The sequence below is a fragment of the Python bivittatus genome, unplaced genomic scaffold (genome assembly GCF_059951505.1).
Source record: "Python bivittatus isolate LINGU-HERP-01145 unplaced genomic scaffold, Pbiv_v1 ctg000330_np1212, whole genome shotgun sequence".
Classification (NCBI taxonomy): domain Eukaryota; kingdom Metazoa; phylum Chordata; class Lepidosauria; order Squamata; family Pythonidae; genus Python; species Python bivittatus.
In genome coordinates, this window is record NW_028277058.1 from 35,234,020 (window position 1) to 35,291,588 (window position 57,569).

The window sequence follows — 57,569 nt, forward strand, 5'->3', positions numbered from 1 at the left end:
GAAATTCTATAGTTTGGTTACTGTAAGAGATGATGTCTTATTAAATACATCGTCTTATGTGCTTTTTCCACACCATTTAATATGCTTTCAAGTATTGGTACGCAAATGCAGTTGCAACTAAAATTGGCAGATAGCTAGCACAGGTGTCCAAAAATGAGGTTATGGCTGAAACAAGATGGTAGTTTTTCTTCCTGTTCCTCATTCTAATGCTGTTCTAGTCCCAGGTTTCCAGAGGACTCTTAGCTTCTGAACACCAAATAGTGTATCAGAAGAAGCTACTTGCCATAAACCCCCACATTTTGTAGTGCATCATTAAATCTAACTCTAGTATTCATTTTTTGAATATTTTGTGCATATATTATAGTGGACTCAAAGGAGTCTATTGACTAAGGTGCCAATTAAAAACTATCTGTTGCATTGCAAGTAAATAGGTGATACATACAACCTTCAATTTAAATAAGCTTCTGTACCTTTTCTAGGCACTTAGAGTATTATTGGGTAGAGTGAAACAATGTGGACTGAAGTACTATTGAAGGATACAGCAAATTATTTTGCAGTCTAACTCCCAAAAAGGAAGAGAAGTTTGGATTAAGGAGAGTTTTAAAATGGTCTGCATGCTACACAGAAACCATTAAAAGCACCATTAGATACCTGCATTTTTAAAAATGACCGCTTGATTGAACATTCCTGGGGCCAATAGGTATTTGTTAATTCCCCAACAATATTGTTTTCTGTTCATATGAAATGATGTTAAGACTGTTTCAATTTTTTTTATTGTTTGGTATTAGAATATCAAAGATGGATGACAATTTGCAACATTTAATTCTCAGTTTATCTCTTTCAAAATGTACTGAACTGCAGTTCTCTAGTAGCTTAAAACGAAACTTAAATGTACTATGACTGTTTGCTAGTATCTGAAATCCAGAAGGCAGGTCTATCATTACCAGTAATTTCACTACATCAACATACCATGAATTGGGTGGTTGTAGTAAATGTGCTTATTTATATCATTTGTATGTGTACAGAACAGACTGCTCCAATGTTAAATACCATGTGTGTCTGAAGACACCATATACCTAGACAGACAGACAGACAGATCAGCCCAGAGTCATTGAGTGTCAAGTGGCATACAAGTTTTATATGTTGTTGTTGCTAATGTTGTTGTTGTTGTTGTTGTTATTATATAAAACTTAAAAAGGATCCTTCTATGATATTTTGAAGAAAATAGTATGAGAAATTGGGTAAAAACGTAACAAAATGAAATTAAGCAAGACAAATGCAAATTCAGTAAATTAAATAAATGCAGACAAAATAGAGTAGCACAAATACAGGCTAAGACACATATTTCTTTGAAGCAATAGTTGTGAAAAGTATCTTGACATTGTACTTGAACACAGATTGAGTGATTAAGTGACTAGAGCTACAGTTTTCAGATCATGGGAAGTAGAATTCCAATTCTTTTCTGTGCAAATCAGCTCTTACCTGGAAAACTTGTATTCACTTCTCGGAGCTGCAAATTTTAAGAAGTACAAAGACAAACTGGAATTTGTTCAGATGAGATGAAACAATACAATTAGTGTTGTGGAAAATGTCATTAAAATTTTGAAGGATGCTTAGCTGGTATAAGAGAGCAATGGGAAAACAACATTCCACATACAAAAGAGGACAAAAATTATTCTGTGGATCATGGATTTGAGCTAGATCACTTAAAAGGCTCTCTTCAGTACAGTAATTTTATATTATTTTATATTAAGTGTAAACATATCCACTTGCATGTACATAAAGTGCAAGCATCCTAAAACATTACTGTGCATGCTATGCCTTGTTAAATGTTTATTAGAGGATATGGCAATATTCTATGTTATAATTAACACATTTTATTCTTTTACAGATACCCTGGCTTTCGAAATTTCAGATAAATAATACTTGGCACATGAGAAAGTGTGACTTGAATCTTTTTACCAGGTTAATTTTGGAGATAGCCCAATAGAAGAAAGAAATTGTAGTGCCAGTGTATACACTCAAGACACTTGTACTTTCTGGTTTCTAAATCACTCCATGTCCCATATAAAAAAATCTGTAAAATTTATTTGAAACAAGCTGTACATTTGATTGAAAAATAAACAGTGGAATTATTTAATATCTTTGAAGTGATACAAGCCCATATAAGGACTTGATTTTGTCCACCATAACAATCACTCTGGAATTTCATACCATTTAATACATGGCAATTGCTTTAGCTAATTTTTGAACTGTTTTAAAACACAACTATTGTTGTGCCACAATATTAAATATACTATACTTACTCTTTCTCTTCATTTTCTCTTTTTCCAGGATTGTTTGGAGCCAAAATCCGTCTATGGTTGTATCCTTTGTCTATTTTTAATATACTCCCCTAATTTGCTTGCTGTAAAGGGAGTATGCATCTAGAGATCAAAGTTGCTCTGAACTTCATCATCTCATATCTGTACAACAAGCTTCCACGGAGACGAGCTGACCTGTTTGGTGAAGAGCTAGAGAGGCTGCTAAAAAAGAAATATGAAGGCCATTGGTATCCAGAGAAGCCTCTGAAAGGTTCTGGCTACCGTTGTGTTCACATTGGAGAAACTGTGGACCCCGTAGTGGAAATGGCAGCCAAGAGGAGTGGACTGGCTGTAGAGGATGTGCGAGCCAATGTCCCTGAAGAACTGAGTGTTTGGATTGATCCATTTGAGGTCTCTTACCAAATTGGTGAGAAAGGGTCAATCAAGGTCCTCTACCTGGATGACAGTGAGGGCTGCAGTGCAGCTGAGTTGGACAAGGAGATCAAGAGCAGTTTCAATCCTGATGCACAAGTGTTTGTACCTATTGGAAGCCAGGACAATTCCTTATCTAATTCTCCATCTCCGTCTTTTGGTCAGTCACCTAGCCCTACATTCATCCCACGATCTGCTCAGCCAATTACTTTTACCACTGCCACATTCGCTGCCACAAAGTTTGGCTCAACTAAGATGAAGAAAGGTGGAGGAGCTGGAGCAAGCACCAATGGTACGGGAGTTCCACAGCAGCAGCAACAACGTTTGGTCCGTTCACCCACCAATAACCTGCTGAAGCACAAAGGCCTCTCCCTGTCTATGCATTCTCTGAACTTCATCGGGGGCAGCCCAGCCCCTCAGTCTCAACTCTCCCCCAACGCCAAGGAGTTTGTTTACAATGGTGGATCACCAGGAGCCAGCAGCCTCTTCTTTGATGGGGTAGCCACTGAAAACCAGGCTGGTGGCATCCCTCCTACATCACAGTTCAGTGCCAGTGGTGGCAGCAGCTTTGACATGGCTCAGGTTTTTGGTGGAAGCACCAACAGCCTTTTTCTGGAGAAGACACCCTTTGTGGAAGGACTAAGCTACAATCTGAATGCCATGCAGTATCCCAGCCAGTCGTTCCAGCCAGTGGTTTTGGCCAACTGACCACCATATGAGTATTCTGGGGAAAATTACTTCCAAAAAAAAAAAAAAACCCTGAGAGAAAATAATTAAGAAATATTTGAAATCTTATAAATATAACTTCTTGGAAAGAGATGAACCCTAACTTCTTGTGTCATGCCAGGGAGCGCTGCTGAAGCACTGATTCTTTTTAAAACTTGTATCCTGTGCTCTTTCCTACCCATTGTTGTATGTTTAATGAAAGAGGCTATCCTTCTTAGCCCAGCAGTGGTTGGAACCAGAGTCACTTTATTTAATCTCCCATGCTGCTCATTGGAACTGGTCCTCAAATATGCTTGCTGTAAGGATGGCCTTGTTCGGGTGCTGTCATGTTCTTCATACACGGATGTCTTGAATTTTCTCAGTTTTTCAGGTGGCCTAGGGTAGGGATGGGAAATGATTAAATACCTCTGGTTGTGTAATATCTCAAGCACTTCCTAGGGGAGAGTTGTGATTTGTTTTCCTGTATATGAGCGGCATAGATGGTGGGATAAATTAGTTACATTTCTTAGAACTCTCAGATTTTGTATTCCTATAGCAGAACAGGAAACAAAGTCTGTCTTTGTGCTAACTGGTGATGACAGGGTCTTGCAGTGAAAATACTATTTCCCTGGAAATTCCTCTAGTTTCAGAAGAGTGCTAGAGGATAATGTAACATCTGGGACAGTATTTTGCCTCATGCTTCCTACAAGTCTCTTTTCTTCTCCCCCAGTCCTCTTAAAAGCCTGGACTGTGGTGGATTCTTGGGGAAGCTCAGTCCCAGTTGCTAATAATATGACATATAAATAGAATTCTATATGAAAACTCTTCTGACCTGTGAAACAGAATGATCCACGTATATTGCACTCATTCAAGAGTAAGGGTGAATGTTGGCTTTCTGGTGTTTTGTGCCTGAGCAGCATCTGTTGATGTTCCTCTGGATTAATCAGCTTGAGGTTTTTGCCAGGTTCTGAGCTCTTCTGATTGATAGCTGACCATTTGGTTACTAGTTCTCATGGAAAAGATGGTTCTCCTGCTTTCAAATATTATATAGCACTACTTTTGAGAGGGATGAAGGAGTTATTGTGTAGGCTACTCTCTGAGTGGATGGTAAGAGGGTTTGCACTTTGAATTTCACGTCTCCTAGGTCTTTTGACCAAAAATGTTACGATTTTTCATTTGAAAGGAATCAGGTATTGTATAGAAGAGCATCTCACATACCTGTTCCAACTTGAAGTTGTTCCATCTCAAGGCTCTGCATGGGGGATGAAGTGGGCTTGCCACAGAATATCCAAGTGATTTGAATGTGAAGAAAGTGTTCACTGATACAAATGTAGAGTCTCTCCTTCCTTATTATTGCTGGTGTGCTAGGAATCCCAGTTGTATTCTGTGTTTCTCCCTTTTTTCAGCAGGAGAGGATAGCCAGGAAGAAATAGACAATAGTGGCCTTCTAATGTTGATAGTTTTTGAAAACCAATTGACAAAATTTGCCTTAGATAGGAAATCTTCCCCATCTATGCCTTATGGAATGATTATGAGGTCCCACAGTTTACCTAGCTTATGGTAATAAGTGAGCAATCTTTTAAGGAGTTAACTGAGTGAGCAGTGAAGATAGGAAGAGGGAAAACTGATTGTGTATTCTGTTCAGGCAGACTTCACATTCTCCACTCTCTGCTCTCTTCTACAGCTCAGTTTGGGTTGTATTCAATCTTTGCAATTTCTCTGGCAAACTCTTGTCAAATAGATAAGCTAAAAGATGTTCTTCTAGAGCTTGACCTTTTAAGTCTCCCCTCCCTACTCCCTCAACCTAAATTAAGGATTCCTTGCTAGACTGTATATGAGCCTTAACTTCCAGATGCATCTATCCTCCAGAGAAGGGTAACTATTTTTAATGTTTTAGATATCATGGGTGTAGTTATGGGAAATGTTCCCTGCATAGGCACATTGTGGGATTGATGTGTAAGATATCTTAATATGCCCCTAAATTGAATCTTTCTTTGCTCCCTCCCCTTTCATAGGATGAGGAAAGAGGACACTAAAAGTATATCCAGCACTCTGCCTGTTTTCTGACGCACTCAGTGAATGAAGAGGGAAAGTGCACAGTAATATGAAAGGGTGAAAGTGCATGGGGCTGAAACTTAAAAACCTGAACAAGACAATTACAAACTGTTCAGCTTTACCGCATGCTTTCCCCAGAAAGTACCACTGCCACCCACTTACCCCTGTGGAGCGTATTGTAGACTGCCTAGCTATTACACTGGACTTGAACCACATCTTCCTCCCTGGGGGAGACTATCCATCTAGCATAATCTCCTTTGTTAATTTATTCCTGTAGCAGAGAAAGATGCCATGAACCCCACCTTTAGGGATTATATACCCTTCTAAGGTTTAGGATAATAGGAGGGAGAAAGCCTCACTAGCACCTGCAATTTGCAATGTTTGACACTGCTTTATTCTACTTGTTGCTTTTTGAAAAGAAGTCTACATGCACAAGGAGGAAAGGGGGAGGGACCAACCTCTATTTCCTAAAGGAACACGTAATGAACACATACTGTGCTTCAGAAGCATTTCCAGTGCTGACAACAATGAAACTCACGGCCTCTTTTTTGGTGGTCTTGTCTCAAGAGTTAGATGTTTGGCTTCAATTTTATTTTTAAGACCTGCACTAATTTACCTGGTTTCTTAGGAAGAAAAAAGAATTTTTTTTAACTTTTATTTTTATGGGTTTGTGTTAATTTTTTTGTTGTCTGTTTATATTGAATAATTTGCTACATTTGTAAAATGTAAGAGGTATATATAATATATGTATATTTCTAACGTAAAAAATGAAACTTTTCTTTTCAAAATTTTTTCTTAGAGGAGAGAAAAATATTTTTTCAGGAAAATTTTAAAAAAGCAGCAGTGAAAGCTCCTTTCTCCCCTCAATTCCCTCCTTCCTGACCCTTTTTGAAGAGTGAATCAACAACACGTGATCTAAAGTAGATGGATGAACACAAAGAGGACAGAATTATGTATGTTTTTTAATGCAGAGGTCCATGCTGTTCTTGTTCGTCTCTTTGGTTTTCTTGTTTTTGTTTTGTTTTTTACAGGCAGAGGGCCATTGAGTAGGGATTCAGAGGGGGTGGGGTTCTTTTTTCTTTTTTTCTCTAGCAAAGGAGGAATACAATCAGCGTTTTGTATTCAGAATGTTGTGCAATATTTTGGAACAGGACATTGGCATGTCTAAAGATTTAGTTAAAAACAACAAAGGTTGATCAAATCTGTACAGTTTCTATTGTTCCAGATTTTTTTAAGTTTGTATTAAAAGCATGATACATAATAGCTTCTTGTCCCTGTTGTTTGTACAAGCACATAAAGAATGTTTAAGGATGAAGAACAAGACTTTCTTTTGGGATTTGAAAGTAGACATGGTTCCAATTCTGTGATATACAGAATTGTGGGAAGTTTTCAGAAGAAAAACTTCGCTCTTTCTCTGAGATGCTCCCCATGGTAAGTAAATAAGGGTCTAGTTTTCCATATCCCCAAGTTGGGCTTGTTCCTGTTAATTAGGCTAAAATCATGAATAGATCTGATGTGAATCTAGATTATGACAATTCAAAGTTTTGCAACAGCTTAGTTTAAAAAAGTTCAAACAATGTACAAAACCTAGAAGATGCTTGTCTCAAATACACCTTTTTAAACAGAGCAACTCTGTTTATATGCAACTACATTCCACCAAGTTCAGAATAGGAATTCACATTTTGTGTGTTTTCATGTGAGACCATGATCTTCTGTAGAGAGTTGATTACATTCTTTTTTCCCCCAAATAATTAAGAATTATACATGAAAAGAATAAAAGCCAATGCAGGCTACAAACAATACAAACAGAAAAGAAGAAAAAAGTGTGAAAAGAAAGAAGTAACTTCCCCCTTCATCCCAGCAAGTAAAGACAATCCTAATAGCTTATCACTCTTTCTAAATACAACATAATCTCTCTCTACCCCGTATTTCAATTATTAAAAAAAAATCCAAATGCTTTGTCAGTCGTTATCAGCAAAAGTCCAGTAATGGCACCCAGATGTAACTACATTTTATTTATCGTATTTATATTCAACTTACATTTAAATCCCCCTTCAAAAAAAATCATCCCTTGCAACTTCTTCTGTAATTGTTCTGTAATTTCATTACAACATGCTCTGTCAATCTTGTCAAGAAATTCATCAATTTTGTCAGGAAGCTTGGCAGATAAATATTCCCAAGTTTGTATTATAGATTTCTGGTCCATTTTCTTCTAGGTCCCTAATATCCAACCTTCAAAGTCCCCTTATGAAGAAAAAAAAATACCATTTTTCCCATGGGAAAATTTATTCTAGTTAATTCAGAGCTCTTTGTGGGCATTTAAAATTACAATCTCAACTCATCTGAGCCCTTAATCTGTTGTTAAACTTTCTAAATCCATATTCTGAGCACTCTTGCTGTTTAATCCAAAAAGTAATATTTTTTCAAAAGGTTATAAAAATTGTATTTAAAAGTTATTTCTCTAAGGAGAAGGCAGTTCACCTAGCAAATACAAAATAGCTTGCTGTTCCAAAGGGTCTTAATCCTTTTAAAGCAGCAAAAAAAAAAAAAAAACCGAAGTGATTAAAAAGTGAGGCTCAGTCAAACTTAATGTCCTTTAAAAAGCCTGTGTTAAGGACTGTGAGTAAAGATGGTTCCTCCCTTGACTCCCAGCTGCAGGACTCATAGGCAAACCGCAAAACGATTCTTGCGGTTTACTCACAAGTGGCTGTGCAGAGTCACATGGGCTATCTCAAAGATCTCAATCTGGCGGCCAGGATCCTGTATCCCATGCTGGTCTTCATCGTAATGCCATCCTGCTGCAAAAAGGGACATTTAGCTCACTATGGCGCTCAACTTCTTTTTTCTTTCCCTTTTTCTATTTTTCTTTTTTTCACACTTCTTTTGTATTTTTCTGTTTGTATTTTTTGTAGCCTTGTATTGGCTTTTATTCTTTTCATTTATAGTTCTTAATAAAATTATTTGGATTATGTTCTTGAGAGCTTCTGTTCTTTGGACTAGATTTCTTCTATTTTTAGATTTTTCCACATAAATTTGTGATATTTTTACTTGCCATTTTAAAACTATCCTGCTATGAGAATAGATTAAAAACATATCAAGAATTCTGTGTCTATGCCAGGATATGTAACGTTTTTCCCCCCATGGAGGACCACTAGGAGATGAACAGTGGGCATGTACAGAGCCCAAAACGGGGCGGGAGGCGGGTATCTTCCCTGATTTTGACAAGTATTTTTTTCTCTTGACAATCTTCTGCCATGCAGTATGCTACTGAATAGGATAGGTCTTACTCATGGTTGGAATTCATTTCTTGGCAGAAAACGTTTATGAAATTGTGCACTAGCCACAGGTTGCTATATTATTTAGAGTCTAGATACCTTTTTTGATCCTAGGTATAGGGTTTTGTAGTCTGCAATGTTCAGAAATTGCTTAGAATTTGCCATCTTCCTTTCTTAGAATTTGGGGGCATGATAGCTCCTAATAGCAGACTCTTGATGCTCAAGCAATTGGCCCAGTGCATAAATGGAACTGAAATGTGAAGCATGTAGGCACAAGCACTGTATAAGATCAAGGAAATGCTTTTTTTTGTTCCATTCAATGCAATTTCATAAATTGGTAAAACTATACAATGCAATGTCAACACAGCAGTAGTATCAACAGGTTCTAATGTGCTTTGGGAATTCCTCAGTACTTTCCAGTGGATGTCCTTAGTAAGGACCTTAAAAGACTGCTACTTGAATAGATGTAATCAAGTCAATGTCATTGTCTCTCAGGGCAGCAATAACTTTAGATACAAGTCCACCATAAAAGGAAGGTGATTGATGTGGCAGCGTTTAGCCTGTAAAAGTATCAGGTAAATTGTTGGAACAGGTGGACATGGTAAAGACTCTCAATTTCAATTAATTTTTAATTAACCTGACAGGTATAGCAGAGGTTGCATTTCCCATGTAGGGAAACAAATATCAAGGCCGCTGTATTATTCATAATTGGACAAGTATGCTTCTGCGTTCTACCTTTCTGTGTAGGGTATTTCTCCTTCACTACTGGGGCACTGGCCATAGGAGGGATCTGTAGTGAAGCAATCTCCTTATCCTCATCTCTGATTCATGTGCTATCCTCTTCTAGGGTCAGTTGATTTTGACTGCTCAAGCAGCACATTTTTCCTCTGCCTGATAAGCAGTATGCTTTTCTTCTTAATTCTAGCTTTTGTAGCCCAATCAGCACATTCAGTACTCAACACCTCACTGGCTTCTAAGCCTTTGTGGAATTATTGGTGGACTTAATTCATGCTTTCTATGGGCAGCAGAGGTTGAGTTGATATTCTGACCTCTGTGTCCTCTGGAGTATCTGCATTCTGTAAGCTTCCTCCTCTATGGTGCATGCACATTTTCTTCTGCATTAGCTCTGTCCCATCCACTGTAAGTTAAAGAATGAAAAAAAATGTTTTCCCCTCTTCTGTCCTATTTGAGAATAAGACAAGAAAAAACTCTTCACTGCTCCAACTTTACAGAAATGGATATTAGAAAGCTTCCCCAGGAAGAGAAAAAAGATCTTCATATTCAGGCTTGCTTTTTATGTTGAAATCACTGTTATCCACAGCAATCTATCCCACTTTTGCCACCATGCAATAGAGTATGCTCTTGCATGTGTGTGCACACATATTATACACATAGTTATATGTAAATAAGTAGTCCCAAGGACACAGAGCAGTTCATATCACCATAAATAAACCAAAGAACCCTAATTCCATCTAGCTCCATGTTTTCTCTAGACTAATTCCATCTGATGATCCGCCAATCCCAGGTGTGGGGGTGGCTGATTTTAGTCCTAACCTGGCAGAAGCCAGCCAGGAATGATTTCCCCCTCTCATGATAGAAGGTAATAAAGGCAAAATGGAGCTGGCTGCCTCCCTTTTTAAAGTACCCCCGAGTGACAGAACAACTACCTATTTCTGATTGGCTGTTCAGAATTTGAATTTCTGGATTCTGTCTACTCTCTAGATTAACTCTTTCATACCTGACTCTGGGAATGTTTTCACCCATATGCTACACTCCCTGCTTAAACAAAACCCAGGGAGAAAAAGATTTGCTCACTGCATTAAATTAGGGGTGTTCTGTTTTGAATCTTGGCAAAAACATCATAGACCACTGTAACAACATCTTACTATGCTTTAAAGATGAGGGAAGAGAGAGCAATTCCCCCTGAGTGTCAGGTTTTGGTTTCTTTCAGTCCTAGCCTTCAAACAATCCTGGATAACACATCTGTCATTGGATGGGCTCTATATCACAAAGTCATGCTCTTGCAGTATCAGACTCCAGCAGATCAACAACGTTTTCATGTTGCATAGTCTGCATGAAGCAAGAATCCCTAGCCCTGCAAATAATGATGTCCTTCTCCAGAACGTAAACATAACACTTGTTTTCAGGAATTCTGTACTAACCTTTTGCTTAAATACACAACTGGGTGGTAGGCTCAGTCACCCCTATCTGAAATAGCATCTCTCCAATGTCTCTCTCTGACATCTGTTATTAAGATGAATAGTTTAACAGAGTCTGGTGCTTACAGCACAGCACAGCTACTGATGGTTGCCTTTAAGTATTCAAAGGCTGCTTGATGTTCCTCCTCCCACTTCATCCGGTTGGGGCTTTTACTTTTAATGAAAGAGAGTGAAGAGGCTGTTCTGCAGTACCAGGACACATATTTATGATGATATCCCATCATTCTCAGAGAAGATTGCACCCACCTCTACCTCGGGAATTGGCCATTTCACTTGTCTCACCTTGTGACTTATGACTGATTAAGGCCAGTTTGATAGTTCTTGGCCTTAATAGTCCAGCTATCTCTCATGCATTGCAACACTTCCTTGAGATATTTAATATGCTCCTTCCATGTAACTGGAGAAGATGGCTACATCATCAATGTATGCAACTGTGAAGGCCCCTGAGAATTTGATTGACCACCCTTTGGAAGATGGCAGGGACGTTTCTTAACCCAAAGAGTAAAACATTAAATTTTTATATGCCTTGGTGAGTGATGCTGGCAGAAGATCCCTGGGTGTTGTTATTCAGGAGCACCTGCCAATATGCCAGTCAGGTCCAACATGATGATGGTTCCAAATTTCCCAAAAGTGTATCTACCCCAGGCATCAGATAGCTCTCTGGAACCATCTTGTTTAGTTCTGTATAATCTCTCCACCAAGCTTGACCATGGGGATCATGGATGAGATCCAGGGTTTCTGAAACAGTCTGATTATTCCCATCCTTAAAATCTCTCCAATTTCCTTTTCCATGAACTTGCACTAACAGTTAAGCACCTTTTAAAGCCCCAATAGTGTGGCTGGGTACTAAAGAGCAAATTGGGAGCATACCTGCTCAGCCTTGTCTCTCTGCTTCACTGTTAGGGTAAATACCCATGGAATTTCTTTCACCCCTCATTTGACATCTGTCTCCCACTCCTAGTAACTCAACAGAGATATGAAATATAGTGTGGCTTCAGGGTGTTCACATGATAGATGTTGTACCTGGGATTTCCACTAAGTAGTTAATAGATCCCACTTGCTCTTAGACATGGCACAGCCCTTGCTGTTTGTCCTGTTCATCTTGGGAGCCCTGCTGAGAATCAATACTTGAGAGTTTTCTGCCATAAACTACCGATCTGTAATAGTTATAGAGAGTGCTAAGCAATAAACCATGATTTATAAAAGCTCAAGGAGTCTGGTAGTATCTTTTCAGACCAACACATTTTATTAAAAGGCATAAGCTTTTTGAGCTACAGCTACAGCTCATGCCTTTTAATAAAATTTGTTGGGCTGCCAGAGACTGATAGGGCTCTCCTCCCACAACCTTTTTCACAAAACTGACTGAACCATAAACCTGCTATACTGGCTAGCCTTGCATAACATATTAAACTACAGATGTTTTAGCCTAACATGCTGTGTGAGCCCAACCAGTAAGATGTGTGAGACTGATGAACCTAGTATTAAAGAACAAATGATCTTTCTGTGCATTCTGAATTAGGCATTTATTTTGAGGAAACTGAGTTGAGTTCCCAATCCTTCCGCATACAAATTCACATCTGATTACTCAAGTTTTTATTTCAGAAGGCTACTTTAGGTAGAAGAATATTAAGCTGTTGAGAACTAGGAACCCTTGCCAATCTACTGCAAATCACTTGAGAGTCATACCTGAAGATCACAGTCTGTTGTTTGGTAAAACTACATATGTTACATATCTGAAATTAGAAATAGTAGCTTCCAAGAGGTGTATCACTTAGTCTTTGTTGGTTGGACTTTGCAGCTAGATTGGATACAGAATAGAGTGATGGGGGTTATTAGCCAATATGGCTGCAGGTTGAAACATTTATTTGCTCTTTTTTGCTACCCTGCATAACATTGAGGTGGCTGGCCTGCATCAGTCACTTAGATTAGTTGTTCTGCCCCTAACAGTAATGTCAGACTATGAGCTACAGTACCAGAAGCTACGTCACAGGTTTATAAAACATTTAATTGCACTTGCATAACAATTTGTAATGTGTGTTCCGTGACCTTATTGTTTCCTTTTATCCTTCCCTTGCCCTATTTCTGAACCACCCTTCCGATATCACTATGCCTATTTTTCTGATATATTTAGGTAATTATTATTTCATTCATCACAGTTACTTAAAATGCAGGTCCAGGCAAATGGTGTTATGGGGTTCACTCATGAAAACAAGTGAGAAAGCCATGAGCCAAAAGCAAGGCTGAAATCATTGTGTGGTGCTTCTGTGTGCTGTATCTTTCCAGCTGCATTCCGACATACATAATAAATGGAACACCCTGACCCTCCATCAGCAGACTTGCGGGGTTACAATTCTCTCTCCGCTCCATTAAAAGGCATGCTTCTTTTACCTCAAGAATTTGATGCTTTAAAAAAATGTCTTTTGTCTTTTCCACACTTCTATAATAATATAGTAATACAATAACTGTATAATATTACAACTCTTACCAAATAAAACCAGAACTACTTACAAGGCAGGTACAATTAATCATAGGTCTAGGATTAATGAGTGTATTAGTGCTAAAAGTGCTGATCTTTATCCGCAGGGCTCACTGACTTTAAAAAGATCAGCATAGTTGGAAAACAGGCCATTGTGTTCTTTGGCTAAAACAGTTTGCTCTACTTCAGACTTATGGATGAAGAGAAACTAAATGCATGTGGAAACTTTGCATGTAATTACAACACTATTGATGTAACACAATTAAAACAGGTTTGTTTTTATCCTTTTCTTTTTGAATATAGGAGTGTGGCATCACCACTTCTGGGCTGGCTCAGTGGGTAGTTTTGTCTTTTGCAAGTGTGTATAGGGTTGTTTTTGGGATAGAAAGCATTTCAGGGCAATATAAGCAGATAGTTTGTGTTAAACTGAATCGCGATTATAGTTTTAAAGCAGAAGGCCTTAAATCACTGAAGATGAAAATATTGGCCAATTTACATTATGTTAAATGTACCTATTATGAATAAGAGCAGTCCTTAATCATCCTGCAAACAGAACCATTGACCTCCACTTGCCTGTTCAGCAGCATATTCAAATGGGGGCAAATTGATGCAGCTCAGTATAGTTTATAACAGCATGTAATCTGCATCATGGATTTCTCAAGGTTACTGTCCATGCTTTCCTGTATATCCTCAAGGTGCTCCCAGCTGTGGCCTACATTTTTTCATATAATCCATCGTGCAAAATGTGCTTTTCCAAGCAATATAAATTCTATAAACTTTGAATATAATATAGTCATGTCCCAACATAGGTATATGCACGCTTACACATTTAGACCACAGACCCTTGGTTGTGCACATATTGGAATGAAAGGAAGGAAAAGAATACCTCTTCAGGATTACATTCATGCATGATCTCCCCCAATACTGTGCAGGATGATTTCATTTCACTATGCAGAGGTAGCCTAACTCCAGTAGATAATATTTTTACTAAGTATGTTTTCAGCTGACGTAGTTGTCTTATTCAAATATCTAAGATAATCTTACCAAACGCAAATAGTGAATTCTGCTTAGATCATTGTCTTTTAGGGCAGATGGCTTTACTGCTGGATTTTGTTTGATATTTAGCCAATTGTAGAAGAGTAACTGTATCCTTAAGCCTAATGACCCCAGATATATTTATATTATCAGGAACATATGTCATGGAGGGAGGAAGTTGTGGAAATAGTGCAGATAAAAAATTAAGGAGGAACTACATACAAAACAAGTATTGGGGTAGACAGGCTTTGGTTAAAATGCTTGGAAAAGCATAAGTCATTTATCCCCCAGGTGATGCTTATTTTGTACTTCCTATCTGTAATTCAGAGGGCAACAGTGGATTCATGTCTCCTTCTCCATAAGGTACTCCCCTCATTCATCAGTCATCTGCAGAGGGGTTTTTTTTCCTTTTTCAAGGGAATAGGTGGTGACTGGAGAGGGAGCCTTTTCAGGTCTTGATTGGGTGTACGTATTTGTTAGAACCTAGCCATTGTGGTTTATTCTCTTGATTTATAGCTTACCTATCAAATATGGCTTAGTCAACAAACCATAGTAAAAATGAAATATGATGTGAAATGCCAGTCAAGCTTTGGAATATCCTGTGGTCTCCCATCGAAGTATTAATCAGGTTCAATTCTGCCGTACCTTTTTAAAATCAACCAATTTCAGCTAGGTGCTTCTCTGCCTGATACAAAATTTAATATTCATTAAGCACCAGGCAAGTATCAGGCTTTCCAGATTTATTTATTATTACTATAAATTTTTTTATTACTGTCATTGGGTTTTAGTGTTGTGCTGAGGCATATATTATTTTGCTTTACTTTATTCAATTTGTTTGCTTTGAGGTACCCTAAAGGTTTGGTCTACCTTAAATAAAGAAACATTACAGGGAAGACGGTCATGAATTATTTCCCATGGCCACAGAAACTAGCAGCAGAAATAACAAGTATAAGTTGTAGCTTCCTAAATTTCATTTAAATATAAGGAAAAACTTCCTGATGGTGAGATCTGTATAACAGTTTAACAGTCAACCTACAGAGGTTGTGGCCTCTCCATCTCTGGAAGTTTTTAAGAAGAGGCTGGAACCTGTCCACCTGTCATGGATGATTTAAAAGCTTTCCTGCACATTCCAGAGGGCTGGACTAGATGTTCCTTATAGTTCCAACTTGATAATTCTATGACTTTATTACCACCAACACCACCACAAAATTGTAACTATGAAAGAGCATTTGCTGATGCTCCAACTAACCATTTCAAAGGATAGAACTGGTAGCTAAGAAAAACGATGGCAAATGTGGTATTAGAGGCATTTTATTTTTGCTTTTCCATAAATTCTGTAATTTTGAATGTAGGATCATGGATGCATAAGAACTGTTTCTAGTGCCATCCTTTTTTGTTTTAGCAAACTGACCAGAGTTTCTGGTAACAGAGAGAACACACCACATCAAAACCCAGACAATGTTTTTCTGGATATGAGCATGTAATGACCTGAGTGTAAGCCAGAAGAGCTCCCTGTCAGAATTTGTTTTCAGCACCGTATCACAGCCTTGGAACATAAGCAGAATGTCATTCCCCTCTTGCTGACTTCCATGCATTTGGAGTTGAGGGGTAAGACTTTGGGATTGTAGGATATAATTTTATAAATTAATAATTTAGTATGAAGCTACATAGTGTGCTTTCTTATACCCAGGAGAACCTGTACTGCATTTGGGCAATAAAGAAACTATATTGGTATCAGGGATAGCTTACAGAGGAAGGTGTGTTTGTCATTCAGAGAAGATATGTAGGAAAAAAGCAAAGGGAATGGGGTAAGGTGAGGGATAGCCCAAGGGCAATTGGTACAAGTGAGCTGGGTCCCCTGGTGGGACAGTTACCTGCCCCATTAAGAACAGAGAGTAAATCCTGCAAGCACAAGTGAGCAAACAGCCACTCTGTGCACCTTCCATTCTATTTGGAACAGCCCTATAAATAGAGTCCTCTATTTTGGCCTTCTTGACGTCAGACTCCAACTCCTTAACCCTCTGCTAGTCTCCATGAGCTGCAGCAGGCAAAGAGTCCTGGGCTGCATATGGGAACAGCAGAGGCAAGTTAACTCTTAATCCTTTCTCTCAACAACTGATTTTTTTATTGGTCTTTCTTTGAAACACACTGCTGTATGTTATTTTTCAGGTGCAACTGCTGAAGATTCTAAATGGCATGACTCCATAGAGAAGCTACTGAGATTTATAAACAACCCAGTAACTTTAACAGGAAGGAAGAGAGTCTGAAGGTTAACAAAGTCTGTTTTCTAGCTTTATCTTACACCAAAATAAAACAGCCTTTAACTTAACAAAACACCTTGTAGAATCTTCAGCAGTTGCCAGCCACAGTTGCTGGCGAAATGTCAGGATACCAAATAAGGAGAACATGGCCTATTAGCCTGGAAGCTCATCACTACTGTACTGGATTGATGCTGGTTGTGGAAGCCTTCATCAATATAATCTGAAATATATTCCTGTTAAATAAACACATATGGGGAACACAAGGTACCGTGCACTGAGATCCAAAAATGTGCATTCTGAATGCAAACTAGCATTAGATTAAAATTATTCACAGTCTGATTAAGAACTGCAGATTCAGAAGCTTCCTGGCCTAGGATATCAGATTGGAGAAGTGAAATAAGCAGCTTGGGAAGTCTTTAATTAGTTAGTCTTGTATTTATATAATACTAAAATCATAGAGAGCTGCAGTCTTATCTGCAGCAACTCTCTAAGACTCTTCAGTCTTATATACTGTATATCAGCCATCCTGAATGACCAGAAATTATATAATGAAGTTGTTTATACTAGGCCCAAAATTCATTGATGGATTGAGGGCATCCAAAGATCTTCAGTATTTATAATATTAGCAGTATTTTCTGGAGGACTCTACCACAATAGCTGAGGTTAATTTTTGTTTTCATATTGTAGTCTGATACAATTCCATGGGCAGAAAGGGGAAGGAATTTTTCTCTTAGTTAAATTGGCTGGCCATACTAGAATTTTCTATTTTTTTCATGCAGTAGGTGACATAGATTCTAAATTCAAGATATCAATATCTTTCTTATTTTACAACCTATCCATCAGACATTTTATGAGTGTTACATTTTCACATACATTGTAATCTAGGTAGCTGAGCCAATCTGAACTAGAAGGTTGGTGTTAACCCCTCCACCCCTTTTAGATTTGCAGAACAAGCAAAACCAAATCAGTAGATACAGTTTCATGCAAAAGTTTAGGTCATGGTGGTCAAATTGCATGCTTCAATGACTCTCTAAATAAAAGGAAGCTAACACAATCTCTACATGGTACAAAATAAAAGACATTTTTCTGCATATCTGAAAGCATAATTACTATTTATGTGCCACCTGCCAGGGTTTTGCAAGCTGCAGCAGTTTAAGAGAAGCTGATATAGGACCACCTTTGCTGTTTTCTTTTCTCCTGACTTTGATGAATGAGAGTTGATATCTTTCAAATGAAACTGAGATTTCATAATGATGCAAAAGTAAGCAAGCTTGTCCTTTCCATTAAAAATATGGTTTTTGGTTTTTGGTTTTGCTTATTTCAAATGGTTTTATTTATAAAGTTTGCATACACCCTAATCCCAATTCAAACATGAATCTTATTTATGTTGTGGTTGCACAGTTTTGGAGGACTTACAGAAACACAACATTCAAGAGTTCCTGATTTAGAAGAATAAATTTAGGTAGCTGTAATGGTGAAGTGCTTGATTGCATGCAACGAAACAAAGGAAACTCCAATAATAAAGAAAATAAGTAGATTAATGGTTGGACAAAGCACAGCATGTGACCTCTATTTTATCAATCTGGAAAGAGTTACAACTTTAAGACTGTGGCCAGCAAAGAAGATGTTGGGCTTCTTAGACAAGTCATTTTCAAGAAATGTGTCTTTTATCTCTCCTTCTCCATGAAACTGCTTCTGCCAAGTGACTTGACCAACTATTAAATGTACAGGTGCATGTGGGCATCCTGAATTATAAGATTTTGGGCAAAATAAGGAGGTAGTTAAAATATGTGAAGCTGAGCAGTAACAGATCACCAGATGAAGTATGGATGGTATCTGTTCCTTAGTACCATGTTAGAAAACTTTGGTTTCAAAAAAGTTCATAAACAAGCGACTAGGGATTGTATGTAACCCAGACTTGCAAGAATCCACCCCCTGCTGCTTCTCTGGTCTACCTTGTATTTCCTCTTTATCTGTTACTGTTCAGAGGTAGCTCAACTTTCTTGGAAACCTGCATAAACTTCTCTTCCTGGATCATCCAAGGACCACAGAGCAAAAGGTTGGTGAAATTGCTTCCTAAATGATGGGCTTATACAAACCATCCTTTTACTGGCCATGGGACAATGTCCTCCATGGAGCCTAAGGCAGCAGTCTAGCTTAGTTGTAGAGCAGGTTGTTTGGCAAACCTAGCTTGGCCCTCTCAACCTGTCCTCTCTCTCTTGTTCCATTCCTTCTGCAGCATCAGCTGCTTTCCTGTGCTAGCGGTAAAGTGGGCTCTTTCGGCATGTCTTTTAAAAATAGCCGATGGTAATTCCTCAAGTATGTTGGTAAAGCGGAACTAAAATAGAGGTTCCCTCCATCTTATTCAGCTATTTCCAAATTCTGAACAAATTGTTGTTGTTGCTATTGTTGTTTTTCCTATTCTTTAATTCTAATTTTAACTTTGCTTAACTATCTTAGCGTAGCGTGGATTGTACATAACCTTGAATCATATCAAAAAACAAAATGGGTGAGACAAACAAAAATCCACATAAAGGCAATAATTATGTTTGCTGACTTAGATTCACAAAATAGTCTGTAGACTCTGGAGCGCCGAAAAGAAAAAGACTGGTGAGGAAGAATAATTATGTTATCTTGGAATTACATCTGTGCACCCAGTTAAATTACTAGATATTAATGATTGCTTTTAAATAAAATATTCATAGCAAAAAATCAGGAAAAGTTTTACCTTCATATTGGGAATGTTCATATGTTGTGTTTCTGCCCATAATATAATTAACAATTCTCTTAAAAACCTATTGTATTTGCTGAGATCTTCTGAGATTGCCTGAAACCTTTGATGTGATAACACATTGCAATTGCTAATTGATAAAGTAGTTGCAGTCTGTCTCACATAACCTAAATCTGCATAACCAACCTGTCTTCCCCTTCACTTCCCCCCAGTTTTATCCCAATTTAAACATCACTCTAGCCACTCTATGCATCTGATGAGGAGAACTGCAACTTCCAAAAGCTTATGCCCTTTAATAAAATGTGTTTGTTAGTTGAAAAAGGTGCTACCACACTCTTAATTTTTTGCCACCATAGACTAACATGACTCTTCTGCTACAATGCCCATAATATACTTTTTAACAGAGCCTTTTAGTAGATGTACCCACATGTTTCTCATACTCTGGTCATCATTCGAGATTACAAAAGATCACTTCTGACTCTACTGTGTCCCAGTCAAAGAAAATTTTTTGGACATGACTCAAAATAAAAAAAAATTGGAAAGAAGCAAAGAAAAAGCAGGTAATAAAAGGATAAACCTGTATAAGCTGAAGAGGTCTTCTGTAGCTATTTCCCTTGCCAATAATGTCTCTTCTTGGAAATTACTTAATTCTTACTAGAAATGCTTAATGAACAATTAACAACCAAGATACTGGGAATGTTATTTATAAATCAAACAAGGCAAGGATATTCCTGGGGGACCAAAAATTCCACCTCATCCCTCCTCTTGGGTCTCATCAAAGCCCTCTCAGAGGCAATTGTTTCAGCAAACTGAGCTCTGCATACAGCCAAACCAAGTTGCTTGTAATACACATAAGCCCATCTCTTGAAAATTAACGAGAACCGGCTAGGGGAAAAAAGGCCTGTACAACATCTTGGGGTAATTTGATTCCCTAAATTATAAAGACAGCCTTTACAAAAAAACTCACCAGCCTCATTCTTGTCGCTTTAGAGGACTGGTTTCTCCAACTTAGTGTCCCCAGATGTGTTGAGACTAACTTCTCAAAATTCCTAGCTTGCATGACCAATGTTGCATTTTCAACCTATAGCAGCATGGCTAAGTCCATAGCATCAAAGGCCAGAGGTTTCAAACCTCCTCTCACAGAAATTCTCTGGGTTTACATACCCTAGATCTATCTGTTAGATTATCAAAGTGACATGGTAGTTCTTGCTATCTTCCAGGGGGATGCCTTTAACTGCAATTCTTCTCTCTGTTATTGATTTTCTGAATTTTAATTTTATGTTAATTTTAAGCCATTCAGAATGTTCAAAAAGAGGCATATAAGCTGAAATAATTATAAATAAATAACCTCAGCATTTGGAGAGAGAGGCCTTGCACAGTCAGTACACCTTCCTGCAAGTAAAAGGGGGGAAATTATTAAAGGGAAATAAATTCTATAGCTACTTCTTGTCCTTTAGCACTGAAGCAAATTGCTGGAGAAATTAGTTCTTTTTCCCCCTCCCCCTTTGTGGGAAGAAAGACCAATCTCATACAATCAAACTTTATTTTAAAAAGGAAAGAAGAATATTTTTAAAAATCCTTTTTAATTTTAAATAGTTCGATGGAAAGCAATCAAGGGTTGAGGAAATAAAAATATAGGGCTGCTCAAATTACAGACAGCATTCAGAAGAACCTCTAATATAAAAATATACAAGAAAAGATAAGGCTCTGAACAGATCTCAATATGATGTAGCAACTGTGATTGAAAGAGTTGCCAAACCGCATTAAACCCACAAGGACTGAGTGTGCATCAAGACAATAATTACCAGAGACATAAATTAGACTTAAACACATAGAAAACAAAATGAAACTTAGTGCAAGTCCTTAGCTAAGTTTTTCCTAATCTTCCAGAGAATAGACAACCCTTAGAACAGATGTAACTTCTGTGCTGATTTGTTACTGGAAAATCCTTCTTCCTGCAAATTATAACTTGTATCAAGTTTAGAGGGGAATCTTAGCTCTTTCTTCCCAATCTTAAATTCCTGGATCTCATCTCTTGATCTGGAAGCTACTCCTGGATCACCAGCTGATCTAAGCTGGATCATGGCAACAGCAGTATTTCCACTATACATCTACTTGATAAACAGTAAAGAAGTAAACTCACTTGAGTTTAGACTAAAGCTGGGTCAAAATGAAAAGGTTGAAATTAGTACAGTATTTAATGCTAATGTCTCCAAATTAAAAGCCACCATTAATGTCTGTATAATTGGTTAGAATAAAAAGGCCCAATTTAACACCATAAACTGATTTTGAATCTGCCCAATATCCCAACACTGCAGTAGGATGATTAGTGGGGGTTAGCAAAAACAATTGGGAAAATATGGGTATTACAGGAATCAGACTTGACTTAAGGATCACCAAAAGAACTGCTCTCTACTTCATCATGGAGATACTATAAACCAGAAAACAAATCCAGACATCTAATATATAGCCAAATGTGAGGAAATCCTTCTGGCTTTTTCTTACAAAGCCATCCCTTTTCCAAAGGTAGGTTTCTTTTGAGAAAATACCAGCCTACTTATGATATAGCTACTTGCTAACTTAAACGCAAACTGATCTTTGGTTCTTTGTCAGTAGTTTAATTTCTCCGCTACATCTTTCTAACCAGGCAGCTTTGTTTTGACTTTCTTCATGTTCTCTCACACTACATCTCCAACAGTTTTTTTTTAACTGCCGATCCATCCCAGCGCCATTCACAGCTGGCACTTTTAGATGCAGGAAAGCAGCACAGTGATGCTTAACAGCCATGCACGGGTCCCTGTCAGCCCCTCAAAAACAGAAATCCCTTGTCACTGCTTCTCTGTTCCAAAGCCAAACAAAGCTCAAGTGGGAACCAGGAGGGAACAGGGACATTTGCACACAGTGAGCGAAAGAGCCCTAGCAATCACGCAAATATACTTTTATATATATTTTTTAATATTTGTGAGGGCTACTAAAAACCCAATCCTCTAGATTCAGGTAGTTTATATAAATACTAATAATTAAATCAATAAATAAGCAACTTTGTTAATAAGCTTTAAAGATAACATAGAAACGGTAGATTCCTAATTATTCTAGTAATAAATATAGAAGCTGAGTATACTTCCTCTGACTGAAAATATTCTAAACCTTTAGGCTGTACACGTCACCATTTCCACTATTACCCTTTCCTCATTGTTGATCCTGCTTGCTTTCTGAATCTCCAACCCTGATCCCTGTGGTACTGCCAGTCCCTCTCTTTTGCTGTAACATTAGAAAGGTCACACACTTTCTAATGTCACTCCTTTCATACCCAGAACAGGAAGGAGAAAGAGATGGAGAAGACCCAATTCTTTTAATGCTCTATCATTAGGAGAATATGACACCTTAAAATTGTCCAGTCAGAGAATAGAAAGTCTGAAGTAAGAGAATGTTTGCTTAAGGACTCAGCTGTCACTATATTATTTAAGCTTATTTTTAAAAAAATACATATTCAATTTTTGAGGCTGTCCTTTGCTGCTCTGTGTAGATGTAGACTTAGAATGTCTTCCAATGCAGATCATCAACAAAGCTATATAACAAAAGAAACAGTTTAATCCTATTTTCCTTCAGTTTATCAGCCCCACACATGGAGATCTTCTGTAAATGGTCATTAATCAGATCAATTTCCACTTGTAATTGGATATCAAACTATGTTTAATATCATTATAAGTAGATGTCCATGCCTAAATATAGGGATATATCCTACAGTTTCCCAAAGTCCTTCTAAAAAGTACAATTTTTAATGTAAAGATGAAAATTAATAGTTTTCATGAATAATAGATTATTCATTTTAACTATATTTAATTTGATGTTATTTATGTTAATTATATTGAAATCAAATTTAGTTTTTATTCTCACTGTACCCCCATTTTAAAGTGTACCCCCAGCACATCACTAAAATATAACCCTCCACAAACTGAATTTGCAAAAATTAACTTCTTTAACCTGAAATCTACCATCTAAAGCCTCTATTAGAGAAGAAACCTTTACAATGACGTGAAATATGTAAATGAACAACTACAAGAACAGGACCAGACTCTAATTTTTAAAAAGTATACCAAGTTATCAACTTACTGCAAGTGGGGTGGGTATAAGTATATTTTCCCATAAAGACCGAATACAATTTACACTAACATAGTTTTGAAATGTGGTATACAAATTTTAAAAAGAAGAAAAATGGCCAGTATGTCCCCTGAACATATCAGCCCACTCTTTTTTCATCCTGATTAAAAAATTTACAATATTGGAAAAATATCCTAGCTGTTGTTCTTTAAACAATAAGCAACCATCTCTGTTGCTCAGCATCAACAGGTGCACTGTTGGAAAACCTGAAGGACCAGGTTGAGAACAGACCTGCCTAGACAAAATCTGTGTGGTTGCTGAGTTGAAGCTGACTTGAAGACATGTCGTCATCATCATCTCTCTTGCTACCCTAAAATATGCTATGTTAGGAAATAATAATCACAGCAAAAGTTTATACTGCTTCCTAGTGGAAATTGATACAAAATGCTGCATGATTAAGAGATCTGGGAGGTAACATTGCTAAAGAAAATAACATTATTCTGGATAAATCTGTATAAATCAGGTTTGAAAAATGGTCTCTGAATTTAAACAATTAGGACAATAAATTGCATAACATAATATATCCATATGTTTTTTCAGTGTCAGTAAGAACGTTTTATAGAAACGTTCTATAAACTATGATAACCCTAACCCTAACCCATATTCTCTTTTCTGCCATTTATTGCAGCACATTAATAATAAATTATCTATCTAAATAGAAACAGCATTGGCATAAAAATAAAAGCAAGAGAGGTTTGTCATTGATCAAGACAATCAATGTAAAAAAAAATAAAGCTTGAATAGCCAATAAATTAGAATACCTAGGAAAATAGAAAGTGAGCATGCCAGGGTAAACATTCCAGAGTTGGAATCTATATCACAAAAAGAGCTCTATAGTATACGTAAAGATTTATTATATAGATAGGTTTTTAAATTTTTTTAAGCACTTTCTTGAGTTTTTAGCTTTTATCCTGTTTTATTTTGTACTCTGTTTTCAATAATAAGCTGTTTGGAAATACCTTAAAAGAAACAGATAAATGATTGTCTTACTGGCAAACAGCATTTTGAATAGCACCTAGAAACAGGCTGCATAAGTCTGCTAGGGCTAGTGCCAGTTAAGAACTTCCCAGCTAATTCTAAATTAATTGACACTGATAAGAGGTCTCAAAGGTAACATATATAAAACATTGCAATAATCTTATCCTAATGCCACTGTGGACCGTAATGGCCAAGCCACATCTGTTCCACTGTGGCACGCAGTCTTTACAGAGACAAAATGCAGTACATGCTATGAATACCACAAAGATGTCCTGTAACAAAACTAGAGGAATTGGTGCTCCTGAATGTAAGGGCCTAATCCTTTGATTTCTAATTCTGTTTATATTTAATGTAAGCATTCCATGAATGTCGCTATGGATTCCAGCTGGATGAGAGAGGGACAGAAAAGCAAAAGTCAGTATTACTAACCTTTCTTCAATATGGAACCCCCACCTCCATCTTCTTCCCCTTGCTTGGTACTTGTGCTATGCAGGAGCCTTGCGGCTTCTTTGGCCATCAGGAGAAGAATTTTGTTAGTTGTAATCCAGTATATTTTAAGGCTCCTTCGATACATAGTACTAATTATGCACTGAACAAGGTTTCGTTCAGTTTAAAAAAGTTAGAAAAAATGCACCTTCCCAAATGTGCACTTTATAGAGACAACGCTATAATTCAAGAGGTGATGGGAAGTAATCTTTTGTCCAAGGAAAAAGTTTGCAACTCCTATCTTGTGCTGTGAGGATGGAAAAGACAACCCTAGGAGGCTCCTACTGAATTTCCTAAAAGACAGTGGGAAGAGGTGATCAGAGATGAAAGTGGCTGATTATAATAAGCAGGGGCAGACAACTTGGTGCTCTCCAGATGTTATAGACTACAACTCCCAGAATGTATTAATGCCGCACATTATTTGATATTTCTAGAGCTTATAATCCAAAATTTCTGGGGGGCATCAGGTTGCCCACTGGAGCATTTTTGCGGTGGAAAGGAATAGCCTTGAATGATTTCCATCTTTAAAAAAAATTATTTGCATTAAAGCAGATAAGGAATCCTTTGTTATGCACCATCTAAAGCAGTGTTTCTCAACCTCAGGAACTTTAAGATCTGTGGACTTCAACTCCCAGAATTCCCCAGCCAGCTATGGCTGGGGAATTCTGGGAGTTGAAGTCCACAGATCTTAAAGTTCCTGAGGTTGAGAAACACTGATCTAAAGGAAGACAAGGACAGGCATACCTTCAGTTATAAGCCCATTTTGTTCTCTCATAATATCCAAGGTAAAGATAAACGAAGGCACTTTGCAAGCTAGAGGTTATAAAACTTGTGCAGACAGAAATCTGTTTCTTCACCAACATACCTCAAACTAAGCATCACATTTTTTTCTGAGGATTCTATCCTGTTGCCCAAAGAGATGTGACAGAATTGGGGTCACCTTGATAGCCCTTCACTCTCAATGCTTTTGTCTTGTAAGTCAAAGCATTTTTCAAGTATTCACTTTCCTGAAAGCTGCTGATTTATCCAAATAAACTTACCAAGAAGATCAGAATGTGTAGGTTGCTTGAATCATGGCCCAATTATCTATCATGCTCATTCAATTGGCACATAAGAAAACAATCACATTGTAAGAGGAGAAAGCACTCTGCACCTTTAAATGCCACCCAGATTGCAGAATTTAGGCTGGATTCATGGCACCAGACAAAACAACTTGCTTTTCTCACCCTCTCCTTAATTTCTATACCCATAACTTTAGTTTCTTGAATTCCACTGGGAACCTCATTTTTTTTAAAAGCAAAAAGGGGCACAGCCAGAGGACTGCATTAGCATGCAATGTATCAGTCCTTTAGCTGACAGAAAAATATGCCAGTATAAAATTTGCTGCTCCAACTGTCAAGCCCTGTTCTGCCTCAGTAATGAGGCCAGTGAATGGTGCTGCCCTTAGAGTTTTAATGTGGGACAAATTAAGGAAAGTGACTGTGAATTCCCTGTGTTCATTTCTCCTCCCTCTGAGTATCACCTGTAGGAAAGAAGAACAATGATCAGTCTTTCTCCCTAACATAGGATGGGTCTGAGGGAAGAGGTGAGTTTTGACAGATGGCTAGTCTCACGGTTTTAGCCATCTGTCAAAACTTGGTATTGAGATTGCCGTTCTGTGAGTGGGTGCTACTGCTGCTTGGTGGACAGGAGAGGTTCTTCTAGTTTATTGGGCAGCTTGCCCTCACTCAGAAGACCAGCGGCAAGGCTAGGCAGCTCTACAGGCTGCGTGGGGACTGCCTGGTAAAGCAGGAGAGGCTCCCTCACCTCAAATCAGGCACTGGGCTTGCAGCTTAGGGTTAAGGGATCTGCATGGTAAAATAACAGAGGCCATCTTGCTTTAGAGGGCAGTCCCTCCCCTCCCACAGAGCAGCTGCAGATTGAAGGCCTGGCAGTAAGTGCAATCTTTCCTGCCACCTCTCCCAGCCTTGGCATCAAGCTACTAGGGCTGAGAGCTGTGGGAGAAAAAGCAGTGAGTCAGTTGGTCAGCACCCATCAGCCGGACTCCAAAACATGTGACAGGCATTGGGGAGGGAAGTGCAGTAAAGCCTGAAGATCTCCCTTTACCATATCTATTGGCAACTTTGGGAGCTACTTTAGCTCTGAAAAACAATTGACATGTTGCTTTTTAGCTTGGCTGAGAGGCCTTGGCAGATCATGACAAACAGTTCTTTCCCTGCCAGCTCTTAAATGCAAGCATGAGGTGGGGGAGTGGGAGGACACAGTCTCCAATTCTGGGGAATGGAGCCATGTGATGGGAGACCTGGCAGATTAAAAAAAAAAAACTCTCCCACAATCTCCTGCAGACAGAAACCTGATAGGTAAATATAAGTAAATAAATGTTAATATTTTCTATCAGGTCTGGAGGGGGGGAGAGTAGATTTTGCCCTAAAGTGGCAATGAGAAAGCTGGCTGTGGCAGGCTTCTGAGCCAAGGGATTGATCAATCCTGGTGCGTACAAGGGAAGAGTAAAAAGAACTAGACTTTCCCGCTGCCAAAAGCAGAATGGCTCTGGACAACAATGGCCACGGACTGGAGGGAGACAGCAGCTTAAAGTGACCAACAGGAGCTGGACAGATCTCACCCCATTGCCTGCATCACCAAGGACATCATCAATGAGGCATCCTAAATTAGCTTAAGTCCATGGCAAACATTGTATCAGGGGGAGAGGGAGAACGGTAACTTATAGCTGGAATTGCAAAAGAGGACCTGAAGCTGCTTCTGCTGTGGGCTATGGATGAGAAGAAGCAACGTCATGGAGACATGTCACATGAAAATGGTTACTGGAGCATCTTTGTGCAGTGATTAAGGGGGACACAAGGATGAATACTTGTTATGCTGCAACAGAGCCATCTAGTGTCAAACTGTTAGAAAAACAGATCAGGATACATAAGATTAAAAAAGGGCACATGTTATTCATTTTCACTCTATTTGCATAGAAGAACTGAAGGTGAGAATTAAATGGTTTTCACAAAGAGGAGAAATGTGTGGGTGTGGTGAGGGGAGGAGAATGGAGTCTTTCTCTGCCTTATCTATCTGTACAGTTGGTCATAAGAAAAACTCTGCACCTGGAGAATGATTCTACTGCAGGCATTCAAGGGTGAAGATGGCCAAAGGCTAATCATCCTTGAAAAAGAAGGGAAACAGATTCCAAGGGAGACAAGGAGTGAGCCTGCATGTCTCCTTGGACTGGTTATTCTACTTATTTTTGTTGTTTTGATTTAAATCCCAGCCTTCTACCTAAAGGGCACTCAGAATGGTTAGTAATCTAAAACAAAATTCAAACAATAAACCATTGAATAAAAATAATTCAGATTCTAACTATTGCAACTCAACAAGCCTGATTAAAGGAAGGTTTTAATTGTTTACCTGGGCATGGAAAAAGTAGGGACATAATATTCTTAGTTGGGAGCAGTGTATGAGAAACTTGTCCTAGGCCTCTCATGCCAATCTTATTGCCTTATCAAATCCACACTGAGATAGGTACAGTAGTCTCTCAAATAATCAGGCCCCAAAGGATAATTTTGCAGTATCATCTGCTGTATTAAAATTTTCATTATTATTAATACAGAATAACATATCATAAAGCTATCAAAGTCAATGCTCTTTCCTCAAAATTGCAAGGCATAAATGTTCATTGTCTTTGAACCTTGATTGTGCTAAGAACATTGGAACTAAATACTTTAAAACTAAATAGCTGAAATTGACAACTCACAGCACATAAGTAGTAACCTCATGTTCAACTCTTGAGAGCAAATATATCCCAGGTAAATCTCATCCTGGATCACTTGCTACCATGCCTGGACTACTGCCAGTACCTTTACTCTGAAATCTTGCAGCTCCCAACTGCCCACTCAGTTACACAAGCTTAGCGCCTTCTGTGTCAGTCTCCTTCCACAAAAAGAGTAATGCACCACTCTTGAACAAATCAATCTCTAAAGCTCTCGTTTTGAGGTGACAAATAAGTGTTCTTACTTGTGTGAAGCAACAGAAATGAAAGAGCATTACATTTCCAAGTTATGGTGTTACAAACAGGAGATAATGAGTATGTTTGGAATACTGCAAGAATGTTGGGGATGCAAAGTGATTGCCAGAGTATCTTGCCCAAGAACCTAAGCATAAGCAAAACTGGAATCTAAACTTCCCAACTAAGATCACTCTTTTGCAGTCTAACTTTCTGTTCCAACATTCATTCTAGAGGAGGCAAACTAAGGAGGCAAACTAAACACCCACACAAAAACCAGGCAGCACTACACATCACGCACATCAGGTAAAACAGACTTTTCCAAAAACAAACTTGTATTCAGTTACATTCCTATAAAATGGCACCAGACTGATGCATAATGAAGTTCCTTCTGTAACAAATCTACAGTGGGTAGGTCCATGCCATAATGTATAAAAAAAGGAAACAAAGGTTAAGGAAGTTTAATGATTTGGGGGAGACATTGTTTCTCATTATAGACAGATAGGTAGATAATTTGTTCCACTCTTGTCTGTAATGAAACAAATTGTTGAAACCAAAACATATACTGTACCTGAAGTATCTGTTAGCAAACCAAAAATGTGAGGAGCTGAAAGTGTCCTGTTCCTAACCCAATTTAAAGGCCCCTTTTGAAACACTGGATGCTGTTTACTACTGGAAGGGTACAACATCTAAACCTTTCTGTATGAGTTTGTGTTCCATGCTAGAGACTCTTCCCCTATTGTGCTCCCCCATTTACTCCAGGGATGAAGGAATCTTCCACATAAACTCTGAGGTATGTGGGGATGCAAAAAGAGACTGCTAAATATACCATGTTGAAAAATTCTAGTACTTTCTAATCAAGAACTGTTTTGGTCCTATTGTTTGAGATTACTTATAGTTTTATCTATTGGAAACTGACCAAATAATTACTGTAATGAAAAGTGACTCTTGGTATTCTGCCCTGCTTTAAGTCCAGTTGGACATTTAGCCTTCTCTTTGCAGATACATACAGCTCTCCTTGATGTACACGACTAGCATCTAATCTTAGTCCTTAATATTCTTTTAAGCAACTTTGATGTTTAAGATTAATGTACTATCAATTACTGATGCTTAGAGACAGTGAATAGATCCTTCATACTCAGAAGCTGTCTAATTTAATTCTTACAAAACATTTATTTACTTTCTTCTACATTGTCTTGGATGTTTGAAATTATGAAAGGTTATTCTTGGTAAATTGTATAAGTATCCTTAATTAACAGATGACCACTTGACAGAGAGGCATAAAATGGACCATTTTGCATCTGTGCTATCCATGTGTTTCAAGGAGAGTATCATTTTTTTTTTCTTTCCTGGGGATAGAAGCTATTGCGTGTTATATTTCTTGTATCCTCGTGCTATATCAACATGAAGAAAGGGAGGATGAATAAAATCTCTGTGTGTATCACAGCCTACTTGAAATTCCAGCAACAGATCAGAACATTATGCTCAGTGGTTTGTGCATACAATATATTGGTAGTCACAATATTTTAATTTAGTAGAATATACTTTTATTTTTTTTTTCAGAAGGAAAAATATACTAACATAATTCAATACAGTCAAAACTTTATATTTTAAACAAAAGCTTTACAAAAAACACTTTAGCAGAGGCTTTAATATATTCAGAAAATCCAGCCCTATTTCACACTCAGAGAGTTCATAATTATAATTGCATCATTTAAAAAAGTAACAGAAATAGAAATGAATACCATGTAGAATTTGATCACTGAAATGTTACTTCCTTACCAGAACAACAGTTTAAATCAGAGGTAGGCAATCAATATTTTCCACATACTTTAAACATTTCCATGATCCAAACCTCTATGCTGTCATGATTTATGAGATTATATTATCTGAATGGTATCAGGCTGCCCACCTGTGCTTTAAGTCCTTTTACTTGGCATTCATTAAACTTTTGCATATTTTATTTAAAAAATAGGATTAGAACATTTGCAGAAATAACAAATGTAGCTAGATATAATTTATCTCATCTTTTTAATGGTAATAATCTTGTTATGGTGCCTTTATTTAGGATTCAATGTTTATATACTCATGTAAAAATATATATACAGAAATTACTCTTCACTCACTACAAACTGGACATACCAGAGAAATGCAGAAGATGCTGAAAGTATACAGCAACACAAGTACACACTTTTAATATAAAATTATGCATCTTTTTGTAGTTTTTTCTAATTTCCCCTCTAATGATACATGGGACTAAAATTATTCGCTCTACTAGAAAACAGGGAAAGTGTTTTAAACTGAATAAAAAACAACATACCTATTAAAAGTACATACATTTCATGTTATTACATTAAAGGTAGCTGATTACTTGCAACATTTTGATATTTTGAAGTTTCTTTAAAAACATCAATATCTCCACCAAATTAGTTTTCTATTGCTCTTTCAAACCATGAAATTTGCATGCAACTCTTTCCAGTACAAAATACTAATATAGGGCAAAATTATTTTCCAAATCTATCATAATTTCTGCCCAAGTCTTCAAAATAGTCAATTGGCTAGTAAAGCATTGTGAAACACTGATTTGCCATGAAAAGTCAGGCAAATTTTCCATTTATTAAAGTGATTAGAACAGGAATATAAGTGCACAAAATGCGAGGCATAATCCATTTTTTTATAGTTAAGATGTTAGGAATTTAATTTATATTAAACGGTAATTCACTGCAGACTGATCAAGGGTGCAAATTAAGGCAAAATGCAAAGCTGCTTTTCTGAAATCACCATTTACTTTTTGTCAATGAAATGTAATGTGTGAGGAAACTGCCAGTTAGCAGAACCCTTGTTCTCAAATGAGTTTGCTCTAAGTATTATTATGAATAAAGTCAGTGACCAAAGAAATAACTTTCATTACAATTCTCAACCTTAGAAATTTAATTAAATGTTTTTAAATAGAGAACGTTACAATCCAAAACTCAACATCTAATTTTGTTTTGATATTTAGTTTGTAAAAAAATCACCTTAAGCCATGCTACATTAAAACTTTTTAAATAAGTTTGCAGAGGTTATAATGGAAGCACCTATTACTCCATGACTGAGATTTAATATTAAAGTGTATTTACATATTTGTAATACAAATACAATATTCCAACAATGTTAATTAACCACCATAGTTCAGACACTAATATAACATTAAAACATTTTTTGCTATCCTGAAATCTACTAAGCATTTTTTCAGTTGAGGTTTCAAAGCACAAGTAAATGATCCCAGTTTAGCCAAAATAACAAAACAAAACAAAACAAAACAAAACAAAACAAAACAAATAAAATAAAGCCACCTTACTTTGAGCTTCATATGTCTTATTTATCAATTTAGATAAAATTCACAATTAACAAAATCCATAGCGAGAAAGATGTACCTAATAGAACAAGCATGGAAGGAAATAGTATGTCCTTTTTTGGTATTTGAGTCTAAGCGTTCACATGAAATACAATCAATATATCAAACTTTCACATCAAAAGCCATAAATGAATCCAAACTAATAAAATTAGGATTCCCAAGAATGGCTATAGCATGCTACTATCTGTCTTCTCATTCCTACCCATTGTTTGTTACCTCTTTCACCTATGACTACAGACACATTTATAATTTGTATGATGCATATTTATTGCAAAGCTAAGGGGAAGGAGGCAGAAGAAATATGTGGGATATCCATACGATAAAGTCAACAAGATTTTTAGGCCCTGGGCACCTATCCCATCAAAATTACCTGAAATTTGATTATATTTCAGCAATCTCATGACTACATTTGGCATTATCATGTTTGATATTTTTAGATGCTATGGGGAATGGCAAAGACTTTTATGCCCACGGGTGACAGGTTGCAGACTTCTGCTATACTGTTGTTTTGCCAAGAATCAAACATTTGATAAGTTCAAAGACAAATGTGAGGAAGGCATATGTATTACTTTACAACTCTGAGAATGAGACATCTTATGGAAAGAGCATGTCTTTCAACCACAGAGTAAGCATTAAGTCCTTCCTGCTTCTCAGATTAAATGAGATAGCTATGAATCCGGATCTAACAGTTAATTTTGTATCTCTCTCCCACTTTCTGCTTCAGGCAAGCTGCCTGTACTGTAACAAAAACTGTAAAGGAGTTGCATGTAAATGCATTTCACTTATGCATTAAAGAAAAGAACTGTTAAAGTGCAAATGAGCTGATTTGATTAATTTGGAGCTTATGTTTGGGAATTTTGTACCAAAAACAAGCAAACAAAAAAGCAAGAGTATTATGAGTATTATAGTGCAGTACCAGGTACTTTTGGTTACTCAAAGAATATTTATTCTAACATTTTTACAATATATTTGCAAGCTCTGCTGCTCATTCTCTTCCACTTTCTACATCTAAAATACTTGACTATTCCAGGCAGCACAATACAATACAATTCAGAAAGGACATAGAGAAATGCCAGTGAATATGTACTTTTAAAAAGCCACAGATTTGAGGGATTTTTAGCAATCATACAAAATGGCAACCTAGATAGCATAATTAAATATCAAGGCTTGGAAAAGCTTCAGAATTCACAACACAATGTAAGTGTCTCATCAACTACTTCTTGAATGAATTATACCAAAATGAGAGGCTCCATCAAAATTTCACATGAAACCTTTACAGAGATCACAGAGAACTGCAAAATCTCTTTTAAATCTAACCCAAATAGAAGGCTCACACAAATATTCAATTTTTTTTAAAAAAACTATGCTATGCCCATTCAAATCAATTGTTTATGAACAATAGTTTATATATATATATATATATATATATTTAAAAATACAATGTTTAATCTATGGATAAAATTAAGTAAAAAAGGATATGCTATTCTCCACTGTTATGAGTTACTACTTGACCATATCAAAATTACTATTATGTATTTGATCATTATTATAGTAAAAAAAATTGATAAATATAGACAAAATGGTAAAAGATTATTTTCCAATGGATACTGAATGTAAAACAGCAAAAGGAAACCAATGAGAGGGCTAAAACACCCAGTATCACTAAGCCTCTTTTGTCAAGAAACCCACATATTTGGTAGCTGGTATTAAGCAAAGAGTGCAATAAAAAATTATCTGTAATGGCAGTGTTTCATATAGAAATAACCCTATGACATACATTATTCAGGAGTTTTTAAATATTTTTCTTTTTAGAGTCTTTCATCCAAGATCTTAACTGAGAAAAACTGAGGAAAAAAAATATGCATGGCAGGGATGGCAAACTCTAAAAATACACATTTACTTGTACACAAACAAGTAAAACACTAGTAGACTTTTCCCTCTATCTAGTGAATTTTTCATTCAAATTCCTTTAAGAAATGCTGTTGTGCAATTTTGTCTAGAATGCCCTTAAAAATCACTTAGATTCTTGTACTATTCCATGAATTTATTCACTTTAGTATTTAGAATACATTTCATCATAGGTGGCTATTCAGTAGCAGGTGAATAAAATTTGAGTGCCCATACAGAACTCATTGTTACCTACAAACTTTTCCTACTAGATCATATTCTGATTGTCTACTGTAGACCATTCCTGTATATAAAGGAACAGGTAACAGAAGAGTTTTCAACCTTCATTGTGTATTACTTCTTTGGATACATAATATTAAGCATTAGGGCAAATTAAGAATGTCTTTCTCTGCTGACCATAATGGAATTACCAAGTAGAAGAGTTATAAAAGATGGCCTATTTGTGCTTATGATCTATACATTTTTTCTTAGTTTTCCTAAACTTGTTTTTGATTTGGGAGTTAGAACTATCTCCTTCAGAGAGGACAATGCCATTTCTAACAAAAGTCAGAAATATAACTGATATATAATTTCACATAGTTTTGTAGTTATAAAGTGATTATAAGATTTCCAAGCAACTAACTAGCAAGTGAAATACTGCAATTCCCCTGCTATTTAGATATCTTTATAGCATGGTCTTAAAACATAGTAAGCTACACTACTGAAGGATTACATGTGCAGGCCATAAATAATAGGTAGTATTTCTGCTATTGAAGATTTTTAGTTACACAAATATATACAATGTCAATTGACATAGTCATACGACCTGTGCTAGATTGTATTATGTTGTTCATTCATAAAATCTTCACAAAATATGGCCAGAGAATTTAATGAATAACATTTAACACATAGATCAATATATGCTGCATTTGTAACACAGTGAATGCAGTTATTGGAAATCTGGCACTGAATGCAAGTTATAAGAAAATGCAGCACAGCCTTTAGACAAGCATTACAAGACTGGTATTATGATTATTTTTTCTAATTTATGTAACCTTTATACCAATGTTCTCAGATTTTAGAGACTTTGCAGTCCACATTCACAGAATTTTAAACAGCATCTTTATTTGCTTACTAATTAGAAACAATCAAACTTGCATTGAAGTAGGAAAGGCAAGTTTTAGCCTACCTTGGTTGACCTGGACAGCTAAGCAGGATCTGGTTAGTATCAGGATGGGAGACCACAAGGAAATACTAAGTGTATAAGCTAGCCTGAGAAGCTGAACAAATATTCTGTATTGCTACCAAAAAAACTGTGGACATGTCCATGAAATTGTCAGGAGCTGGGCTCAATCTGAGTAAGCTTTTATTTTACATTTTGAAATAGACTACAAACAGCAAGGTTCTTCATGCTTTTTAAATAATTATGCTTAACTGAGTGTTCATCATTAATAAATACATCCAAATATGTATTATTTTGATACACTACAACTGAATGTTGATCACAACTCTAATTTCTACAGAGTTGTAATTCCCATCTCATCATTCAACCTTTACTACCTATGTGGTTTGTCAACTGTTTCTGCCACCTTACAGACATGTATCTGAATTATATTTCACTGTTCTGTGTGATATTATCATAACACTATATTAAACATTTATGAAAATTCACTAATGCTTTAGGGGAATGTAAAGGCAGATGAGAAATAGCTGTGATGATTTTTTATGCAATTCAGAAAATCAGAAGACTACCCCTACTTTGATGGGATAGTGCAAACTATGTGATTCACCGAAGTAAAGAAATTAGACATTGAGTTCTCATCTCTCTCCATCTCCACGTAAAAATAGAGGAAATATGGACTAAATTATTGCATCTTCCAACTTTTCCAATCTGTCCTTTATTAATTATAATACTTATCTCTTATTAAATAGCTACAGTTAAAGTATGTTTAGAAAAGCAAGGACATCAAATTGCGCTACGCTTATTATAAAGAGTATACTGTGAAAATGCATCAGCTCATCATCACAGTAATCTCACAACAGTCTCATCAGAGGTCAGGAAAGAAAAATGCTGACTTAGAAATCTTGGGATGCTTGCACAAAGCTGCCTCATCTCTCCTCTCCTCTCCTCTCCTCTCCTCTCCTGAGTAGCAGTTTTGAAATGCTCTGCTTCGACCACCATGAAGTGGGCCTGCATTCCTCAGGATGACTAATGGAAGGGCACAGAAATGGCAGGCAGCCCACCACCCATCCCAGCCAATGGGGGAATAGCAATGCTGCCCCTCAAAAAACTGGAGATTGGTGTCCACTGGGGAAGAATTCCCACAGCATGAGATCCAGCAATGGAAATCTTGCTGTCACCCCTCCCCACAAAGAAACACTACAAAACTGTTCTTGCAGTGTTTCCTCTTGCTCCACCGCAGGGCTATCAGTTAATCAGCTCAGTTTCTCAAGCTCCACAGTCTCACAGGACACAGGGGCAGTGCCAGTCTCAGATCGGTGCAGCCCTCATGTGTGAAAGAGCCCTGGTGTCAATGTTTATGAAGGACAAAAGCAGCTGCTAACATTTGATAATATGCAGCGCATCCTAAGGTGCTTGTTGTTTTTATTGGTTGGATATTAAATCAAAACATTCTGCCTGTTTCTTATATTTTCTGTTTCAACAGCATTATTATGTAACAGAGCTTAGAGAAAATGTCATACCCTTTTTCTAGGATACATGAGAACAAATAGAATTTTTGTTTAGCTGAAGTGATTTTCAGTGAAAACGTGTTCTTTTCTCCTAAGAATTACTTTGCAAAGCTACGGCTTGCTCAGGCTGTATTCCGAGTCACAAGCACCACATGTGGTTGAAAGAAAATAAACATTGTACTGCAGATTGCCATGGGAAGGAAAAGACCAGTACAAAGGGAAGTGTAGAACTAGAGACCTTGGTCTTTTCATCATGCTCAGCCCTTAGGTAGTTCAAGGAGGTACTTGCGGAGAAGCAGAGTCATCGGTTGTTTGTGTAGAATACCTCATATCTCTCACTGTTCACTCTGATGGCAGGTGGTTTCATGTGTAGTTTTAGTTTCTTTGTGATTTTAAGAGTCTTTAAAGCTGCATCATTCGGAATCGGATAAGTCACTTTAAACAAAGCAAAGCAAGAATATGACTATTTATAAGACAGTATTTAGTTACACTGCACTTCCAGTGATGTCACCAATTATTTTAAAACATCTTTTCAGCTACTGAAGGAATTTTAAACTAGTGATGAAGTGCAGGCAACTGAACCAAGAAAAATGTAATAATAAAAGAGAACAATTCTAACAAACTTCTCAAAATTGCACAAAATTAGAGTACTTTTCATCTCTATTGAGGAACAACATTGAAGTTTAAAATAATTGTTGATCCATATCTGACCCTAGCCATTTGTATGACAGTCATCTGATTTTTCTATGAAAAAGACAGATTGAAAAATAATGTGTACAGCAGAAGAAAACTATTGGCACACATAGATGATATTATTCTAAAATAAAGTTAATGCCCCAAACATTAGCTTTCATTACCCTAACTCTAATATAAGGGGGTGTTTTTTTTTAACAAATACACCTGTAACTAAATTTGCTATACAATAGTAGAATTATGCAAGTAACCATTCTGCATTATTGAGATAAATATAATTGATAACCTTAAGATAAAGTTTCCTATACTACAGTTAGTATAGGTGGGAAGGACAGTATTAGTATTAGCAGCTCTAGAAAAAGCTTTATATATTGTTTTCAAGATAGCAGCAACAGCATGTGACATAGGGCAGATACCTATAAGGGGAGCCAGATGTAAGGTAATCCAAGATATAATTGGAATTAAATCAAACAGTTTCCAAGAAGGTGGAACTCCTCCTTATATTAAACAAGGAAATAACTAACCCTTTAGTAAGGAATTGCTTTAGAAGATTTAAAACAATCTCAACACTCATGCTACTTTTACAGCATACTGTATAAATCATTATGCTTTTTGCCTTTAATTAAAATAACAAAATTGAACCCTTTTGAAAAATGAAGGAGAGGATTTTGCTATATCAAATGTATTTGGTATTCAAGAGACTTGGAATCGTTTATCTGTCATTCATGTTAGTTTAAAAAAAACTAGCACAAATGAGTTAATTATTATTGAGTCAAACTACATCCAGCTTTTCCAATTTCCAAAGGTATTTATAATATCCAAAATAAAATGGTTTATGTGAAGGCATGCTCAGTAATACATGTTTTTGTTCCTATAAAGATTAAAAAAAAAAAAACAACTTGGAGCTGAAATATACATTTTCCTCAACAGAGTATTAGAAATCATGTTAATTATTTCAGGTTCCTTTATACTTCTTTTGTTAATGGATAAGGGAACAATTCTCATAGCACCATTTATTCCACACTATACAATGTGTTATAAAGCAAAATAAAATAACTTCTGCATTAAGTATTTTCCTTTCAATATCAAAATCAGTTTCGCACACCTAGAAGAGCTTGATTCATCAAATTAGCATTGTTTGATTACAAATGTCCAGTTCTATAAATGAGTTACTGTTTAAAAAATATTAAAAAGTGACATACTGCAACACAAAAATAAAAAAACATCTGATCAAGTTATGTTGGCAGAAGTGGAACTTGGTTAAGTGATACACAAAAGTGCCTTATTATTTCTATAAGTCTCAATAGAAAGCCGAACAATCCACAGGACTAAGTAAGGGAAAGAGATTTGCTTACAAGGATCCATATCTGCTCTCATATTTAGAGACAATGTTCTTGCATTTTCCCACTTCCTTCCGTAGCTCTGCTACTTCGGTCCTCAAGGCTGTATTCTCCTTCTCCAGAAAAGCAGCTCGGATTGTGATCTGATTCTCTTTTAGGCGCCGAGCATCCCGAGATCGCTTGGCTGCCACATTATTTTTCTTCCGCCTTGTCCAATACTTTTCATCCTATGTGGAAATAATCAGTTTGACAGTTTAGTACTTAAAAGATATTGCATTGATTTTTGACATACTGTACTATCTGTTTTTTCTTATGACCAAATATGGCTAGAATGCTTGGCTGCAAGCTAGTGCCCACAGTTATTGTTGTCCATGCTTCAGTAACCTTCAGCTACTGCAATGAGGTGCAGAGGGCCACATACAAAGGCTACTTAGAAATCTGGTCTAGAATATTATTAGGTAATAGATATAGAAAGCAGTATGTATAGGAATTAACTAAAAACACTACTGTTGACCAGAACCAGTCAGTCAAAAATATCATGCCAATTTTTAATAATTTCTCAGGCTATCTTTTGCCTAATGGCATTTTTTGTTCATCTGTATGACAAGCCCCTAATTTTGTTATGGCATCATAGTGCCCTCAAAATATCTAATAATTTGACCAGATGCTGAGAGTCCTAGATAGAATTCATTTGTTTCTCAAAAACATGCTTCTTCCATGTAATCTCATTTACACAAAGACAGAATTGATAAAAATCAAAGTGTGCCTTTATAATTCCTTCAAGAATCTTTAGGAAGGTGAATTTAGCTCCTAATTAATTTCTGATCTGCTGGCAAAGCCCAGAACGTCATAAATTGAATACTGTCCTTAATTTGGGAAAGGAACAGTCACTTCCCCCCTTTCATACCCCTTCATTCAATAAAACTGGTGAGATCTGCTCAGAAGGGAGAGGAAAGAAGAAAAGCAAAAAATAAGATGGGGCTTCTACAAATACCCTCTCCACAATGAACAGGCACTGAAATCCAAAACCTTATTCAAGGAGGTAATACTCAGTGGGGAGCCAGCTTAGTGTAGAAGTTAAAAGCACCGGGCTAGAAACCAGGAAACTATGAGTTCTGGTCCTCCCTTAGACACAAACCCAACTAGGTGACTTTCTCTCTCAGCCCTAGGACTTGCAAGCCACTCTTGCAAGGCTGGCTGGGGAATTCTGGGAGTTGAAGTCCACCCATCTTAAAGTTGCCAAGGTTGAGGAACCCTGCCCTAGGAAAAAGGCACTTGTCCATATGGTCACCAGGAGTCTTAACTAGGCTGACTGCACTGATTTTACTTGGAAATCTGTGTGATTGTTGCCTTCCTTATATTTCCCTTTTCCCAATAAATTTCTGGTATCAACAGATGTGGCTTAAATAGTTATGTAAGATCATTTTTCATTATAATCTTGCCTATATATGCTATACAGCTGCCCCTTGTGCTTCAGCTTGTATACAAGGTTTATAAACCTTTTGTATTTCTGGGTTCTGGGAAGGAAGATTTTTTTCATTTTTCCAGACCCATCTCTCCCCCCTCTGCCCGCCTCTATTTTCTTGAAGCTGGACTGAAGCAGAAAGTCCTGGATAGAAAAGCAAAGGACCGAATAAAGTATGGACAGAATAAGGGATACCAGGAAGTTCAGCCTGACTAGTTGCAGTTTGTAATAATTATCTTTTATTGGGGAAGCCTTGGAAGAGGTTTTAAATTATCCTCCTTCTGGGTTGCAACAATTGAAATAAAGTATCCTTGATTAAATCCTAGCAATATTAATAAATTACATGCTGGGGACAGGTAAGAAGATGGTAAACTGCCATTCCTCAAGAAACCCACACTAAATCCATCAGAACTTTAGAACAAATAATCTGCAGATTAAAAGGACTTAGTTGTTGTGGGAAACTCCAGGACATAAGTGTTGAAAATGTACTTTGCAGTCAACAAACATGATTTCAAGTACCTCTGAAATATGATCATTCATTTAAGCAGTAATAGACAATTACCTTTTGATCTTCTGGGACAAAGACTTTCTTGGCTTTTTTAATCATAGGCTGTGGTTTCAGGTCCTCTTCAGCAAACTTATGCTTTCTAGGATTAAAGAGCTCTCCTCCAGGCACACTGGACAGCACTAAATCAGCAGGGTCAGGGTTGAAATTCACATCAACCTCAACACAATCTGGATCAACAGGACTGGGAGTCAATCTTTCATTATCTGGCGTGGACTCTGGCAAAAGGAAGATAAACTCAATAGTCAGCAGCACAAAGAAGATAACTGTGAAGAAACAGAAATGTGAAAAGGCGCCCTTTATTGGAAAAAAATATTATTTAGTGCAATTCCAGTACCTGACACTTTAGAAAGAATAACTCTATAACAGATGTACAATATAACTAGATATAAGATAACCAAGAGAAAGACAATTAAAGGGGAAATAATGTACAATTTCTTCACCTACATGTCCGAAACTTAACTTATCCATAAAATATGCATTAAGAGAAACATATGTGACTTTGTGGCTAGCCATACTCTAGTTATCTGAAAGCATAATCAAATATTACTTGAAAGAAACCTGCACTTCTATCACAGTATTATGATATGTTCCTATGCAAAGGTTTCAGAAACAGTAATGAAAGCTATTATTAAGATTATTTTGAAGAAGATACTATAGATAAGGGAAGAATGTCCCTTATACTGAAGAAAAGACATTCACATGAAGAGGACACAATACTGGAAAGACCTGTACTTAAGCTTACTTAAACAAAGGCAGTGGTATTAATTTTCAGAATTCTCAGTTTCCCTATGTCCACTGAAAATATTGAGGGAAACCCATTTTAAATGGCTCTCCAAATAAATATGTGAAAATCTGATTAGAAATAATGTACCTGGCATGCAAAAGCATTCCAGGAATTAAAACTATGAATTACCATATGCATGGGACTATTCTCATATATATTCCCAAAGGTTTGTCTTAAACCATAGGAGTCTACATAGTCGAAGCGCAGTTTTTCCTGGGTGAAATAGGAAGGAAATGATCTTCCAATAGAAATTCTTCAAGAAAGAAAGAAAAAATTATAGAGACAAAACAAAAAAGGACCAAAAAAAGGAGGTCCACAAATACTGCTAAGAACCCTGAACAATAATAAAAAGTACAATTTTATTCAATAAGAGTTTTATGTCTAGAAATAAAAAGCAATGAGATGAGAATACCATTTAAGAAAAGCAAAAAAATGTAATTTATAAGTCAAAATGGAATCAGGACAACCACAATTTGGCTATCTACTCACTTGTAAGGAAATATTTTGGTACTAGACACTTTGGACATTTGACTGTAACACAGAGGAATTCAGATACATGATAACGTGGAAAAAATTAGAAAATGAGCAAAAACAATTATAAAATTTCTACAAGTTTTTTGAATTGCAAAATACACAGGTAAATTCGTATGCATCTTCATGTACATTTCTCTTTATATTTTCCAACATTTTAAAAATCAGTTTTCCCAAAACAATACTTTTTGACCTAGCATAAGGATTTTTCTAAACTGTTCCTAAGATGTACAGTGGTACCTCTAGTTACGAACTTAATCCATTCCGTGACTCTGGTTGCAACTCGAGTTGGTCTCAGGTCGAGGTAAAGTTTCCCATAAGGTTCAATGTAAATACGGTTAAACTGTTCCGCCCTCCGAATTTGGTCGCACCACGAGGCAAATTTCCCCATGAGGTTCAATGTAAATACGGCTAATCCGCCCTCCGAATTTGGTCGCACCCCGAGGTAAATTTCCCCCATAAGGTTCAATGTAAATATGGCTAAACAGTTCTGAAACATATCCATTTTATTTTTAAACCTCAAAAACCTTCCAAATGCCACAAAAACCTTCCAAATGCCACAAAACACACCACAAGCCTCACCGAACATCTCCTTGCTACCGCGATCTCGCCCACAGGAAGCCGCGACCGCGTGGCAGCAGGGAAAATGGCCGCGGATCCGGTTCATAAGTAGAGGCGGAGTTCGCAAGTAGAGGCAAAATTTTGGGGCCGGAGCTGGTCGTATCTTGAAAAATTCGTGAGGAGGGGCGTTCGTAACTAGAGGTACCACTGTACATTTCTGACTGCATATTCTGATAGCATGCTGCAAAGTAAAACTGTATATTGTGAATTATAAATACTAGCTAGCTTGCATATAACTTCAATAAATGTAATTTCCACTGAAATGCAAACTGAGTGTTTCCATCCTTAATAACATATCACAAGAAAGCAGAGAAGGAAACTGGCAAAAAAAAAAAAACCCCTGTCCTCTTCCATCACTGATCTGAAGCCCAGTGATAAATGCCTTTAATATAGCAGTATATAAGGCAGCACATGTCAGTACTGATAGATCAAGGCAGATTTGACAGTAGGTCTTCATTTTACAACTATTTATTAGAATTAAAACAACACATTTCTAGCAAACAGTAGTTTTTAGTTCATCTCTTGTTTACATAATATTTAAAGAATTAACTATAGTGTGGACCACTGAAATATTACTGAAGTTTCTTCCCCGTAACTTGTCTCTGTGATTGTTTGTTGTTAGGCTGTGTATTACTGAACTACTCCTTACTAAATTCAGGTTTTATTTTGTATGACAAGGCAAATTGCTCATTCTAACCATTTAATTACTTTTCTGATTTTTCATTTTGAAACACTGCAATGACACTAATAAACCCTATCACCACTAAACAAACCACTTTGTACAGCATCCTCCTTTGACCCCTTGACAAACCTGCACTCGTGGTAGTTTCTGATAGTTGGAAAACCACTGTGGAAGATGATGCAGGTGGAGTGGCAGCAACAGAAACAGTGGCAGGTTCTTTTCCTTCCAATTCAGCCACAGGCAGGAGAGGATTCTGACTCAGATCCAGATGAGCAGGACTGGAAGGGATTCCATTTTCTAACAGGAATTCATCCAGATCCATATACTCCAGATGAAAGGACTCCCCATCATAAGGAATAGTTTTATCCCAAATGGGAGGCATGAGGGAGGCAGAGACTGCCATTGTACTTGCAGCTGCTGCTTCATCTTCCTCAAGTTTTTCCTTCTTCTCTTTATCTAGAAGAAAGCAGAATGATGCCATTAGTCATATGCAGAACTACATTTAACCATGAGTTTTTATATGATGATCCAAGACACAATCTGGAATCATTTGCTGTATCAATCCTGCAGATGGCAACACCCAGCTGACCATGGGTGATCCCCCAAAACCTAACAGTGTACTGCTGCCAAAAATACTACATGGAGATGTGCCAGTCTGAACTTATTAAAGAAATTTGATTAATCACTTTTGAGTATATGAACCAACAACAGAAAACAAAGCTGAAGAGGTTTTCAATGTATTAAATGACTACACTTAATACGTAGCTAGTTCATACATGAAAGGTATAATAACACACTGAAACACCTATTTGCATTTCTAAGTACAGTAATACCTCAGTTCATGAATGCTTCTGTTCACGAACAATTCGGTTCGCGAACAGCAGCATTCGCAAAATTTTGCTTCCGTTCGGGTGACGAGCATGACCCGTGGCCATCTTCCCTGCTCTGACACGTGATCGTGGCTTCCTCTAGGTGAGATTGCGGTCGCAGACAGACACTTGCTGTGAAGCTTTTTGGTGTCGCCTCAAGCAAGGTTAGTGTTCTCTCTCTTCATACTGTACTGTACTATACTTTGTTTCATATTTTTGTGGTTAAAAAAAAAATACATATGGTTCAGAACGGATTAACCTTATTTACATTGAACCTTGTGGGAAAATTTGATTCGGTTGGCGACCAATTCAGTTGGCGACCACGTTCATAGGGGTCAGAATGGATTAACCTTATTTACATTGAACCTTATGGGGAAATTTGATTCGGTTCGCAACCAATTCAGTTCGCAACCAGAATCGTGGAACGAATTAAGTTCGTGAACCAAGGCACCACTGTACTAATTTTAAGACATGTAAAAATACAAAAATGCATAAAAGATACGAACTAACAGATCAATTTTTTGTTTACTGAAAATTATTCCTCTAAGTTCAACTAATTTTATTCTTAGTTAAGTAGATATAGGACTGGCTTAAAGCAGTAAAATAAACATTATTCCATACCCTAGTTAAAAAGAATAATTTTGCTGCATTAATAATATATTATTGTAATTTATGTTCTTAGATGGATTTTAGCACCAGAATTTACTCCTTAATATTACAACAATATAAAATGCAAAACAATAAACCACAGAGATTAAGAAATTAGTTCAAAATAATAATATGCATTTCAAAAAATGCAATCTTGTTTCAAACACATATACCAAAACAGGAATAGCCAATATACATTCATATAAATAAATAATTAAAACAAAGATTTGGTTATTCAAGCTGAGGAATGAAATTTTGAAAATTAAGCCACCACTAATGCTTGCTGCTGGATTTAGCTATTACTTACTACTTTCTTCTGTTATGCCACTGGTAAAAATTGACTAATTCAAAGTATTTAAAAAGAAAATATATAACGATAGCATACAAAAGTCAACAAAGCATTCACCTCGCAGATAATGGAAATGGGTATATGGTGCTTCAGACAACTGAAGGAAATCTCCTCCCAGACTGTATCCCCAAAAGGGGATTACATTCATATTTGTTCTGAACACGGAAAAATGTGTATCTACCGTTGTGATTTTAGAAACTGTTGTTAGGCCACATGCAATTATGTATCAGCAATCCCTCCACCTGGCTTAATAAAAAGTACTGAAAATAAATATATCCCTCCTGATTCACCTCTGGGTACCAGTAAACAGCAGCCCTCTGCATCTGTTCTTTCCTGGGTCTCTTTCTCAAAACTGGGAAGTGTTTCCGTGCGTTTCGCGCCTATACTTTGCTAAGGGCAACGGACCGATCCGGAACCTGGAATCCCACCGGTTCCCCAAAGGCGGAGTGCCCTGAGAGGCCGACCGCCCTATGCACGGTTATCACAAGGAACTCTCGCTGCGTTAAGCGGAGGCTACTTTCAAGGAACAACACACGGTCGCCACCTTACGCGCTCTGAGCTTCAAGAACAGGTCCGGGCGTACACAAATAGGCAACCGGGGCTGCAGGTGCCGGGCGATGAGCCGCTCCGCCACAGTAACGAAGGGTAACCCCAGCGCCCGCCAGGCCACACGGCAAAATGGATGCGACATGCCCGGCCGAACCGAGGCACCAGCCGCCGCCGCCGCAGCCCTTCCCTTTCGCTCCCCGCCGCCTCCCGCCCGTCAACCGCGCATTTCCTTCTGCAGAGGCCGATTTTACCCCCGCGGCGTCCCCGCCACCCTCACCCAAGGGCGCGTCCCGCGGCGGGTTTTCCATCAGTTTCTTCAGCACCAAGGGAAAAGCACCCGTCAGGCCCCGCTCTTGCTGCACAGTTCCCGCGGTCCCCGCTGCCGCTGCCGCCGCTACCTCCTGAGGCGCGGCGCGGCTGGACATGCTATTGATGTTCCGAGGCCGACCACCGGAGCCCGAGCCCCCCTGGAGGCCCAGAGGGAAGAGCGACGCGAGAGACGACGCCAGTGGAGCGGACGCCGCGAAAGGAAAAAAAAAATTAAATCTATCGCTGCCCCTCGAAGCTAACGAGGGCGCATGCGCCACTTCACTCGGCGCGCCTCCGACGGCCCTGGAGGTACTTATTATTCATGACCGCCTCTAAGCTGCTCGCGCGGGGATTGGCTGGGCCTGCCGAAAGACGGAACTGGCTTGGTACCGCAGCCAGTCCGCGACAAGCCTGAACGCAGGCCTGGCACGTGCCGCGGAGCGAGGAGCATTTCGCGAGGATGTGGGCGCCGCCCCTTCCCTCCGCGGGCGTCAGCGGCATCGTTTCGTACACGGCGAGCGCCTCCAGCGCTAAACCTCAGATGACCTCAGACAGCGGGTGCGCGAGCAGTCGGAGAAACAGAGATGACAAAGGCGGAGCTTTTGAGCTGCAAGGGGCTCTTGGGGGCGGGGGCACAGTGGAAAAGGAGCGGAAGGCGCTCGGAACCCAGCGGGCGTCATGACGCTCGGACGGCCTACGCAAAACGAGGCGCGGAAAAGGTGGGGGGCGGCGGGGATCCAGGTTTCGCCAACCCGTGGCCCTCCGGTTGGGTTCGAGTACATTTCCTCACCCGGACGATCCAAAGCCGAGACCGGCTGGCAATTACGGGAGCCCACTCGAAAATCTGGAGGACCACAGGTTGGGGAAATGTCATGCCCGCAAATGTATACGTTCGCTTTCGTTCCCTTTTTGGACTAACAACACATTCTCAGCCGACGCACAAGTCAAGGCATCTAGAAAACACCACTTGGAGAAAACTTTTGTCCCAAAGGCTCATTGCGAGTAAAAACCGATAGACAAAATGGAGAAGCTGACCTGGAAGATTTAAGTAGATAGAAACCTTGCTCTTATACCAGCTTAGGCTAACTAGAATAACCCCAGGTTGTGTTGTGTTGTGTATGTGTGTGATACCGATGATATTCTTCCCTGTTATCTCTTGCTAACAAGACACCACCACCCCGTTTACTTGCAGCAGAATTCTCTTCCTAAACTAGTATGTAGCGCCATTCCTTTTCCTTCCAATCCTTTTAAAGGCTGCTTATCTATAATTGCTCTCAGCAGATGGCAGCACGTGACCAATCTTGTCAAAGCTAAGAAGCTGAGAAGGGTCAGATGGGTAAATGTTTGGATGGGCTTCTCTAGGGGATCCCAAGGATGTCTCCAGATAGAAAAGTTGAAAGAAGATCCCAGAAGAAGGCAATTGTAACCCCCTTCTGTATTGCTGCCAAACCCCCCCCCCCCAACCCTAATAGGATGTAGCCATGCATTTCCCTTTCTATGTCAGAGCCAGCCTCATCATTGGGCAGGACGAGGTGGCCAGTTCAGGCAGTAAGCTACTGAGGACAGGGTGGTCTGTGGCCAGTGGAAGATGTTGTCCTGCTGCTGGTGTTGAAATAATACTCTGTTGGCAGTCCAACTGATTAGTAAATGGGCTGGGAGGGAAAACACAATCTTGTCCTTCACTCCAAACATCAAAATGTCTTGGGCAGCTGTACACCTTTGGGGCTGAACCCTTTTTAAAAAAGCAATTAATTAAATACAAAAGAAAAGGGTGTACGCATGCAACCACATTATAGCTTCATTTCCCCAGAACCACTAGCTGCCCTTTCATTGATGGCTCTTGTCTTCCCTATTACCCATTTTGAATATAATCTTGGGAGAAGAAAGAGGTCTATTTTTCCTAGATTGATAAATGCTGCAGAAATATTAATTCCTTGACATCTGATTCTTCAAAATGCTCTTTTAAAGAAATACTAAACATTACAAGTCACAACAAGTAACTGATCTTGGAGAAAAAGCTGATCAGGATCAGATCTGGCTAGTCCCTGGATGGCAAGCCACCAGGAAATTCTCATACCATAAACGAGACTGGGAAGTTGAAAAAACATCCCAAAAGAAGGTAATTGCAAAGTGTTTCCATATTATTGCCAAGAGAATTATGTGTGGACACTAGGAATTGAGTGCAGCTCGAGGTTTTTAACCTTAAATATTACAAGTGACCATGAAGTACTATTACTTTGGCACATGGGTTATATTGATTGGCACAAGCATTCATATCACTCTTCTCTCACTCTATTTCAATAATTCAACAGATATTAGTAAAGCTTCTAAAAGACTGAGAGGCAAAGACTAGTTTTCCAGGAGACAATAGTCAAAGTCAGAACAAAATAGTTTCTAATTCCTTTTAGTGATTAATTCCAACATCAACTGCTTCCAAATTGTCTGTTAAATATTCAGCTGGACATTGCATGCTGGCACTAAATATATCAGTCCCACTGAAAACTTTTTCTTCTCAGATAATAATAACAACAATTTATTAAACTTGTATGCTGCCTATGTAAACAAAATGTAACTATCTCTGAACAAGAAATTTGGAGTTCAGAATAATACAATTAGTCATAGTAAGATTTCTACACTCTCAATATATCCTCAGCACAAAGATGACATGATAACCAAGGCATGTGCCTTCTTGAGGTTTTGGCTGAAATGTGTTATTACTATACAGATGACACCCAATTTTAATCACATTCAAATAAATCTGGGAAGATAAAAGGCTGATCTCTGGAGGCAGAGTGGATTGTATGAAGTCTATAAACTGAAGATTAGTATAGAAGAGATGGAGGATTTATTAATGGATGCTTCTTCTGGCCTGGAAAAAGATGTTCAGTCTCTGCACACCTTGTAAAATATCAGGTTATCTGGAAACTTACACTGAATACAAAATACTGTAACAAAATTACAAGTTGGGACTTATGCACAGTTATAGGATGGGGATACCTGGCTTCATAATGGTACGTATGAAAAGGATTTTGAAATTCAAGCACAATTCAGCTGCTGGTTTTAAGCAAAAAAGCCCTAAAAATTATAGGCCCAGCATATCTATAGGCCATATCCTCCAAGTTACTTTGGCCAGATTATTTGTTGTGCTTGAGAGGATGTTCTGGATACCCTCAGTCTGAAAAAGGAAGGAGACAGAACCACAGAAGCAATTTTCTCCATTGTTGCCCTGATCCACTGGAATAAGATGCCCACACCCCCTCCCCAAGATATCCAGTTGGCCTCAGTCTCTACTTGAGTCATCTTTTGGAAAGTTGTCAAAACATAGTTGTTCTGACAAGTCTTTGGAGATCAATATCTGCTCTTTGCCTGCCATCTGTTTGGCAATATGCTATCTTAAATTTACATTGTTTTTAATGAATGTTACATTGTGGCTTTACTGTTTTACTACTTAAGACAAGTTTTAAGATATTTTCAATTGTGGCAGTATACAAGTAAAGGAAGATAGATAGATAGATAGATAGATAGATAGATAGATAGATAGATAGATAGATAGATGATAGAGATAGATATGAGATGATAGAGATAGTCACTCTGGTGAGATGGGCAGTGACAAATTTGAAATATAAATAAATATAAATAGATGATAGAGATAGACACGAGAGAGCGAGAGAGAGATGATAGAATCAGTGACAAGCTGAATTTGAGTGAAAGCATTCTCAATATATCTAGGAAATCTTAAATCTTACCACCACATTGGGGAGAGAAGGTATGGTAGCCCTCTTCAACTACCTGAACAGGTGAAACACAGAAGGATGTGACCTGTGCTCTACTGACTCAGAATACAAAGTGGAAGACGTGCAATGCTGGTCTTAAATTACAGGAAAGGGATCCAACTGAATGTTAGGAAAAGTTCTAATGTAAGAGGAGTTCAATGACTGTATCAGTTACCTAGGGCAGTGGTGGCCTCCTCATAATTGGATGTAATGAAGCAGAGGTGAATAGATTTGGGATCCTTTAATGGATTTCTGCACTTAGCAGGAGTAAATTCAGTAACCTAAATAACCTTTGCCAATTCTGATTTTAAGGACTGTTCACTTTAAAACAGCTGCATTAATTGTGCTTTTAATATTAATAATTAAATGTGGTGATTCTTTCAATTTAACTCTGGTCACATAAACTTGTCCAAATATTAAGGTATTCCTTAAATGTCATGCCATGAGTTCCAGTCTTTGAGAACAAGGCTGAGAATGCTCAGAAGCAGGATTTTCTACATGGCACTCAGTTATAGAATATTGCCTAGGGACAGCCTGACACAGATTCTGGTTTTTGTTTCTGAGCATCATGTCAAGAGTTACTGAAAGCAAGAATTCAGTCCAAATTTCTACAGCACTTTAGTTAATCTCAGGCAAATGAAAAGCTAAATTCCAAACCCTAAATAAGTGCATACAACCTTATTCACTCAATGATCAGTTTCTCAAAGTTCTTCACTTTTCATGCCATAGCATAAGTCTTTCCTTTGTATCCATCTACTGCTCTTCTTTTATTCCATCCTGCTTCAATCTCAGATTTCTGATTTTCCCTCCCTTCATATCTTTCTGTCACCACCAATTTTCTCTCATCTCCCTCAGCTTTCCAGACTTTCACTTCTCTTTTTACTTTGCCAGTCCCCATCTCTTCTCTTCCATAATGAATTTTGTGATATCAAAACAGTTGATTTCAGTATGCAAGCAATTCATGTACACAGGCAGTTTGTAAGAGAAAACGGGTTGTTTGGTATGGTGGGTAATTACAACAGGTTGATATAAAATAGAACAACATTTCCACTTGGTGTCCCTTGAATCCAGGAAAGGGATAAACAATGTTCCCCCATCCCTATGATCTGAAGAGTTAAAGAGATTCCCATATAAAAATATTTGGAATTCATCCAAGAGATCACAAAAGATCAAGAATGACTTATAATAAGCACATGAGCCTTGTGTGATGCAAACTTTCCCAAAACAAACTAAAAGAAAGAGGTAATCTTACTGACTGTAAGAAACAAGTAGGAACCTGTTAAGTTCATGAAACTGTAACAGCAATAACAGCAAAATGAAAATGAATATATTTTATAGAATTTGCCCAAAATGTCAATCTAATGGAATTGACAATCTTAGGGAGAAAGACTTTTGTGGATAGTCTCCTCGAGGCAATTTATCTACACATCAAGCATTCTCTGAAGTTTAACTAGATCAGTTAAATATATATCAAATATAGAAATATTCTGTACAGCAGAGGTCAGTAATGCACAGCGCTCCAAAGTAAGTAGCCAAAAATGCCCACTGCAAAAAGAAAACCTCTGTGCAGCATTTCTTGCACTCACACTTTGTTTAACCATTCCCACAGAAGCTACACACATGCAGTGTTAGCTTGATTTCTGGCATGCCAATAGAAATGTCTCAATTATTAGATGCTGAGAGACGACCAGCAGATGCCTCGCTTTGGTGTGAAAATATATTTGAACAGGATAGCCAAGTTCCCAAAACATCATAGTTGTAATGTTCAGTGAAGATGAAAGCTATTTCTTTATGTGATAGGGCAACCACCCTTCAAGAGTGTTGCCCTGGCATCATAATGTGAAAACGCAGCTTCAGAATAACCTAAATAAATAAATCTGAACTCTTAGAGATCTCACCATTTTCCTAATCACTGATCTCTTAAGATAAATTCCTTCAGGTTTATTTTACCAGAGAATAGATACTTGACTTCATGTAATAGAGTCAGAACAGTCTGCAAGGAAAAAAAACAGACTAATCAGTGATTTAAAAAATCAGTGGCAAGGGAGCCCTAAACAATAGGAAATGTAACTATTGCCCGCTGCCTGTTTTCATCATGGCATAACATATCCATTCAGAATTATTAACCTCATATTGAAAAAGAGTGGGGGGAAGGAGCCATCTCCTTCAATCAGATGTTTCTGTTACACTGTTGTACAGTATTCTTATTCAAATTCAGTACCTTAAAATTACCACCAGCTTGTGTGAAAGGGCAGATATATAAGATATATACATGCAACGTGGGATTTAGACAAGTATTTAGCTCAGTATTCAGGAATGCAGCAAGTGAGCAAAATTGTATCCTCACCGGAAAAGAAGAACCTCAATAAATGAATGAATGTATCAAAAATCCAACTCTAGAGCCATCCTTTCACCAGAAGTCCATTTTTATAACACTTTTAAATAACTGTTCTCTGGAAAAGAGAGAATAGAGTCGAATTGCTTTCAAAGTCCATAGCAAGTCTGAGAATTCAAATCGGTCAGCAGCCCACATCCAGTACTTCATAGTCTTTTTTCCTTCCCTACATCTTCTTCTGCCCCCGATCCCACCACACAGGTCCGTAGACTTTATTGCTGTTAAACTGCCTATTACGTTTCGCGTCACCTGCCATTTTCCTGATCGTGGGAGATTCACGAGTGTCAGTCGCTCACGCTACGAAATCAGAAATCGAGATGAAGTTCACCCCTTCCTTCCTACAGCCTCGGGAACCATTAGGCGTGTGGTGGAGGTGATTTGTCCTACCTTTCAGAGTGCCCGTCCAGGGTAAATGGTACTCCAGAAGCGATTTCAGGACTTCAGGAAAGTCCACAGGACCGGCCCCGCTATTGTAGTAGCTAGTCATGGCCAATCACAGGACGGGGTAGGTGGGGGAGAATTCCCTATCTTTCCAAGGAGAGGGCCCCCTGGTTGGTGCCTGAGCGTCTGAACGCAAAAAACTTTTTATAACAAGAGTAACTTGAAGGCTTAGGGTATCTCCAACTATATTGCTAAAGAACTGTAATCTGAAAATGAGGGAAAAGGCTGAGAGGGGAAAGCCAATCAGAGGGGAACCAGCACTCTCTCACCCACGCACCCACCCTTTTTTCAATCGGCCAGTGTTAAAAGGGGATTGGCTGAGCTGCTGAGCTTGTTTATAAGGCCAGTCTCAGCCAATCAGAATACAGAGAATTGGGACTGTTATCTAACTTGCGAGAGGAAACAGTTTGAAGAAAAGCATTATCCCGAGTATGAGCGAAGGAGCACCGTTAGCAAATGAAGGTCTGATAGAGTAACAAGCTTACTGAAATAGATCGATGGATCAAATCTTTCTCCAACCCGACTGAGGTCCAACTGTGTTGCTCTGTTACACCCATCAGTGCTGGCTAACAAAGAATACTAATGTAGAAGAAATGCATTAATATGGAGACCCAATTTCTTTGAGGCTCTGAAATGGTTTGAGAAATTACTGATCAGCCAGTTAATATTTTTAATCTCACAACATGAAGAATCAGCTACTTTGTTAGAAGATCATAACTTGGAAGATCAACGTTTGTAGACTTAAATTGGACAGTTTTGAATACTATCAATAACATTTTGATATAATGTGTTGACTGTATAAAGCTTCACAGTAGAAATTCCCACTACCTATTACAGCCTGATGCTACGAAAACACAGGCAAACCCACAGGCATTTGGGAAGATGCTGAAGTTGTTCCAGGGAGCATTGTAACTAGATTGAGCTATCTGCTGTTTATTTTTCTGAGTTATTATAATTATTATGTCTTTTCTGTGCTTGTTGTGGATATATTAAATTGTTTTTCATATCATATTAAACACTGTGGTGGAATATAAATGGAATAAACAATAAGTATACAGCAAGGCTAACTTTCAAATGGATTCACACAAAATGATTACTTTCAGACCAGTTTGTATTTTGGAAACCTAGCTGGAAGTCAGATCAGCCAAATTTACCAGCCACACATAAATAAATATAGGGCCCTTGGGCAGCATTACATAACTCTATTGGGGTTCACAGTACTTATTCCAGGCAAAATGTCCTATCGCATATCTACATAACAGGGCCCAAATTCAGTTATCATTACTCCTACCATACAAGTTATTTTTTTAAATCAATAGTTGTTATTTGCATGTTTGAAATATTATTTATTTTTAATCATGTGTGGCTAATGAAGGGCTAGAATTATTTTTTTCCTAAGGCTTTACATATTTATCTAATATACTTATGTTTGTGTACTTTAATGATCGTTACCAGAAATATACATAAAGAATCAATATTCTGACAAATAAAAATGAATAAATATAAAATAGCATTTTTAAACATAGTCAGTAAACAATTAAATACAGTATAAATATCAGAAGGGGGGGGGGGGAAGCCTAGCATTTAAATCCAAGAGCATCCATAAGTTAAACTTAGCTGTGGAGTCATTTCTTATTAAAAATTGGGTGGTAATCCACTGCCCCACAGAAATCATGTATGTTGGGAAGGGGTCTGATGACACTGCACAATGCATGTAGAAGCAAAACCACAGTTACATTATTCCTTCTGAACTGGTATGTTGTGGTGGATTAATAATAGATTCTGACCAGTCCATTGGTGAAACTGATAATGCCATATTTGGATCAGGGCATAGAATAATTAATAGTTTCCCACTGAAAGAAAATAATCAATATCCAATGGAAACTGTTTATGTTGGTGGGTATGAGCCTGATGTCCTTCATTATCTGAAGGAATTTAACTTAACAAGGCAGGAACCAATATTTCCAAGGCTAGACAGAACTATTATGTTGATATAAATCAGGTGGCTCCCAAAGCTATAAAGAGAACAGCCAAATGCTGGATGACTCGGAAAGGAGGAAGGAAAAAGTCTAAAATTTAAATCCAAGAGCATAGACCTAAAAAGGGCTTTGATTTCTGTATGTTGCAGCAGGCAAATCTTCTAAGTGCATGGCTTGATTCTTGTCTGCACTAAAGAGACCAGTATAGCCATGTGTGAGCCTGACTGCTAGATTTGTCCACTCCTACGCCTATCACTATGGGAAGAGTGTTTTCACCAAGGTTTAAATTATGTCTTCAGGTACTCTTGCAACTCTGCTAACCGTTGATCAAATCTCCAATGCCTTGCTCCAGAATTAAAAAGCAATTGGGATTTAGTTGAATAACGAAGCAGATAAGGCAGAAACTATAACATTCAGTGTTAAAGAGATTACTATATTCATTGTTTGATCTTGTGTCCTTATAGCCTCTGAAACTCTGGAGGCAGAAAAACCAGTCTTACTGACATATCCAGAAAGAAGAACCTTGAAGTATTCTACCAAAATCTATTTGGCACTAGGGAATTAATGTAGCAGTTCTAATAGATCCTTGTTGTCATCGATTTGGGATAATAATCCACATGCAGGGAGATAAGCATTAATTAATTTTAAAAACTGATTCTTTATCTGCAAGTTAATAGCAATAGCCACTTGATCACAGATTACAAGAACAGGGTTGAGCATAATTTGGCAGAAATTAAGATGGTGTGATAGAACACCTAACAGATCCTGGGAACAAGAGGGAGGGAGCAAGACTGTTCCAGGAGGAGCAAGACCAGTACAGAAAAGATTCCTTAGTTCAGGGGAGGAGGAAATGTGAGAAAGAGATTCAGTAACTGTGCCTTAGTTACACTAAGGATAAATTGATCTAGAGAACTGCTTTGGCAGTGTTTCAAGTTTCTGTTACATTACCCTACTAGTAAGAAAGATCATCCAGAAATCTAAGTGGTTCTTGTTTCTTGAGTTTGCCAGCCTCAAAGGACATTAATATTGAAAGCCTCCAAAGTAACAAGACAATTACTTTAAGAAGACAATTATTTTGTGTCTTACACCTTGAGACAATAGGCCTTGGCCTTCTTCCTCATAACACCTCTTCAGGTATTCAAACAATTTTATCATAACCTCTTTAATAATAGTTCTCCCAGTCATTCCTTGTGGGGCTTAGTTTGCAGTCCCATTATCATCATTATTTTCCTCTGAATCTGTTGCAGTTTCTCTGAATTTTTCTTGAAAAGTTAGTGTGTCAGTGTGTCAGACTGGACACATTACTTGATATGGACTATGACCAAAGCAACAATGATACAGCTATTACTTTCAATTATTTGGATGCTGTCCTTCTATTATTACAAGTTGACATTGTGTTTACCATTTTAGCAGATTTATATTCAGCTAGCAATCAATTAACAGTTATATGTTTCGTATGTTTATAAATATGGTTGAGTTGTAGGAGTAGCTACCAAGGGGAATTGCTTTAGTATAATTATTTTATGGAATAGTATGATTTTAACTGGTTTCATTGTTTTATGGATATGTTGTAAACCACCAAAAGTTCATGTGGAATTAGGGGTACAGTATCTAAAAATCACAAATGAATAAATACTAATACCAAATCAGATACACATACCTTGTATCTATGTAATTTTTTTCTTAAGTGAAGAACTTTGCATTTGATTCTATTAGTAAAATTTCATTATATTATTTTCAAGTCTCTTCTCTAATCTTCAGGCTCATTTAGACATTTATTTCTATTTTCTAAAGTATTAATTATCCTATTGAGTTGTGTGTTATCTGCAATTTTAAAAAAATTAAAGCTTTTATTGTAAGGGTAAAAAAGAAAGAGAAAGAAGGAAAGAGAAAGAAAAAAGAATACATAAATTATATAAGAATTCACAAAATGTTAAAAGGAAAAGGAAAAGCATTTTACTTTTATTCTTACAAGTAATATTAAATTGGAATAGTTATAATCATTTATCGGCTTGGCACTAAGAACTAATATCAGAATCAAATCAAAAGTAACAAAAACAGCCATTTTTATTTTATAATTAAATTAATAAGAACATAAGAATTAATAAGAAATTCTAATTAACCTGAAGTAGTCCATATGGCCAATCAGACATCTAGTGTTTTAAAATTTTGTTAAAAGAAACCTGAAATTTGAATGTGGCAGAACTCTATGTGCAGAATTATAGTCCATAAATAATTTTAAAATTAAGTTAAAGTTTTGTATCAGATTTATTCAGATTGTAGACAGCCACTGCTCCATGGATCTGGAGTATATGACTGTTAGATGTAGACCCATATACCTTCCACGGGAGTTTAGTGTGGTCTTGATTACTACAGTTTATATTCCACTTGATGCCAATACTAACGTAGCTTTAGGACTCTTGCACAACATTGTTGGTAACCAGCAGAATAAGCATCCTGACGCTGTGCATATTATAG

At 37.6% G+C, this 57,569-nt stretch overlaps 2 protein-coding genes across 8 annotated transcripts in view; one reads left to right on the forward strand and one right to left on the reverse strand.

The window, feature by feature from the left end:
• TOB2 (transducer of ERBB2, 2) overlaps nt 1-7,991 on the forward strand; it is a 12,796-nt gene extending 4,805 nt beyond the window's left edge. For 4 of the 7 annotated variants that reach the window (XM_088140996.1, XM_025165083.2, XM_088140995.1 and 1 more), the window contains one exon: nt 2,335-7,991. In XM_088140996.1, the coding sequence (XP_087997122.1) occupies nt 2,421-3,443 (1,023 nt within the window). In that variant the 5' untranslated portion in view covers nt 2,335-2,420 and the 3' untranslated portion in view covers nt 3,444-7,991. Of the gene's footprint in view, nt 1,966-2,334 lie in introns of all 7 variants that reach the window. The other 3 variants (XM_088141000.1, XM_088140999.1, XM_088140998.1) reach the window with 2 other exon arrangements.
• Nucleotides 7,992-30,637: 22,646 nt separating this feature from the next.
• On the reverse strand, nt 30,638-46,775 carry TEF (TEF transcription factor, PAR bZIP family member). The gene is made up of 5 exons (XM_088141001.1): nt 46,472-46,775; nt 43,909-44,235; nt 41,156-41,376; nt 39,144-39,355; nt 30,638-37,530 (listed from the first exon to the last, which is right to left on the reverse strand). The coding sequence occupies exons 1-5, from the start codon at nt 46,617-46,619 to the stop codon at nt 37,509-37,511; spliced, it is 930 nt and encodes a 309-aa protein (XP_087997127.1). The 5' UTR covers nt 46,620-46,775; the 3' UTR covers nt 30,638-37,508.
• Nucleotides 46,776-57,569: the final 10,794 nt, after the last annotated feature.

Bases quoted from the DNA above. Each gene is read 5' to 3' on its own strand.
- TEF (XM_088141001.1), bottom strand. From the start codon at position 46,619: ATGTCCAGCCGCGCCGCGCCTCAGGAGGTAGCGGCGGCAGCGGCAGCG. The intron at 41,377-43,908 runs GTTTGTCAAGGG...TCCTTTTGCCAG, and splicing joins AGAAACTACCACGAGTGCAG to AGTCCACGCCAGATAATGAA. The intron at 37,531-39,143 runs GTAAGCAAATCT...CTTTGTTTAAAG, and splicing joins GAGAGCAGATATGGATCCTT to TGACTTATCCGATTCCGAAT.